A 72089-nucleotide genomic window follows, 5' to 3' on the forward strand; every position below is an offset into this window, starting at 1 on the left:
TATGTATGTTATTTCTCATAAGTTTAACTTTTAATGTATAAGATTTTATATTGAATGAACTGAAATTCTTTTTTGTTGCAAAAATCTTTCTTTCTGAAATTTTTTCTTTTATGTGGAAAATATATCAGTTATTGAGTTCTTTTTTATTGACAAGCAGCAATAAGCACTTTTTATGATTTAAAAAAGGGAAACTTTCACATATAGCAAACAAAAAATTCATATTTATATGTTATAGCAAAGTTTGCATAATTGCGCTCCATACCAAACATAAAACTGTATAATTCGCTATACATATACAATTGTATGATTCGCTGGCCAAAATTGTATAATTCACTGGCCTAAATTGTATAATTCGCTGGCCTATTTCGCTGCAATTGTATAATTCGCTATCCTATTTCACTGCAATTGTATAATGCACAATTGTATGATTCGCTGCCTATTTCACAGCAATATTTTTATAAAATTTGTTTTGCATACAGTTGAATCGAATTAAAATGTATGTATATTGCATAATTATAAGTGTATAGCAAGAAGATATATGTTTTTCTCTCGCTTTATACAAAAACAGAAACACAATATATACACTTCTGTTGTATAAACCTAGAAAAAATTGTATTTTACTGCAATTGTATAATTCGCAATTGTATAATTCGTGAGCTTTTTTCTCTGCAATATTTGAAGTAAAATGTTTGTAAATTGTATAATTAAGTGTATAACACGAAGATATATATTTTTGCATGTGTATATACAATTTTCTCTCGCTTTATACAAAACAGAAACATAATTATACACTTTTGTGTATAAAGCGAGAGAGGTGAGCGAGCATGGAGAGTGGCAAGCGAGATTTCGGGGAGAAAGGCGCTGGCAAATTTTAGCTAACGTTTTCTATGGAGCACAATTAAATCAAACCCTACCTATTCCATTTATTTTAGGTTATTAGTTTGCTATTATATACAATTTTCCCTTTAAAAAAATCTTTTTGGGTTTATACATGAACAAATTATTTGTGAATCATTGAAAATGCTTTACAAAGTTAATGTGTAATATTTTTGGAGTAATATGTTTGACAATATGATTACGAGACCATATTCTTTATGAACTTCATTTTTGTTGCAAATTTCGCTTTCTGGAAAATTTTTGTATAAAATTTAAGAGAAAATAAAAATAATGATAAAATGTTCTTTTCAAAATTCACCATGATTAAATAGTAGTGAAGTATTAAGTTTATGTGTTGGCTTAGACCTTCCTCCCTATCGGATGAATTTAATACAAGTCATTACGTATTTAATCGCTAGTTTGATAATTTGTATTAACTCTCCTAAACTGAGTAATATATAATTGGATCAATGTAACCAGAAGATTTTCACTTGACTTAAACTAATAGTAGACTCTCCAACTAAGTTTGGTATATATAAGCTTGTGGAGTGAATAATCAGTCATTATATATGTATATGGTATGAATAGTTCTCCAATCCCAACGATTGGCTATTTAAGATGCATGAATGTATATGTATATCATGAGTTTGAATGTAAATATTCAATGTTACATGACTGTGTCATTGATCTATTGGAACTGTTTCTTTAATCTCAGATTCAACATGTCTCCTTTTAATCCGATTAGTACTATTTTGGGTCAAAAAGAACTAGAAGGTTCTAACTATGTTGACTGGAGGAGAAATCTCGACATTGTGTTAACTGCTGAAGTATATAAGTTTGTGCTTCATGAGGAATGTCCATTGAGACCAAATGGTCAGTCTAGTGATGAGGATAAGTTAGTTTATCAGAAATGGCGCAAATCTGATGAGATGGAGCGATGCTACATTATGCCTTAAATGTCAAATGTTTTGCAACATCAACATCAAGCTATGTTGTCTGCTTTTGAAATTCTGGAGAATCTCAAACAAACGGTTGGAGACAAGTTTCGATCAGCTAAGCAGACTTCCATGATAACTCTCATGAACACAAAGATGGTTGAAGGCACTACTATAAGAGACCATGTTCTGAATATGATAGGTCTTCTGAATGAACTAGAGGTCTTGGAGGCTAAAATTGACAATGACTCTCAAGTTAAGATGATATTGCAGTCTCTGCCTGACAGTTTTTCCTAAATTATAATATGAATAAGATGAGTCTATCTTTGGCACAATTGTTAAGTGAGCTGCAGGCGAACAGAGACTCTTCTCAAAAAACATGCACCATCAATGACACTTAATGTTGAGAAAGTTTCTACTTCTAAACCGCAAGGTGGACAAAAGAGAAAAAAGGATCACAAAGCTAAGGCAATGGCACCTCCAACTGGGGGCTTGAAAAAGTCTAAGGCAAAGTGTTTCATTGCAGGATGTCAGCCCATTGGAAGGCAAAGTGTCCAGATTTCTTAGCCAAGAAGAAAAACAAACTAGGTAAATCACTCTCACTTGTTCTTGAAAAATTTTTAGTGGTTGTTTCTACCACTTAATGGTGTGTAGATTCAGGAGACACTGACCATATCTGCATTACTTTGCAGAGGTTTCGAGAAACGTGCAAGCAGATTAGAGGTGAGTTAGCATTTTTCAAGCAGATGGATCAGCAGCTCTAGTTTTTAGTATTAGAAAATATTACTTTTTCATTTGATATGGTCGAGTTTAGATTCTAAAAGACATTCTATAAGCACCTGCTGTTAAAAGAAATTTAATTTCAGTTTCTAAACTTTTGAGAGATGGTTATGATGTTGGTTTTTTCTGATAACGGTTGTGTTATTAGAAATAATACACATCTTCTCTCTGCTGGTACATTGATTGATAGTCTTTTTATTATTAATGTCTCTCTAGAGTTACAACACACCATAACTGAATAATATTAACCTTTCAAGTAAAAGAAAATGTTCATCTGATTTTAATGAGACTTATCAATGGAACTTGTGTCTATTTCATATAAATCTAGATAGGATTTCAAGGTTGGTTCGAGATGGACCTTTAGGTTCATTAAAAGTTGAAGCACTACTAATATGTGAATCTTGTTTAGAAAGAAAAATGACTAAGAGACCTTTCCCGTCAAAAGAAAATAGAGTCAATGATAAACTAGAGTTAATTCATTCTGATTTGTGTGGCCCAATGAACATTCAAGCGAGAGGTGGGTATGGGTACTTTGTCACTTTGATTGATGACTACTCAAAATATGGATATATATATATATATATATATATTTGTTGTGTCGTAATTCTGAATGCTTTGAGAAATTCAAAGAGTTCAAGGCTAAAACGGAGAAACGACATGAAATATATATCAATTCATTGCGATCTGATCATGGTGGAGAATACCTCTCTAATGAGTTTATTATTTACTTATTAGAACAAGTTATTACATCTCAAATTTCAGCACCTAGAATGCCACAACAAAATGGTGTAGCAGAAAGAAGAAATAGAACTCTTTTTAGAAATGGTTGGATCAATAATGAGTTACGCTGATTTACCTTCTTCGTTTTGGGGATATGCCTTAGAATGGCAAATTACATTCTGAACTTACTTCCTTGTAAATCTGTTCCTTTGACACCAATTGAACTGTGGACTGGGCACAAACCTAGTTTGAAAGATATTGGGGTTCGGGGATGTCCAGCACATGTATTAAAAGGGAAGGTAGAAAAATTGGAACCTGAAACAAAAGTATGTGTTTTTATTAGATACCCTAAAGGAATGCAAGGTGGTATGTTTTATAATCCTAAAGAAAAAAAGGTCATTGTGACTACAAATGCCAAAATTCTGGAAATGGATTTTTTAACAAATCATATTCCTAGAAGTAAACTAGTTTTACAGGAATTGAGAAAAGAGATAACAAATCAATCTACTGAAAAAATAATGAAAACAAAATTCTGACCCCACATGTTAGAGTTAACATACCATTGCATTATAATAGTGGGAGAGATGTTAAGAAACATAAAATTCCACAAGTACAAGATCTTGAAAATTCATTGCATCAAGATAGTGGGAGTAATACTGAGAAAATTGTATTAGAGGAAGAAGTTGTTGATATCTCTGCACCGCAAGGTACTGAAGATAACATGGAAACTCAAGATCCTAAAAATGATGTGGTTCCACCACAAGATCATAATAATGTAAATCTCTCTCAACCTGCCCCTCCAACTGTAGTGTCTCTTCAAAGTGGGGGAGTGAAAATGAAACCACTCAGGCATGCACTCTTGGGAGAGTCTTTTGAAAGAATCCTTGAAGTGTCGAATACCAAACCTATGAATTACGACGAAGCACTACAAGATAAACATGCAAAAAAATAGATTGTTGCTATGAAATCAGAAATGGAGTCTTTGTACTGTAATAAAGTCTGGGATCTTGCAGAACCACCTGTAGATGGATTCAAACCCATTGGATGCAAGTGGATCGATAAGAAAAGAGAGGAGTGGATGGAAAAGAGAAAACTTACAAAGCTAGAATTGTTGCAAAAGGGTCTACTAAGAAAAAAGGGATCGACAATGAGAAAACTTTTTTGCCATTAGTCATACTTAAGTCTATTAGAATTCTCTTATCTATTGTTTCTCGTTATGATTATGAAATTTGGCAAATGGATATCAAGACAACTTTCCTTAATAGAAGTCTTGATGAAAGCATATTTATGCGACAACCAAATGGTTTCATGGAAAAAGGAAAAGAATACATGTTGTGCAAGCTTAAAAGATCCATTTATGGATTAAACCAAGCTTCTAGGTCATGGAACACTTGCTTCGACAATGCAATCAAGTCTTTTGATTTTGATAAATGTCTTGATGATTCTTGTGTGTACAAAAAGTGGAATGGGGATAAAGTGGTGTTTTGGGTATTATATGTAGATGATATCTTGATCATTGGAAATCATGTGGGCTTGATGAATTCAGTTAAGGGATGGTTGTCCACTAATTTTGATATGAAGGATTTGGGAGAAGCTGCTCACATCCTTGGGATCAAGGTTCTACGTGATCGCAAGAAAAGGATGTTAGGTTTATCTCAAACCCTATATATTGATACAATTCTTTCCAGGTTTTGCATGCATGAATCCAAAAAAGGATTTCTTCCTTTCAGACATGGAATTTCTTTATCTAAGGATCAATGTCCTAAGACAGATGAGGAAATATAAAGCATGAAGACAGTTCCTTATGCATCAATAGTTGGAAGTATCATGTATGTGATGTTGTGCACTAGACCTGATATTTGTTTTGTCGTAGGCATGGTTAGCAGATATGAGTCTAATCCTAGATGAGAACATTGGACTGCAGTTAAGCATATAATCAAGTACCTGAAAAGGACTAGGGATTGCATGTTAGTCTATCATTCGAATGAGTTGGTGCCCATAAAATACACTGACTCAAATTTCCAGTCTGATTTGGACTCAAGAAAATCGACCTCAAGAAATGTGTTTACCTTGGGAGGTGGAGCCATTTTTGGGAGAAGCATTTAGCAAACCTCTGATGTTGATTCTATTATGGAAGCTGAATATGTAGCAGCCTCTGAGGAAGCTAAGGAGGCAGTGTGGCTCAGAAACTTTCTGTAAAAATTGGCGGTTGTTTCATCAATAGAAATTCCACTTACAATGTTTTGTGATAATAGTGGAGCGGTTGCAAATTCAAAGGAACCACGAAGTCATAAGAAGGAAAAACACATTGAGCGAAAATACCATTTGATCCGCGACATAGTACAGAGAAGGGATGTGATGGTGGCGAAGATTGCATTAGAGAAGAACCTTGCAGACCCTTTTCCAAAAGCTTTATCGCAAAAGTCTTTTAATAGACATGTTGAAAGAATAGGTGTAAGAGTTGTAGGTGCATGGTTATGAGTCTAAGTGGGATGTTGTTAGGATATACTATTAACCATGCGTTTTGATATAGTATTAATATTGAACAATTGCTTATTTATTTATTCGTTTCAATAAAGTGTTATATTAAATAGATCAATTGTCATATATGTGTCCTTAACTTATACAGTAAATGATTGGTGTATAGAGTTTAAGCTTATACACAGAAGATTAAATCATCGGTTCTTATAAGTTAAAAGTTATTGTCCACAATCATAGATAAAAATCTAGACAAAACCATTTGAAAGATTGTAGCACGAGATAAAATGTAATTTATCTTGATTATTAGAATAACATAGTTCTAACTTCTCGTGCTAGTGCATTTGATATGTATTGAACGGGACCAAGCAGAGTTAGTTGTTTTAGATTGACTGATAAAAACATATTCTTTGCACTGTTAAATGTACTTATATTCTTAATTTTGATATAACGATTATCATCTGTATATTTTAATTATCATATTGATTTATTAAATGGTAAGATTCTGAGATGGGTCAAAATTCCTGGTAGATTGAATGATAATAATATATTTTGGTGAAATAATTAGTTTGTTGATGGAATTCATGTCTCAGTATAGAGATTGATGATGCACCCTTTATGAGAAGCCTAAAAATTTTCATGTGTAAACCCGGCCGGTAGATTTATGAATCTGGCACGTGAAATAAGTTAAGTATTGCTCTAAAGGAAATTAATCATTGAATTAAATTCGTCGGTAATTTAATTTATTGATTAGTATCAATAATCTTAACATGGGGAATCACATAAATATTTAATGGTGAATTTCGAAATAAATAGAGGAGTTCAATTACAAAATTTTAGTGGAATGATTTATAATTTATAATGGTAAGAATAATTCAAATTAATTATTGAGAATTATTTCCATAATAAGAAGCCTCACTAATAAATTAGGTGGTCCCTCCAATGCCAATTTAACTAGAACTCATAGTTCTATTTTCTAGAAAAAAGGAAGAAAAGAAATGTGTTTTTCTCGAAAAAGAAAAGAAACATGTGTTTCTTATTTTTTTTGAAAGAAAAAGAATTCTCTTTGGACTAGGAAGACATCTCTATAAATAGGGATTATTCTAACCTAAAAAGAGATAGAATTGGGATTTCTATACAATACTTGCCCACTCAAGTATTGAGAGAGTTCAATTTTTAATTGGGATCACTGTAGAAGACTGTAGAACTGGAGTTGGATTTTCTTCAAGATATCTGCACACGCTTCAAGAGGTAATCTTGAGTTAATTTTTAGCATACTTTGTATGCTATGTCTTTTTATAATTGTTGTTTATATTCATGCAAGATGTATGATTTTGGAATGTTTCCGTTGTGTATGCTATTTTCTATCAAAATTCACACACACTTTATATTTGTATTAAGAAGTGTTCAATGAATATCAAATATCGAACTAAATAAAAATTTAGACAAATTGAATACTTCTTTTACTTCAATTTATATTCTTTTTTATTTTTCAAAAGATTGACATATATATATATATATATATATGTGTGTGTGTGTGTGTGTGTGTGTGTGTGTGTGTGTGTGTGCGCGCGCGCGTGTGTTCAAAATTGATTATATGTTCAAAATCACTTGTTTTTAGTCCTTTAATTATTCAATAATAGTTAATCCAACTGTCATCAATCAGATATAAATTTTTTAAAAAATATTATACCCAAAAAAACTCATAATGAATAAGTGAGAGTACACCGATAAGTATTCTAAAATCACTTGTTCTTCATTTTTTTTTAAAAAACATTATGTCCTTGGTGTTTAGATAAAAGTCTAAAAAATCAACAAAAAAATACATAAATTTAGACAAGAAAACTATAATTATAACGGTGTTCAATTTTTTAATCATATTATCAATCACGGGAAAAAAATGGCTAAAACTTGAATTGATATTGATTTACGTATTTCTATTGGACTTTTTAGAAAATAAAATTTAAGATTATTTTTTTTAAACAAAAAGGCTAATTAAGGGCATTTCCAATCCTACACTCTATTTTAGTTTACAAATATAGAGTTCTCTATTTTTTCAGACAATCAACTTCAACCCAATTCTCTATTTTACTCTCTAAAAAGAAATCTTCTCTCTCTCATTAATATTATATAATTATTTTTATAAATTTTTAATTTTTTTATTTATTATTAAATTATATTTTATTCTATATTTTTCTAAAGAAAATCTACTAATAATTGAAAAAAATCGGCAAGGACAAACGTAATCACAATCACATTTTTTTTAAATCATACACTAATTCCTTTTTCGAATATCATTAAATTTAGAAACGTCTACTTGGATTACTAAATCATTGTTGTGATTTATTAAATTATTATGTTATGTATTGTATTGTATTGTTATATTGTATTTATATTATTATGTTATTTAATATTTTTGAATTAAATTTTTAATCTTATCATTTGAATTTTGTGCATTCCTCATAGTGAAAATTAATAATAGTATCAAATTGTATCACAAAGTGACGAAAATTAAAAAAAAATAAAAATATTATTGTTCGGGATGAAAGTAGTTTGTATAAAATAAAATAGTTTTAGAAAATGTTATGTTACATTTTTAAAAAAATTTCAAATATTATAGATAATTAATAGCCTTATATGAAAATAATACGTTAATTACAAAAAGTAGAAATAATAATAGAATGTTCAAAAAGTGAAATAGAGAGTAAAAATAGTAATTCTCCAAATATGGAGAACTACTATTCAACTCTCTATAATTGGAGAGTAGAGGGTAAATGCAACAACTCTAATATGGCTATGCTAAGTAATGCTTAATGTATCTAGAACGCCTACGAATAGACCAGGTTCACATGGATTGATGCGCGTAGAACCAGGCCTCTAAACCCTTGCAACAGCCAAGCCAACCAACTTGGTGAGTTAGTTGAGCTACGAAAGGTTGGGTCCAGCAATGTAGGGCACCCGAATATGAAGATCTACCCGATGAGTCTTAACCGGACTTAAAAAGGGTTAATCTTAAGTTTGGAGGGTCGAGGGGTAAAATGGTCTTTTTCTAGGCTAAGGGTAGAATTGTAATTACCCTAAATAAATAAATAATTAATTAATTAATAATATGGTGGAGGGGAAATTTGTGTAGAAAGGGCCGAAATTGACCCTTTGAGCGAAATCTTGTTCCGCCCGGGTTTGAGCCTTGGTGAGAGCAATGATTTAATTTGATTTATTTTACATAGTGGATTAATTTAATTAATTAATATTCAATTGTTGATTTAAGAAAAAGGAAAAAAATAAGATTTGTATTTATCAATTAAAATAATTTAAATAAATCGTAATTTGACTAAGTCTCTCCCTAATCTCCTAATTCTAAGCCAACACACCCACACGTTTCTCACCACTTCTCTCTCACTTCACGATCTGCCATACCCCAAAAGAACAAGAGCGGAACGTAAATGCAAAAGTTCATCAAGAACTTGAAAGCTAAAAACTCAAAGGCAAAACAAGCTTCAAATGAAAAGTAAAAATCAATTTCTCGACGGATTTTGCTTGTGGTTTCGGTGGTGATGTATTGGCTTAGTAGGAAAATAGGCAGCACGTTAAATCACTTTTGAACAACTTCAGGTATGGGTTTTTTTCTCTCTTGGTCCCTTTCCCAAGAGACTCTTAAGGTTCAGTTAAATCGCAATTGAAAAACTAAGGTTGTCCCCGTTGCATGCCCCTGTCATTAGATCCTTTGAAAGATCCAAAGCATGTGTTGGTATGTCTTCTGTAGATAATTTTAGGACTTCTTGTGATTATGTGTTGAATGTGTATTCGGAAATCATGTAAGGGATGAAAAATATATTCCGGAAAAGTTTAATAAGTTGATTGTTTTGAGCATGTGTGTGCTGAAAATTTACTATATTTTCTGCCTGAAATTTGTATGTTAAAATGTTATGTTTCGCGTGTATAAAATTGTTAAAAACGTGATGTTCATATAAGGTTATGGTGGTTGACTGAATTTCACTCAAAATACTACAAAAATCAACACAAAAATCAGAGAAAATGGATTGGAAGAGACCAAATTTCCAGCTTGCTGGAAACTGGTGGCATTGGCCAAGAATTGAAAAAGTAGCTATGTTTAAAAAAAATAAAAATTGTGAGGTCATTGGGAATTGAACCCAAGACCTCACCAAATGTAAACTACATAAACATTTTATGAGAAAAATAAAAGGAACAATAAATGTGGAGACTGAGGATTGAACTCACAACCTCTTGAATAGATGAGAGAGTTAGGAGAAAAAAATAAAGGAGAAAAATAAAATGAGGTCAATGGGGATTGAACACACAACCTTTGAATAGGTGAGAAAGTTAAGATATAAATTTAAAGAAAAAGAATGAGCTTGTGAGGGATTGATCCCACAATCTCTTTGCCTTTAATGAAAAAGAGAGGAGGAAAAGAAAGGAAAATATTATGGGAGTGATGGGGATCGAACTAGGTTCCCCCAAATCTGAAAAATGCAATTATCAAGTTTACTACAAAATTAAGTGTTACTCAAGGGATTCGAAATGGGGTTCCCTTTCCAAATTCCATATTGACACATAAGTCATTCGTAAACAAATATTTAATGAATGTTTCCTCTAAAGATCGAAATCAATATCGTGGCATATCTACAAGATGCATAAATCTTGTACCATATAATCTTGGGTAAATATGAATCACTTAGACAAACTATGAATGAAGCCTCATGAATTGTATGTGTGGACTCATAAGATTTAATGTGATAAGATAATGAAACCCCAGAGGGGTTAAGTAAGAGTGTGACACACACTAAAAGGCCAAGTGCATTGGCATACGATGAAATGAACATTCAAGGAAAGTGGTGAGTAATTATGAAGAGTAAACGTGCTAAAGTTAAAGAATGTAATGACAACATTATAAGAGGCTAATGCGAAAGGTGAGCGAAATCTCAAATGAGCCTAAGTAAATGTTACCAAGACGTACTCACCTATGAGAGTGTAATGTTAATGAAGAAGACCAGTATCTATGAACATTCTAATGAAAGTATTGAAATTAATGCATACTTAATACTAATGATGAGATGAGAAATCATCTAATTAGGTATGATTCCCTCTTGCTAGAAGCCAGTTTCTATGATGTATGAGATGAATGTAATGGAACTTTATTTAGAGAAACCGATAGGCTAACTATTAGTTGTGATTCCTTCTTTCGGGAAGGCAGAGGTTCGTGTAATTCTCATGAGATAAGACTGTGTGTACGGACGGGTAGAGTCTCTTTATATATCCTAGTCTTTGCACCTATACTGTCAAAAGAGGGTTCTAACAGGGTTCGATTCCCTATATACGCTAGCATGTTTTGGTTCACTTTGGCCGGTGATTCACCTCTTCTCAGTGTGGGTTTAAACACTTGATTTCATGATGCCCACATCATCTATGTCGGTTAATGTTAAAGTTCCCAAAGAAGGAATGAGGTCAGCCTCAAGTATTGCACATAGTAAATTGAACGATACCAAAGGTGTTAGGATAGAATAATCAAGAGGTGATCTAGACTTAAGTAAAGACACTAGGTCATTCTTGGTCATTGTACAACGAACCCAATGAAAGTCTTAAACTACATCCTAGGTATGGGTGGTGTTTACACTAGCTTACGAACGAATGAAAATGAAGTACACATGAACGATTGAAGCAGACTCTGTTTTTGCTAAAGAAGGCTCCCTAGTTGAGGTCCCATATGTTGAGCCATCATTTTGGGAAGTCCTAATGTCAAGTCCATGATTCCAAGGTCTCATGGCATATGGACGAATAATATGAAATATGTTATGTGCTAATAAGCAATATGTTATGTGTTGTGTGCAATATGTTATGTATGATGATGCATGTTACTCTCATAGCATGAATCTCCTAATCAGATTTTATCAAGTCCACTATGTTGACTTTCCATAATTCATATCGTTAAGAAGAACTCTTCTTAATCTTGCATGTCCTTGGTGTGTGCTTGCATATACCCATATTTATTACAAGTGTGTACTAATCTCATACAACTCTCTACTTCTAGGTGCAAGTGCAGCTGGACGCTAAAACTTACAAATCGATGCTGAAGTTATCCGGACGTGGATCTTTCATATGGATTTTATAGGACCTCATCCTTTAGAGGATGCTTACTATTTTATTCTAGCATTAGACGTTGACATTAGCTAGTTGAATATGTTCCACTAATGTTTCTTTCTAAGTTACTTTCAGATATTGTATTGGTACCATTTTGGCAACTCTATATTTTATACAGATATTGACTATGTCTTTCATTTGATTATCTTGGTATTAGATGGTTGTTGTGAACGCTTATGAGTTTATGTAGATAGTCTTATACGAACTCAATGTTTCTCACTATAAATTCTAATTAAACTAAAAGGTCAAATTTTCAGCTAAAAATTAACCTAGGTGAAGTAACAATGACGTGTGTAGGATTGTCTGCGACCTCTGAGAGGTTAACGACGCTGGTCTTGTATGGGGACTAGACTCCGGTCGTGACAAAGTTGGTATCATACCCTTAGGTTAAATTCTGAGGGTAATAAGTTCACATCAACAACATAGAGTAGTTTCTAACTCATGATAGTGAAGTGCACCACTATCATGAATTAGACACTGCATAATGCGTAGGAAAATTTCCCTTCTTCTAATATTATCGTGCTTTCTCTAATATCTGATTCCTTGGTGTTATGAGCGTATCTAACATCAATTCTACTTTTTCATAAAATTAACACAACGAGGAACGCTGGTCAGAGAAGATGAGAAGCAGCTTCTGGGGGCAACCAAGTTCCTCCCCAAGCCTCAGCTGCTGGAATGGAGCTGCATGTTAACCCAGCTGAGTTGATAGATGGAGAAGTGAGGACAACCCTGGTACAGATGGCCCAAGCCATCACCTTACAAGCTCAGACTATGACAGCCCAGGCAGAGCAACAAGGTGTTCCCAGGAAGAACCCACCTGCCACCACCATAGCTAGCAGGTTAAGGGACTTCACGAGGACGAAACCTCTCATTTACACTTGATCTAAGATTGTTGAGTATATCGAGGAGGATTGTAGGGAAGCTATGTTGCATGCAAGCATGGATTTTTCTAGGCTTATGGTCCGTTTCCAAAAAGTGGAGGAAAATAGAAAGAGGAAGCATACTAGGTCAAGGAACAGGTCAAGGCAAGCTGAGAAGATTTTTTGAAGGAAGAGTAGTACTAAAATCAGGGGGGATAAGCCCAGGTTTAAGAACGGACTCACCCACAAAGGGGAATCAAGTTCATCCAAGGGTCTCTATGATAGGGATTCCGAGCCCAGAGTTAACAGGAACAGTGAAGTGGATACACTTCAGGGGAGGCCACCTTGTAGGAAGTGTGGATAACATCATTAAAGAGAGTGTATGAGGGGCCCTAACGCTTGTTACAGTTGTGGAAAACTGGGTCACATGATGAAGGATTGTCCGTATATGAGAGGTTGGGAAAAAGAGAAGAAGAAAGTTTAGCCGAATGGTCCAAGTGAACAGACTCCAAGGAGACAACGATTCTTTGCACTCAAATCTAGAGGTACAGGGGAAGGCACTTCTAGTGATATATCGGGTGCGTAGCATTAAACAGTATTTCATGTGTTTGACTGTGTATGGTTTTTATGCTCTAGTATGAGGTTAATATGTTTGAGTCATCATGTTGGTTGCTGATTTGGGTGACTTATGTGTTTACCTCTGTTTATGCTTTACTTGATCCAGGGTCTAAGCTTTCGTTTATGACTACCTTTCTTGATCTTACTTTTGAAATACTACCTGAGGTTTTGCATGATCCCGTCTTAGTTAGTACTCCCTTAGGATAAAATGTAAGAATTGATAGGGTTCGTGAAGACTGCCAAATAGTAGTATGTGGAAAGACTATGTGTACATACCTTGTTGAGTTACCCATGAATGACTACTATTATATTTGATATGTAATGACTCTATAAATGTTATGCCTTCATGGATTGTCGTAATAGGGCTGTGAGATTCAGTTTCCCTAATGAAGTAAAACTGGTCTGGGAGGGATACAATTCGAGTCATTCAAGTCCCTTTATTTCGAACCTAAAAGCTAATAAAATGATGTCCAAGGGATTGTTATGCCATCTTATGAGTGTCAATGATCTAGATCATGACATTCCTTCCAAATACTCTGTGCCTGTAGTGAATGAGTTCCAAGATGTTTCCCTGATGATTTTCCTAGTGTTCCTTTCCCTCGAGAGACTGATTTTAACGTCAACCTAGAGCCCGATACTAAACCAAATTTGATTCCTCCCTACATAATGGCCCTAGCTGAACTCAGAGAGTTGAAGTTGTAGTTAAAAGATCTCACTGATAAGGGCTTCATCAAGCCGAGCATATGCCTTTGGGGCGCTCCAATGTTGTTTGTGAAAAAGAAGGTTGGAACCATTAGGATGTGTATCAATTATCAGCAGCTCAACAAAGTCATTATAAAGAACAGGTATCCACTTCCCCGAATAGATGACTCATTCGATCATCTCCAAGGGTCTAGCTTTTTCTCGAAGATTGATCTTCATTCCTGGTATCATCAGCTTAGGGTTAGGGATGGAGATATCCCAAAGATGGCCTTTCATACCCGTTATGGTCATTATGAGTTCTTAGTCATGTCATTTGGTCTCACTAATACACCAGCTGCATTTATGGACCTCATGAACCGAGTCTTCCGTGAATACCTTTATTCTTTTGTCATAGTATTCATTGATGACACCAAGGAAGATCATGAACAACATTTGAAACTAACCTTGCATGTACTTAGACAACACAGTTGTATGTCAAATTCAGCAAGTGTTAATTCTGGCTTAGATCAATGACAAACCTGGGTCATGTTGTGTCAATCAGGGTGTGGAGGTGGACCCCAGGAATACTGAGATTGTTAAGAACTAGCCAAAACCTCTTACTCCCACCGATATCCGTAGCTTTCTAGGATTAGTTAGTTACTAACGCAGGTTCGTGGAGGGTTTTTCTTCCATTGTTGCCCCACTGGCAGCTTTGACTAAGAAGAAAGCCAAGTTCGAATGGACAGAGACTTGTGAGAAGAGTTTCCAGGAGCTCAAGGAAAGACTCACTTCAGCCCCAGTGCTTACTTTGCCTAAGTGTGTTGAGAATTACACTATTTATTATGATGCATCTACGGTTGGTTTGGGTTGTGTTCTTATGCAGGGTGGTAAGGTGATAGCTTATGCGTCCAGACAGCTCAAGGTTCATGAGAAGAATTATTCCACTCATGACCTGGAGTTGGAAGTTGTGGTGTTTGCACTGAAACTGTGGAGGCACTACTTGTGTGGAGTGCATGTGTATGTGTTCACAGACCACAAGAGTCTCCAATACGTGTTCACGCATAGCGAGTTGAACCTACGTTAGTAGAGATGGTTGGAGTATTGAAGGACTATGACATGAATGTCCACTACCATCCAGGTAACGCAAATATTGTTGCTGATGCTTTGAGTTGGTTGAGCATGGGAAGTACACCCCACATTGAGGATATGTTGAGGGCGTGTGTGATTGACTTCAGAGGTAGTTGGGACGACCATATGCCTTTGATATAGTTCTAATATAATAAGAGCTATCATTCCAGCATTGAGATGGCACCCTTTGAGGCACTGTATGGTAGGAGGTGTAGGTCTCCAATCGGGTGGTTCGAGGTTGGAGAGTCATCCATTTTGGGTCCAGATATCATTCATGAGGCATTAGGGAAGGTCAGGCTGATCAGGGGCAGGTTGGTTACTGCTTACAGTCGCCAAAATTCTTATGCAGACAATAGAAAACGGCCTTTAGAGTTTAATGCTGGTGACCAGGTTTATTTGAAGATATCACCTATGAAGGGGGTGATGAGGTTTGGCAGGAAGGGGAAGTTAAGTCTGAGGTACTGATGTACCGAGGTTTCACGGTACTTTCAATGCTTTATCCTTAAGTTTCGTGTGTGTTAAAGCCTTTTTGTATTAGTTTTAATGTATTTTTCTCTTTGTTTGCAAGAAATTTGTCCAGAATTAAAACGTGGAAGAATTATGCTGAAGAAGTGATTACCTACGGAGCCATCGACAGTCCGTCGACCCCTCGATGGTCCGTAGGTTGCCACCGTCATATAAAGGAAAAAATGCTGAAAGAAGATTGGGGAATTCTAACAAAGTGTGGGTCTACGGAGGCTCTCGACGGATCGTCATCTCTATGATGGACGTCCTACACATACATCACCGTCAACAGAAAGTAGCCCAGTACCAATCTTGAAAAAAAACCTAAGTATGGAACGACGGAGGACCACAATGGTCCGTCGTGGCCTCGACGGTCCGTCATCTAGGTCATCGACTCAGACGCGGTTTTTAAGGAGATTTTCCTTAAATAGATTTTCCTCTTTTGTTAGAACTATTATTATAAATACTTGTAAAATCCTCGTTTTGAGGTTAGGCTCTTGGGTATTTTTCAGATTTTATTGTTCTAGTTGTGAACTTGTGATTTTGGGAAATTATTCTACTTTTCATAAATCGTTTATTGCAACCTCATTGATTAATTCAAGTAATTTTCTGGGTTTTCTTCAATCTCATCAAAATAAGTGCATGAATTATTATCAAACTAATATGACTTATGTGATTATTAACACAGGTAACTAAATCCATAGCTAGGGTTGTGGGAACCATGGGTATTTAACAAGGTAAAAACTAGTAAAAATAATAATCCTAGAATAGTGTCTTGCATGTATTCATACTTCTTTCGTTTAGAAGTCTTTTTAATGAGGGAACGCGTTAGATTTCGTCGTGTTGCTACTTGCCGGACCAAGGAGGTAGATAATAAGAAAAGAATTATCAACATAGATTTAGTATGCACTATCTACTAAGCTAGTTTTGATTGGTGCAAAGTAACAACTAAGGTAAACATCAATTATGATGCTTAATATGAGGTAAAGGTAAGGTTTATTAAAGTATATGCACGTAGCCAGACCAAGCTGAAGATTGAAATTTCCTAGTTGTCGGACCAAGTAATTAGGGATACATAACTCACCAATTTGCTTGCAAGATACTAGGAAAGGATTGTTATAGCTAGAATTACCGCGTTATGAACCTGTGGAGAACACCTAAGCCCTAGTTACTTTCATTACTTGATAAATATCAAATCTTTAAACCTTTCACTTGTTTATTTAGAAATAGCTAATTACATTTATTGCTTAAAAAACCCCTGTTTGTTACTTGTTTTCGGAAAGGACTTCACTAAATAGAATTAATAATAGGTTAAAGTTAAGTCTAAATAATTTTCCTCGTGGGATCGACCCCAACCTCATAGTTGGGTTCTTTACTTGATACGACCGCATGTACTTCTTTTTTAAAAGTAAATTTGAGAATATCAAATTTTGGCGCCTTTGCAAGGGAAAGTGGCTTTTAGAATAACTTTAAGCTTATTACCAAAGCTTAGTCAACATTTTCCTAATTTTACTTTTTCTTTTTCTTTTTGTGTCTTGCATATCTAACTTTCGTGTATGCCAAGTAGGCGGGGTATAGGATAACCCATACTCTCACCTGACCCCAAACTAGAGTGTACACTGCGCAGAATGAACCAAAATTTGGGTATTCTCGATGACGATCACAACTCGGAACTTCCACCACCGGTTGATGCTCATGATCAATTATTACCTAAAAATCGTGAGGGAGGTGAAATATGGAGGCAACCTTCCGCTCAACGCCCTGAAAAGTATTATAGGGGATATGATAATATTATTGACTCTAACGGGCTACTTTTCTTACCTCCCCTACTGATATTCCGTGGTTTCACGGTATTATTAATAATTTTTCCTTAAGTTTAGTGTGTCCAAAAGCCTTTTTGTGCTAATTTTTATATAAGTTTCTCCTTATTAGCAGGAAATCTGTCCAAAGATGAATGCGCAGGTTTTTGAGCGAAGAAATGCAGAAAAGACCACCTACGGAGCTTGTGACGGTCTGTCATGCTCATGACGGTCCGTAGGTGGCAGCGTAGTGCAGCTGCTGAAGGAAGATGGGGAAGTCTGACCAAGTGTGGGGTTACGGAAAGCGTGATGGACCGTCGTATCCATGATGGTCCGTCCTGCAGGTTCGTCATGAAGATCAGAGAAGTAGTCCCAGTACCCATATTCCAAGAGATAGAATGCACCATTGTAATGTTGTTGCTACAAGATCTCTCGTACAAAAGAAAGAAGATCCGGGGTGCGGTTCACTATTCCTTGTCCAATCGGGTCATTACATTTTGTGAAAGCAATATGTGATCTGGGGGCAAGCATAAATTTCATGCCCCTCTCGATTTACAAGAAGTTGGGTTTGGGTAACCCAAAACCCACTGCGATGCGGCTACTGATGGTTGATCGAAAAGTGAAAAGGCCTATAGGGATACTCCATGATGTGCTAGTAAAAGTGGAGTCATTCATATTTCCGGCAGATTTTGTTATTCTTGATTGTGAAGTCAATTTTGAAGTGCCTGTTATTCTTGGGAGGTCATTCCTTGCTACATGTAGAGCCTTAGTTGATATGGAAAAGGGGCAGATGAAATTTCGATTGAACAATAAAGAAGCGACCTTCAACATTTGTAGGACTATGAGGCAGAGTGGTGAGCTCCAATCGATATCCGTCATATCCCACAAAGAAAAGATGAAAAAGGAGAATGAACAAAAGTGAAAAACATGAGTTTATGGTTGGGGATTTGGTTCTTTTAGACAGTTTTGGGTTGCCTTGTCTTCCGGGCAAGCTCAAGTCCAAAGGGACTGGCCCTTAATTACCCAAGTATTCCCTCATGGAGCAGTTGAGTTAAAAACCAAGGAGGGAGTGCGGTTTAAGGTGAATAGAGAATGAATAAAACTTTATTTTGGGCATACTGCATCGGTGAATCAAGTGATAGAGGCATACCATCTTGATGAAGGCAAAGTAATCAAGTGTTATCAGTCGTGTCGCGACGTTAAATCAGGCGCTTGTTGGGAGGTAACCGAATACTTTTAGTTTTTTTTCTTTCTTTCTAGTAATGGTAGCATTTTCTACTAACGGGTTTTAAATTTGCAGGCACATCACCAGGAAATTCTGCAGAAAATCACTCTGCAACAATAACCAACGGACACATGCGACGGACCGTCGTTCTCTCGACGGTCTGTCCTGCACAATCGTTCTAGTTGTCAGAGACCCTACTCCTAAGGGTCTCTCACATTTTACAAGTGTCCTCCAACGGACATCTACGACGGACCGTCATACTCTCGACGGTCTGTCCTGCATAACCGTCATGACGGTCAGAGACCCCTCTCTTAAGGGTATCCATTTTTTTTAAGTGTCCCACGACAGACATCGACGACGGACCGTCATAATCACAACGGTCCGTGCTGATTGTTGGCGCTTTGAGCCCCAGGTTTGCTTCACCTACCACTCTTGTATTTCAAATTTTTTTATGCATTGGGGACAATTGCATGTATTTTTGTTGGGGGTGGGACAAATGGAAAGTGAGTGCTAGGGTGAAGTCTGAGTAGCCCAATTCACAATCCTCTTTTGGGGTTTTCTTGCCTGTGTTCTTTTTCCCCAAGAGACTGATTACTTTTTCTAGTGAACCGGCATGTCTATATCTTGTGTACAAGTTTAATTTTGGAGCATGATGGCTAAAATGATATCCTGATAAAATGGAAAATGATGCATGACTAGGCATAGTAATTGATAAATGTGTGGCTTTAAGCATGACAAAGAGGTACACCACTGCATGACCCTAAGTCTAAAATTAGAACTAGGTGTTTAATAACCTGGTAGAGTGATGAGATGTCAAGTGAGTGCGAGGAAGATTTGAATAGTCCAGTATTTGTACTAAGCTAGAACTTGCCTGGTTAGTCCTGCTAAAAGTAAGTTGTAATAGGCAATTAGGAAAGGATCATAGGCCCTTATTCAATATAGCCCATTTTTAGCCTAAATAAAAGAAAACCAAATGAAATTTATCCTTCTTTGATCGAAATGATTTGAGCATAAATTAGACCTTTCTTTTTCACCCCAACTGATCTTTTTTGGGAATAATGTGTTGGCCCTGGTCCCTCCTTGGACATGTGCACCTCAGCTTATGCCAAAAGCATATGTAGAGGCTGGCTAATGTAGTAAACAACCTTTTGATGGCCCTGACCCAACTTTGGATATTGTGTACTTTGACTCATGGCAAAGCCATGAGTTAAGGGTGGCTATTATGAGGAATGCTCTGGAAAGTGGGGTTGAAAGAACAAAGAGAGAGAAAGAACAAAAGTAAAGTGACTCAAGAATTAGTTGAAAGAAAAGTAAAAAAAATTATTACAAGAAATACAAGCAAGAAAAAAAGAGAGTCACTTACACAAATGAAGAAAAAAGGGAAAATAGAAAGGTGAAAGAATATGAAAAACTGGGCAAAATAAAATGATTGAAAATGGTATGTTTAGCCAATATGTCAAGGAGGGAAAAAAATTACTAAAGTATACCTAAATATACATTACCTTACTCTGAGCCTATGTTACAAGCTAAGAAAGTCCTATTGTGATCCTAAGGGTTGTATAGCAAACTTAAAGCAGTGAAAATAAGGTCAAGCTTATGGCAATAGTTATGAATGAGTGTGAATTTGTTCTAAGAGTGAGTGTTGAAAAGTAATCCTTGTACTCAAACTTAAATCATTGTGTGAAAAATGAGGATTTTGTTTCGAAGTGAGGACACTAGTTGCAGTAGGCTTGCAAAAGACCGGCTACACAAGCTTGGCTCCAGGCTAGATAAAAGAATTCCTGATCTTGTCGCAATGGGAGCAGCTCCTGAAATATTAGCCCGTCGGTGAGAAATTGAAGAGGATAGGTGTTAGTGCATGGTGAGTCTGTGTCATGGTCTGATTCCACATAATTCAAGCCTAATAGTGATAGGATGCATAAATATGATGAGATTAATCGAGATTGATAGCCAAATGATAGCAAAGGATAAAACATGGATACTATTGTACAAAGATTTTGTATTGAGTCATAGTGCATCGCTTGAAGACATACAATGAATTTAAGTTGAGGGTGTTGATATACCGTGGTTTCACAGTATTATTAATACTTTTTCCTTAAGTTTAGTGTGTCCAAAAGCCTTTTTGTGCTAATTTTTATATAAGTGTCTCCGTATTTGCAGAAAATCTATCCAAAGATGAATGAGGAGATTTTTGAGCAAAGAAATGCAGAAGAGACCACTTACGGAGCTTGTGACGGTCCGTCATGCTCGTGACGGTCCGTAGGTGGCAGCGTAGTGCAGCTGCTGAAGGAAGATGAGGATGTCTGACCAGGTGTGGGGTTACGGAAAGCGTGACGGACCGTCGTATCCATGACGGTCTGTCCTGCAGGTTCGTCATGAAGATCAGAGAAGTAGTCCCAGTACCCATATTCCAAGAGCTCTAGTGTTTTGAAACGGAATCCATGACGGCCCTGTCGTGACCACGACGATACGTAGCGAGGTCCATCGACCTAGCCGCGTTTTGACAGATTTCCAGCAAATAGAGTCCTTGTTTAATTAGGTTTTAATTTTCTATAAATAGTTCAAAAAACCTCGTTTTTTAGGTTAGACGGACGATTATTAGTTAGACTCGGGAATATTAGGTTACACTCTACATTATTTGGTTAGGCCCTTGATTATTGTTAGATTCTTGATTATTTTGAGATTCTTTGAATTGATTGTTGGTGATTTTTGTTGATTAATCAAGTGAACTTTCGAATTTTACTCTTTCTCATCAAAGTAAGTGCATGAATTCTTATATCACATATTTGAATATTGTAATTATGACTATGGGTAACTAAACAGCATAACTAGGGTTGTGGGAACCATAGGCTAATAATGAGGTAAAACCTAACTAAAATAACAGTTCTAGAATAGTGTCTTGCATGTATTGATAATTCTTTCGTTTAGAAGTCTTTTTAACGGATAGCCAACGTTAAAACTTGCCTTAATGCTACTTGCCGGACCAAGAAGGTAGATAATAGGAAAAGAATTATCAACATAGATTTAGTGTCTACTATCTAATAGGCTAATATTGATTGGTACGAGGTAATAACTTAGTCAAATATCAAATACGATGCTTAATATGAGGTAAACATAAGGGTTAGGATAGCAACACACGTAGCCGAACCAAGGTGCGGAGTGAAATTTTCTAGATGCCGGACCAAAGATTTAGAAATACATAACTTATCACTTTGCATGCAAGATACTATGAAAGAATTGTTATAGTTAGACTTATTAAGTTATGAATCTGTGGGAACACTTAAACCCTAGTTACTTTTATTAATTGATTAAACTCCAACATTTGAAGCTGTTAGTTGTCTCCTTTTATTTCGCTAGTTATTTTCATTTATTTAGGAATAGAAACCCCCTTTTTTATCATTTTATGCTTTCCAGGGAAGTAATTGACTGAACAATAGTAATAATAGATTGAAGTTAAGTCTAAACTATTTTCCTCGTGGGAACGATCCCGACCTCACTAGTTGGGTTATTGACTTGACACGACCGCTTTACTTCTTATTTGAGAAGTAAGTTTGAGCGTAATAAATTTTGGCGCCGCTGCCGGGGAAAGTAACTTTTAGATTAACTTAAACTTATTAATATAGTTTAGTTGATATTTTCTTGATTTTACTTTGTTTTATTGTTTTTGATTCGTGCCGAACCACCCTCCTTGTATGCCAAATACACGGGGAGGAAGAAAACCCTTGTTTCTCTACGATCACGAATTAGAGCGTACACTACGCAACATGAATAGAAACTTGAGCACCAAAAATGTTTAAATCCACCTATGCAAGAGGTGGTGAAGAAGGAAGTCATTAAGTGGCTGGATGTTGGAGTGATATATCCAATTGCCGATAGTAGTTGGGTATGCCCTGTTTAGTGTGTACCTAAGAAAGGGGGGATGATTGTGGTTCCCAATGAGAAAAATTGCCTTGTTCCTATAAGGTCGGTGACTGGATGGAGGTTATGTATGGATTACCAGAAATTAAATGCATGGACCAAGAAGGACCATTTCCCTATGTCCTTCATGGATCAAATGTTGGATAGACTTGCAGGAAAGGGGTGGTACTGTTTTCTTGATGGCTATTTGGGTTATAATCAGATTTCTATTGCACTGGAAGATCAAGAGAAAACCACCTTTACTTGTCCTTTTATGGGACCTTCGCATTCAAGAGAATGTCGTTTGGGTTATGTAATGAACCAGCCACATTTTAGAGATGTATAATGTCAATATTCTCTCATATGGTGGAGGACATTATTGAGGTGTTTATGGATGATTTTTAGTGGTTGGTGACTCTTTTGAGCGGTGTTCGAGTTATTTGTTCGGGGTTCTTAAGAGGTGTAAAGATTGCAACCTTGTTCTAAATTGGGAAAGATGTCACTTGAAGGTGAAAAAAGTTATTGTATTGGGTAATCGCATTTCAAAGAAACGCATAGCGGTTGATCGAGCTAAAGTTGAGGTGATAGAGCGACTTCCTCCACCTATCTGTAAAAGGTGTGAGAAGTTTTCTTAGGAATGTGAGCTTTTATAGAAGGTTCATCAAGGATTTTTCAAAGATTGCACATCCTTTAAGCAAGTTGCTTGAGAAAGAGTGTAACTTTCATTTTGATGAATCTTGTCTGAAGGAATTTGGTGAGTTGAAGGAAAAGTTGGTGTCTGCACCTATCATAATTTCTCCGGATCGGAGCAAGCCTTTTGAGGTGATGTGTGATGCGAGTAGGGTTGCTCTTTGTGTGGTATTGGGACAAATAAGTGGAAAATCCTTCATCCCATTTACTAAGCTAGTAAAGCCCTTAATGAAGCCCAAAATAACAACATCATGATCCTTCTTATTTAAGATATTTGATGGAAAAGAAGGATGCAAAATCAAGGTTGATTTTTTGGGTATTACTATTGAAAGATTTGACATTGAGGTGAAAGATAGAAAAGGGACCGAAAATTAAGTTGGTCATCACTTGTCCCGATAAAAAGATGAAGCAATAAGGGAGTTAGGTGAAAAGGCTGAAATTGATGATACTTTCCCTGAAGAGCATGTATTGGCTACCTCCCAAGACTTGATTCTATGGTTTTCATATTTTGCAAATTATCTGGATAGTGATATCGTCCAACCGAAATTGTCCTTTCATCAAAGGAAAAAGTTCTAGCATGATGTGAAATTTTTTCTTTTGGGATGATCCATACTTATATAGGAGTTGTGACGATGGGCTTGTTCGACGTTGTGTGCCGAAAGTTGAGATGTTGAGTGTTTGTGAGGCAAGTCATTCTTCGCCTGTAGGTGGGCATCATAGTGGTAACCGAACTGCTCACAAGATCTTGTAATGTGGCTACTTTTGGACAAGCATCCACCAAGATTCTCATGAGTTCGCCAAGGCATGTGATAGATGCCAAAGAGATGGTGGCATTTTGAGAAAGAAAAATCTCCCTTTAAATCCCATTTTGGTGATTGAATTGTTTGATGTGTGGGGCCTTGACTTTATGGACCCTTTTGTAAGTTCTCACGGGATGAAGTACATTCTTGTGGCAGTCGGTGTCAAAATGGGTAGAAGCTATTGCACTTGTGAATAATGAAGGGAAGAGTGTCACCACGTTCTTGAAAAAGAACATATTTTCTATATTTGGCACCCCAAGGGCTATTATCAGTGATGGGAGATCCCACTTTTGCAACATGTTGTTTAAGGGATTATTGAAAAAATATAGGGTTCGCCATAATGTGGGCACTCCTTACCATCCTCAAACTAGTGGGCAAGTTGAGGTGTCAAACAGGGAGATTAAGAAGATTATGGCTAAAACGATGAATGCTAGTAGAATGGATTGGTCAAGGATGCTTGATGATGCCCTTTGGACCTACCGGACAGCATAAAAGACTCCCATATGTATGTCCCATACCAACTTGTATATGGGAAGGTTTGTCACTTACCGGTTGAATAAGAGCATAAGGCCATGTGGGCAACGAAGAAGTTGAAAATGGATTGGAATGAGCCTGCAGAATAGAGGTTATATGGGTTGAATGAGCTTGATGAATTTCTCATGAAGGCATATGAAAGTTCAGCCCTCTACAAAGAAAAGATGAAGAAGTACCATGACCAAAAGATTGAGAAGCGCAATTTTTTGGTTGGGGATTTGGTGCTTTTATTCAATTTTAGGTAGCGTTTGTTTCTGGGAAAACTCAAGTTCAAATGGACTGGTCCCTATTTGATCACCCAACTATTTCCTCATTGTGCAGTTGAGTTGGAGAACAAGGGGGTGTGAGGTTCAAGGTGAACGGGCGGCGAATCAAAATCTATATAGGGCATGCTGAAACAGCGAAGGAAGTTATTGAGACATACCATCTTGATAAAGTCTGAGTAATCAAGAGTCCTTTGTCGTGCCGCGACGTTAAATCAAGCGCTGATTGGGAGGAAACCAATATGTATCCTCTAGCCAACTATAGGTTTTTCATGATTTTCTAGGCATAGTTACATTATTTTTGCTTTTATTACTTATGTCATGTCTAAATGTTCCTTTATTTTTCTTTAGAAGTGTTGGCTAGAGCGTAGAGTAGGGTCCGATCCAAAAAGTGTCCACAAAAAGATTAGCTTAATGGTGTTAAATGTGCAGGGACCAAATCACCAGAAATCTACAGAAAATTGGTCTAAGGCACCCATCGACAGACCTATCAACGGACCGTGGTCCCTTAGACGGACCGTCGGTAAGATCTGTCATGCCCAGGTATGTTCTTTAAATTTTTCTAAGTTAGGTCACTGTCGACAGAGGGGTCGACGGACCATCGACCGGCTTACGGTCCGTCAACAGGCAATCGTCGATCCCTTACCCACCAACCCGACCCAACCTATCCGGCTACATATTAAAAGTTTTTAAACTCTTCAATTACGCACCCCTTCACATAACCCCCATAACTGTTTCCCGCCCTATTTCCTCTCATTTTCCGCACTTCCTGACCCATTCACTCCCATTATGTCATCAGATTCCCACACTTCCCCCACTTTCACAAGATCCATTCTCTCCCAAAATCTCTCATTTTCTTCAATTCCTTTGCCGGTCGGTGTTTGTGGTGGTTGTTGTTGCTGTTCAACTACTAGTGTTCATACTCTTTCTCCTCTACTACAGTTGTCAGTATGTTTTCTGAGTTGCAAGATTAAATTTTATTAATATTCCTGATTACCATGATGCCTAACTCTTTGGGTACTTAATTTTGGACCATTTTGCATGCTAAAACTTACACACAAAAGTCCTAAGTCCCTTAGAACACTGATACTGGATAGGGTGTATTTTTTTTAAAAATAGCGTGTGTTTGCATGATTGTGAACCTGACCTAGGGTTTGATAGGTTGTCAAAAATACATGTTAAAACTAGGAAAATTCATGCCCTACGAATTATGGGATGTTGGGTAAATGTTTAGTAAACTTAGGCTTCTAAGAATACTTTAAATTAGTATGAAAGGGTACCAAATTAGCTGCAAAACTGTGCTCCGTGAAGGTCAGTACGAGACCCTATCGACGGACCGTAGGTTCCGCGATGGACCACCGTTGGGGTCCGTCAACCCCAACTTACAGAGTTTCCTCTAAGTATCCGTCGACAGACCCTTAAGACGGACCGTCGTCCCTTCGACGGTCCGTCCTGCACAACCGTCGACGGTGTTAGAAACTTTGCTTCTGAATTTTTATAAAATTAATCAAGTGTCCATCGATGGTTTCAGAACCTTTGTTTCTGATGCTTTTATAATTTCTTCTAAGTGTCCCGTGATGGACACTTGTGCCTTCGACGGTCCGTCCTGCACAACCGTCGACACTGTCAGAATCTTTATTTTTGGTGTTTTAAAAAATGTTTCTAAGTGTCCCTTAACGTACCCAATGACGGACCGTCGTGCCTTTGATGGAACATCGATGCGTCCGTCCTCCACTCAGTACTTATGCACTGTCATTCCTTTTCTATGTTTTGTTGTTTCCACTGGCACTAGCTACTTCTCTCTATAGGTAAAAGTGGCACCTAAACACGATTGTATCTACTCACGAGGGTGTTCCAAGTAAGTCGCCTCATCAAATCGGCTTATCATAGGCTCAGATGATGACATGACCCAAAGTACGTGCCACCAGGCACCTGCACTCCTACCCATGCTGCCCACCCCACTAGAGCCATGCCCACGAGGGTGGCGCCCTGCGTAGTCACTGCCTCCCAGTCTGACGAGAAGTGCATACTGATCGGTACACCTTCTAGGTCGGATGCACAGTCCGAGGGAGCATCTGGCTCCGTCAAGGCATCCAATTATAAGGAAGCTTCCAGCTCTGTAGAGGCTTTAGAATGGGAAAAGGATTCTGCTTCTGCCTCGTCTTATGAGGCTGCTATTGACTCTACCACAGCAACCCAGACTGGAGTCCTCGTTGCGGTTGCTGATCAGCCCAACCAGTGGTGTGTCGAGGTGCAGTACCAAATCTACACAAATGCCAAGATGCCCAATGACAAGGGGGTCATGACCCAGACCCTGACACTTGAGCGGCGGGTTCTCACGGGGAGTCTTCCCACCATACCGGTCATTCATGAGTTATTCACTCGACATCAGCTAGAGTGGACGGCTCTAGATGTAGGCTGCTATAGTGAAAAGATGGTCAGAGAGTTCTACACCTCCTATGCGGCGAATCTCCGATCTCAGCTGGACAGGAGGGCAGCCCCCGCCAAGCATGCACCATTGGAGTATGTTCGAGTCCGCGGTAAGCCGGTTGACATTTCCTTGCAGGCCATCCGCAGATTTCTCTATGGCGCGGATATTGATGCCACCTGGAATCCTCTCACCGTCGAATTTGACTATCATTGGAAATTGATTAAAGATGGTCGGTTCCAGTGTGAGCCAGAGGTGAGAGAGACCACCAAGCGGTGGATTGCACAGTACCTCTACGTAGATGGTGAGGCTGTAGATTGGGTGCGGGAGCCCAAGGGGAGTATCAACAAGGCCAACCTCACTTTCACAGCCAAGTTCCTATGGCTATTTGTCCGACAATGCCTTTCCCCCACTACTGCTGATACTATTGTCACCTGGGAACGTGCAGTGCTGATGGATGCCATGATTGCGAGGTTTAAGGTGGACTTCGCATGACTATTACATGCGGTGATGCACGAGAGGGCCTGTAAGGCCACTACTACTTACACATTCCCGTGCATGGTTTTTGCATTGTGCAGGTCTGCAGGAGTGCCCGTGTGGCACATTGATATGATCAAGACCCTGCCTGGCTAGGTTTATATCGATCTAATCCGGGATAAGGCCAATGAATTGGATCCGTACAGAGGCCCCCATATAAAGGTGCAACCGCTAGGTGAGAACCTGGAAGCCACGGTAGAGCAGGCCCAAGGGGATAATCCGGCTACATCTGAGCCTACCGACACCACTCCGGTCGAGTCTATACTGGGTGGTAGCACCGCTCCGAGATCCTCCCGCTCTATCTCATCTACTACACTTGTCCCGCTTGCTAGGGTCCAGAAACTAGAGGCCCAAATGGCCACACTTCTGCATCACATCTAGCCTTGGATGCAGAGGTCCATTGCTGAGGCAAAAGAGCATACAGAGAGGAAGATTGCCCAACACAGTGAGCGGAAGATCATGGAGTTCCACCAGCGTTTGGACGCATTTGAGTTGTGGGTTCTCGCTCAGCCAGCCCCTATAGTGGATGTTACGACTCTCACGGCTGCTGTGAAGTATCTGAGAGCCGAATTGGACACTATACTAGAGGCTCGGGTGCCTGAGTTTGAGGCCCCTTCTGCAGAGCCTGCTGAGGACACCATGATGGTTGCCCTATTTTCCATTACTGATGTGACACCACCTCCACCACGAGAGCATTGCAAGAGGCACCGAACTAAATATGAGGATGAGTCCCAGGCTAAGAAGATGGAGCGTCATGAGTTGGAGGCTACGAGGAGAGCCTCACTGATTGATAAGGAGGCCCGCTAGTTGAGGGTTATCGAGGTGGCTGCTGGGCACCTAGTTCAAGGGTTGTAGACGCTGAGAGGAGCAACACTGATGGTTTTGTCATAGCTGAGGACACTACTGATGGAATCCCTATTTAAGAAGAAGCGGGTTTTGGGAAACCAGACCCGCCAGCTTCTTGATCACCGACGCTTTGTGCCTCGGGTTTGCTTCACCTACCACTCTGTCTTATATAGTTTTATGCATTGGGGACAATTGCATGTTTTTTGGTTTGGAGTGTGGTAAATGGAAAGTGAGTGCTAGGGTGAAATCTAAGTAGCCCAACTCACGATCCTCTCTTGGGGTTTTCTTGCAGATGTTCTTTTTTCCCAAGAGACTGGTTACTTTATTGTTGAACCGGCATGTTGGTATCTTTAGTACATAGTATAGAAATGGACTCTGAAGCATGATGGCTAGACAAAATGATATCCTGATTTAAAGAAAATGTTGAATAACTAAGCACAGCAACTGATAAATGTGTGGCTCTAAGCATGACATAGAGAGACACCACTGTGTGACCCTAAATCTAAAACTCAAACTAGGTTTCTGATAATTTGGTAGAGTAATGAGATGTCAAGTGAGTGTGAGGAAAATTTGAATATTCCACCATTGGTACTGAGCTAGAACTAGCCTGGTTAGTTCTACTAAATGTAAGTTGTAATAGACAATTAGGAAAGGATCATAGTCCCTTGTTCAATATAGTCAATCTTTAGCCTAAATAACAGAAAACCGAATGAAATTATCCCTTCTTGATCCAAATGATTTGAGCTTAAAATAGACCTTTCTTTTTCACCCCAACTGATCTTTTTTTAGAACAAAGTGTTGGACGTGGTCCCTCCTTGGACATGTGCACCTCAGCTTATGCCAAAAGCATAAGTTGAGAGTGGCTGATGCAGAAAACAACCTTTTCATGGCCCTGACCCAACTTTGGGTATTGTGTACCATGATTCGTGGCAAAGCCATGAGTTGAGGGTGGCTATTATGAGGAATGCTCCGGAAAGTGGGGTTGAAAAAACAAAGAGAGAGAAATAACAAAAGAAAAGTGACTCAAGAAAAAGTTGAAAGAAAAGTAAAAAAAATTGAAAATGTGAAAATACAAGCAAGAAAATAAAATAGTGGCTTACACAAAATAATAAAGAAGGGAGAATAGCAAGGTGAAAGAATACAAGAAAATTAAGAAATAGGGTGAAATAAAACGATAAAACGATGAAAAGGTAGGACGCTTAGCCATTATGTCAAGGAGGGAAATAAGTCACTAAAATACATCTAAATGTACCCTACTTGACCCGAGCCTAAGTTACAAGATAAAAAAATTCCTATCGTGATCCTAAGAGTCTATTATAGTGAACTTAAAGTAGTGAAAATAAGAGCAAGCCTATGGAAATAAGTATAAATGAGGTGTGAAATTGTTCTGAGAGTGAGTGTTGAAAAATAATCCTTATACTCAAACTGAAATCACTGTGTGAAAAAGGAGGATCTTGTTTTGAAGTAAGGACACTAGTTGCAATACCAGAAAATTGGTACCTTAGTGAGAGATCAAAGAGGATAGGTGTCGATTTGTGGTGAGTCTGTGTCATGGTCTGATCCGCATAAGCAAGCCTAATAGTTATAGCATGCACTAAACATAATAAAAATAATCGAGATTGATAGCCAGATTATTGAGAAAGCTAAAATAAGGATTCTCTTGTACAAAGATTTTGTGGTGAGTCATAGGGCGTCGCTTGAGGACAAACAACGAATTTAAGTTGAGGGTGTTGATGTACCGTGGTTTCACGGTACTTTCAATGTTTTTTTCTTAAGTTTGATGTGTGTCTAAAGCCTTTTTGTATTAGTTTTAACGTACTTTTATCTTTGTTTGTAGAAAATTTGTCCAGAATGAAAACGCGGAAGAATTGTGCTGAAACTGCAAAAGTGACTACCTACGAAGCCTTTGACAGTCCTTCGACCCCTCGATGGTCCGTAGGTGTCCATCTTCGTATTAAGGAAAAGATGTTGAATGAATATCGGACTAAGTGTGGGTCTACGGAGGCTCTCGACGGACCGTCATCTCCACGACAGACTGTCCCGCACATCTGTCATCGTCAACAGAAAGTAGCCCCAATACCCTCTTGAAAAGAAGCTAGTGTGGAACGACGGAGGACCACGACGGTCCGTCGTGCCCTCGACGATCTGTCATCTAGGTCGTCGACTCAGACGCGGTTTTTGGGCAGATTTTCCTTAAATAGATTTCCCTCTTTTGTTAGGACTCTTTTATTATAAATACTTGTAAAAACCTCATTTTTGAGATTAGACTCTTGGGTATTTTTAGAAGTTTTTTTAACGAGTGCACGCGTTAGAACTCGTCTTGTTGCTACTTGCCGGACCAAAGAGGTAAATAATAAGAAAAGAATTATTAACATAGATTTAGTATACACTATCTAATAGGCTAGTATCGATTGGTGCGAAGTAACAACTAAGCCAAACATCGGTTATGATGCTTAATATAAGGTAAAGGTAAGGTTTAGTAAAGCATACACGCGTAGCCGAACCAAGATGCGGAGTAAAATTTCCTAGTTGCTGGACCAAGGAATTAAGGATACATAACTTGCCACTTTGCATGCAAGATACTAGGAAAGGATTGTTATAGCTAGAATTACCTGTTATGAACTTGTGGGGAACACTTAAGCCCTAGTTACTCTCATTACTTGATAAAAATCAAATCTTTAAACCTGTCACTTTTTTATTTAGAAATAGCTAATTAACATTTATAACTTAAAAACCCTTGTTTGTTACTTGTTTTCGGAAAGGACTTGACTAAATAGAAGTAATAATAGGTTAAATTTAAGTCTAAATCATTTTCCTCGTAGGATCGACCCCAACCTCATAGTTGGGTTCTTTACTTGATACGACCGCTTATAGTTTTTTTCGAGAAGTAAATTTGAGTGTATCAGGTACGTTTGGCCATATGAGATCCTACAGCGTGTCGGTGAGGTGGCCTACGAGTTGGCGTTGCCTGGGGAGCTAGCTTCTATTCATCCAGTCTTTCATGTCTCTATGTTAAAGAAGTGTCTTGGTGATCCAGCATCGATTTTGCCTGTTGAAGGCTTGGGGGTTGATGAAGACTTGTCCTATGACGAGGTACCTACTGAGATTTTAGACAGACAAATCAAACGGTTGAGGAACAATGAGATTGCCACACTGAAGGTATTGTGGAGGAATCATCTTGTTGAGGGTGCTACGTGGGAGGCCGAGGATGATATGAGATCCCGCTACCCTCATCTTTTCAGCTCTTGAGGTTAGACTTTCTACTCTTAAGTCTAAGTTCCTTATCTCCTCTATACTGGTTGTTATTGCTTGACTGTTTATAGTACCTATGTTATGATATGACTGGCGTTGTGCTAGATTATCAGAAGCGTCATTCGGTGACGAATGTTCCTAAGGGGGGGGATATTATAACAACCCTAAAATGGATATGCTAAGTAATGTTTAATGTATCTAGAATGCCTACAATTAGATTGGGTTCACACGGATCGATGCGCGTAGAACTAGACCTCTGAACCCTTGCAACAGCCAAGCCAACCAACATGGTGAATTAGTTGAGCTAGGAAAGGTTGGTTCCAGCCATGTAGGGCACCCGAATATGAAGATCTACCCGGATGAGTCTTAACCGAACTTAAAAAGGGATAATCTTAAGTTTGGATGGTCTAGGGGTAAAATGGTCTTTTTCCAGACTAAAGGTAGAATTGTAATTAGCCTAAATAAATAATTAATTAATATGGCGGAGGGGCAATTTGGGTAGAAAGGGCCGAAATTGACCCTTTGAGCGAAATCTTGCTCCACCCAAATTCGACCCTAGGAGGGAGCAATGATTTAATTTGATTTATTTTATATAGTGGATTAATTTAATTAATTAATACTAAATTGTTGATTTAAGAAAAAAGAAAAAAATCATATTTTTATTTATTAATTAAAATAATTAAAATAAATCTTAATTTGACTAAGTCTCTCCGTAATCTCCTAATCCTAAGCCAACACACTCACACGTTTCTCACCACTTCTTTCTATCACTTCACGATCTACCATCAACCAAAAGAACAGGAGCAGAACATAAATGCAAAAGTTCATTAAGAACTTGAAAGCTAAAAACTCAAAGGCAAAACAAGCTTAAAAATGAAAAGTAAAAATCAATTTCTCGACGGATTTTGCTTGTGGTTTCGGTGGTGAGACGTTGGCTTAGTGGGGAAATAGGCAGCACATTGAATCACTTTTGAACAACTTCAGGTATGGGTTTTCTTCTCTCTTGGTACCTTTCCCACCCTTAAGGTTTAGGTTAATCGTATTTGAAAAACTAAGGTTGTCCTCGTTGCATGCCCCTGTCATTAGATCCTTTCAAAGATTCAAAGCTTGTGTTCGTATGTCTCATGGTAGATAATTTTAGGTCTGCTTGTGATTATGTGTTGAATGTGTATTCGGTCATCATGTAAGGGATGAAAAATATATTGCGAAAAAGTATATTAAGTTGACTGTTTTGAGCATGTGTGTGCTGAAACATTACTATGTTTGCTGCTTGAAATTTGTATGTTAAAATGTTGTGTTTCGCGTGTATAAAAATGTTTAAAATGTGATGTTCATATAAGATTAAGGTGGCTAACTGAATGTCACTCAAAATACTACAAAAATCAACATAAGAATGAGAAAAAATGGATTGGAAGAGACCAAGCTGGAAATTGGTGGTCTCGGCCAAGAATTGAATAAATAACTATGTTTAAAAAAAATAAAAATTGTGAGGTCATTGGGAATTGAACCCAAGACCTCACAAAATGTAAACTACATAAAAATTTCATGAGAAAATGAAAGGAAAAATAAATGTGGAGAGTGGGGATTGAACCCACAACCTCTTGAATAGATGAGAGAGTTAGGAGAAAAAAATAAAGGAGAAAAATAAAATGAGGTTACTGGGGATTGAACCCACAACCTCTTGGATAGGTAAGAAAGTTAAGAGATATATTTTTAAAAAAAATGAGCTTGTGGGGGATTGATCCCACAACCTCCTTGCCTTAAACGAAAAGGAGAGGAGGAAAAGAAAGGAAAATATTATGGGAGTGATGGGGATCGAACTAGGGTCCTCCAAATCTGAAAAATAAAATTATAAAGTTTACTACAAGATTAAGTTTTACTCAAGGGATTCGAAATCAGGTTCCCTTACCCAATTTCGTATTAACACATAAGTCATACGTAAATATATATTTAATGAATGCTGCCTCTAAAGATCGAAATCAATATCTTGGCATATTTACAAGATGCTTAAGTCTTGTACCATATAATCTTGGGTAAATGAGAATCACTTAGACAAACTATGAAAATGAAGCCCCATGGCATGTATGTGTGGACTCATAAGTCTAACATACATTTAAAAGTAAGTGAACCTAAGATGTTATGTGATGAGATAATGAAACCCCAGAGGGGTTGAGTAAGAGTGTGACACACACTAAAGGGCCAAGTGCATTGGCATACGATGAAATGAACATTCACGTAAAGTGGTGAGTAATTATGAAGAGTAAATATGCTAAAGTTAAAGAATGTGCTGACAATATGATAAGAGGCTAATGCGAAAGGTGAGAGAAATCTCAAATGAGCCTAAGTAAATTTTACCAAGATGTACTCACCTATGAGAGTGTAAAGTTAATGAAGAGACCAGTCTCTATGAACACTCTAATGAAAGTATTGAAGCTAATGCATACTTAATACTAATGATGAGATGAGAAATCATCTAATGAGCTATGATGCCCTCATGCTAGAAGACAGCTTCTATGATGTATGAGATAAATGGAATGGAACTTTATACTGAGCACTGATAGGCTAGCTATGAGTTGTAATTCCTTCTTCCGAAAGGCAGACGTTCGTGTAATTCTCATAAGATGAGATTGTCCGTCCAGACGGGTATGAGTCTCCTTATATCTCCTAGTATTTGACCATATATTGTCAATATAGGTTCTAGAAGGGTTCGATTCCCTATATATAATAGCATGTTTTGGTTCACTTTGGCCGGTAATTCCACCTCTTCTCGGTGTGGGGTTAAACACTGGATTTCATGACGCTCAACTAATCTATGTCGGTTAAGGTTCAAGTTCCCAAAGAAAGAATGAGGTCAGCCTCAAGTAATGCACATAATGAAATGAACGATACCAAAGGTGTTAGGATAGAATAATCAAGAAGTGAGCTAGAGACTTAAGTAATCACACTAGGTCATTCTTGGTCATTGCATAGCGAACTCGATGAAAGTCTTAAACTACTAACTAGATATGGCGGGTGTTTACACTAGCTTACGAACGAATGAAAATGAGGTACGTATGAATGAATGAAGCAGACTCTGTGTTTGCTTAAGAAGGCTCCCTAGTTGAGGTCCCATATGTTGAGCCCTCATTTTGTGAAGTCCTAATGTCAAGTCCATGATTCCAAGGTCTCATGGCATATGGACCAATGATATGAAATATGTTATGTGCTAATGAGCAATATATTATGTGTTGTGTGCAATATGTTACGTATGATGATGCATGTTACTCTCATAGCATGACTTTCCTAATCCGATTTTGGCAAGTCCACTGACTTGACTTTCCATCATTCATTTGTTAGGAGAGAGCTCTTCTTAATCATGCATGTCTTTGGTGTGTATTTGCATATATACATACTTAGTACAAGTGTGTACTAATCGCATACAACTCTTTACTTTTAGGTGCAGGTACAGCTGGACGCTAGAACATATGAATCAATGTTGAAGTTATCTGGATGTGGAGCTTTCATCCGAATTTGGTAGGTCCTCATGCTTTCGAGGATGCTTACTATTTTATTCTAGCATTAGATGTAGACATTAGCTAGTGGAGTATGTTCCAATAGTGTTTCTTTCCCAGTTATCTTCAGATATTGTATTGGTGCCATTTTGGCAACTCTATATATCATACAGATATTGACTATGTCTTTCATTTGATTATCTTGGTATTAGATGGCTGTTGTGAACGCTTATATGAATTGAATGTTTCTCACTATAAAGTCTAATTAAACAAAAAGTTCAAATTTTCAGTTAAAAATTAACCTAGGTGAAGTAACGATGACGTGTGTAGGCTTGTCTGCGTCCTCTGAGAGATCAACGACGGCGGTCTCATCTGGGGTCTAGAATTCGATCATGACAGTAAAATAGAGAGTAGTTGGAGAGGACAATTCTCTATTTTACTCTCCAAATATAGAGAATGAAGAGTAAAATGAAGTAGGGTTAGAGATAATCATATTATGAGGGGGGGAAAGGTAGTAATATGAAAAAATGAGGTGAGAGAGTGTGTGGTTAGGGGTGTAAAACCGAATCATTAAGTCAAACTGACCCGACGAACCAAATCAAACCAAAAAAAAACTTGCGATTTGGTTTGACTGTTTTGGCGATTGAAAAAAAAATCAACTACTTTTAGTTTGGTTTGGTATTAAAAAATAGAATCAAATTGAAATATATATATATATATATATATATATATATATATATATATATATATATATATATATATATATATATATATATATATATACATATACATATACATATATATATATATAAATATATATACATATACATATACATATATATAAATATATATATATAAATATATATATATATACATATATATATATATATGTATATATATATAGAGAGAGAGAGAAATATTATTTACATATAATCTACTTTGGTGATATATATATTATCTATAGCTAAAAAATATTATTTATAGTGTACTTTGCTAATATATTTTTAGTTAGTTTATAGTTTTCAATGTGTGTGTGTGTATATATATATATATAATTTTATTTCATTTATAACTAAGAAATATTATTTATAATCTACTTTGTTAATATATTTTAAGTTAGTTTATAGTTTACAATATTTATCGATTTTATTTCAAATTTGGACTTGTAAAAATTGTACATATTTTATTTTGTGTTAAGATCGAAAGTTATAATTATATTGTTATAGTTTTTCAAATTCGAAGTTAACAATTTACTTTATAAGTTTGTTTTGTTTTTAGTTTGCATCTAACATTTAATCTTATTAGTTTAGCGTAATGAACGGTGATATTTCAAAAAAAATATTTTATACTCATGTGAATTTGATAGTATATTCAAAAATTTCTATTCACTTTAACATATTTTAAATTTAGTTTATCACACAGATAAGTGAAAGAATATTTATTGCTTTTTCAAATACGATATACTTGTAAAAAAATCAAAAAAAGCTAAAAATCGAAAAAAGCCGAAAGAACCGACTAATACCGTAACCAAAAAAAAAACCAACTTCATATGGTTTAATTTAATTTTTAAATTTGATAAACCGACATAATTAACTTAGATTTTTAAATAAAAAATCAAATCAACCCGACCTATGTACACCCCCATGTTGTTAAAGTGGAACTCACAAATCCAAGTATCAAAATTGAGTGGATCCTCACCTAACTATTGTAGGTTGGGCCTCAACCATATTTAAAATTTTCATAAACTAGGCACTCTGCCTTGTGAATATATTTAAAGAGAGAAAAAAAAACAATTTATCCAAACTAGTTGGACCGTAAGTTTCAAAAATTGAAAGCCTTGAAAAAAATTAGGGATCCTTTTCAAAAGATAGAACAAAAATATTCCTCTTTTTTGTTAAGGATTTAAAAAAAAATGAGAGATATTTAATTGGGACAATAAAAGTAATATTTATCTTCTTTGCTTGGAATTTGGGGTTTCCAAAAGAAGCGAATATTTTCTCCTTTACATAATATAAATCAGAAATCGATAATTGAAATTTGATTGTGTACAAAATCCAACTCATACAATTTACATACAAATTGGTCACAAAAGGATATCCCCAATCGATCACTCCAAATAAACACAATTTGCAAAACTCAATTTTTAAATGTAAAGCTTCAAAGTATTTACATAAATTTCATGTTTAACAATTCATGTGATCTTGTCTAAAATTTGCCACAAATAAGAAGTCAGTTCTCTTCTTTTAATTTCACTGTCGAAAATCCATGCGATCCAGAATAGAAATACGCTCAAAAATCAGAGCAGAAATTTGGTTTAAATTGCATAATGAAGTCTCATATTCACAAATTGCATTTTTATATTAGAGGATAGTGCTAGAGAAAATGAGAAAAATTAGAGTCTTAAATGAAAAGGATTTGAAGTCTAATAGCAAAAAGTTTGATAAATATATTGTCATATTACTAGATGAAAACCTGCCCAGTAGTGTGCTGAAGTTTGTTGAATGAATATGGTAGGCAACAAGTGAATCCAAAACAAAAAGGATGACTCCTACGTTTGGCTACTGAGGTGTTAGATGGATTTACCCAATAGGCCAATACTATAACAAAAACATACCCAATGAAATCCCACAAAGTGAGGTCTACGGAATACGTAGATCTTAGCACTACCTCGTGGAAGTAGAGTGTTTGTTTCCGGAAAAACCAAGCTCAAGTGTATCAAACCCAAGATACCCAATTCTATACCAAAATTTTAGTACTATGTACCACATACTTTGTGTACATTTATATTCTCTAGTCCCAGAATAAACCTTGTTCCACACCAAACAAAATATTTATAATATACTAATGATGAAATTCCTAACAGAAAACACCAGCAATAACCTCAACTTTGGACCAAAAACAAGTTTGACTCAGTCAATTATAGACACGCCAGGCTTTCTAATTTTTATCAATCAGGTAAACAAGCACTGAATCTCAGGGATTTATGTATAATTATGAAGTAATGATGCATTGAATGCAACATATGCCACAATACACACTTCAGGGTACTAAAAGGGCAAAACTTGACATACTGAGAAAGACAATTCTGAAAAGGCAAAACATCCACAATTTAATTCAACAATACCCTAAATCTATTTAGGTCCAAACAGAAACAATAAGTTTGAGCTAACTCATGTATTCATAAAATTGAATGAACTCATCTCTCTCTTAACAAGCAACAGCAATTCTTCCGGCAACTTGGTCAAGATCCCGCTGACCACTGGATGTGATCCTCCTTCCGCTAGATAAAGAGAGAATTTTAAATTAGACAGACAAATAACTAGATATTCATCGATTTCATTCTTAATGCAGCTAATAAAGTTGAGTTGTGAGCATTCGCTAGCAATAAGGATGTCTCTCCATTCAGAACAAGGTGAAATACTTCATCTAGATTCATTTAAGCCATGTTATTTTCAATTGAAAAGTCAGCAACCTCTTATCGTTTCCCTGTTTAATCAATCACTCACAAATATCAAAGTCTTACTATAAAGGGAGCAGTCACTCTTTTTGCAATTGTCTTTGACCTCTTTCCTAAATAAAGAGAGTTTTATTAATTGATTTAAGCACAATTATTATCACTGAAATCACTCTTTTTCTAAGCAAGACTAGCCAGACTCCTCGTGATTTTCTTAAATTTTGCTGGCTCCATACAATGATTAACGCATCCGCATATATTCATATCACATGACAAACAACCTCAGAAAAAGCAGGAGAAAACCCCATCAGTTATGTAAACAAACAGGTTTCTGACTGATCAATGGATTTCATTCATACAACCACTACAGAATAAGGAGACACATCAAATTCAGCATTAATTAGAGAGCAAAAGGTTACTACTTACCCCTTAGGCTCAAAGTCAATGATGTTCATGTTCTGCAACTGTTGAAGAATGTGGCGTGCAACTGAACCACTGCTCTTGCAAAAGTGACGTGGACGGCTTCCATTCCTCTGGTTTCCACCATAGATTCTTCGGAAACCACCAACACCAATACCTCCTCTCAAATAGATCTTCCTTGCCATGGAAGCTGCCATACATCAAAAAAAAAAAAAAAAGTTAGAAACAATGGATAAGTTCCTTCATCTGATAATGGAGATGAGACATACCAGCTCTGATGTAGTACCAATCAGCATCATATGGGGCAAGCTCCTTTAGCTTACCAGTCTTAACTATATCAGTCCATTCAGGAAGCTCCATCTGCAAAAATCAAAGGTACAATAAGCATGAATAGACAAGCCCAAACATGCATTAAATTGCAGTGGCTGGAATTAACAAGAAAACAAAGTACTTTATGGTAGATAATAAGGCAGATCTGAGCAAATAACTTCCAGTAGGGAAATTAACAGGGTAAAAGGGGGCAAAGGTCCATTGAATCCAACAAGAAGAAGAACAAATATCATTTCTATATTTTAGCAGGAAGCGTGTATACAAAATTGAAATTTGAAAATCTTTCAATCCAGCAAATAGCTACAAATTCTGCGTTGTTTCTATTGCTATATTCAATGATGTAAGAGGTAAATCAGTTGAGAAAATCGAAGCAAATATGAATGTAAAACGAAATTCAATTCGTATAGACCTTTCCGGAGCGCTTGAGATGAGCGGCATAAGCCTTGACAAAATCATGGGGGGAAACATCTTTCACACTTCTTGCTGCCTCCATCTTCGCTGCAGATCTTTCTCCACTCTCCAGCAAGGGTTCCTAAGAGAATTACTCAGAATGGATGCTAGGGTTTATAGTGTTGTAGCGGGCCTACCTTCATAATAAGCCCAAACTATTTGGGCTTCCATTTCAACAAAAGTCCAATCTCTCAACACCACTTTTACATGGATGGCTAAATTAAGGAAAATACATTGTTATCGTAAGAAAAATTATTTGGATTGATATAATAATATCATAATAATAACATAAATTTTGTTATCTTTTTATTCATTTCATATCGTTTGAATAAAAAATTATATTAGTAATTTACTAATTCCAACACTTCATAAGAAATATTTGATAGCATAAGATTAGATGATATGTTAATACATTTTTTTATATAATTTATTTAAAATCAAGAGATTTTACAAAACATTTTTTTTCGTATTAAAATTGTGCTACAATATGATAGAAAATTGATTTAAGGTAAAAAAAAATCTTAATAAATACAATCCATATATATAAAGTGAAAGAAAAAAATGTTTTTTTTAAAGAAGTAACAGGTTATAGAGGCAAAACTGACATATAAGAGATTCTCAGTTTTTACAATATTTAATTTTAAATAAATTAAAAAGTGAAAATAGTTGAGGTAATTTTAAAAAATAGATTTTTCTTTTGGATATTTGTAAATAATCCAAATGGATGATTATTATTTTTAATGTTTTAAATATTTTATCTTATTTTTATTTTTATTATATTTGTCATTGTTTTTATTAACTAACAATTAAAAAGATAACAAAATTTTATATATCTTTTGAATTGATATTATTTCAAATTATGTGTGAACTATCTTAGACAAATTTGATGTAGATATTGTTGTTATAACTATAAATTATTTAAATTATTTTATTTTTATAATTAGTATTTTAATTGTTAGTTTTTTATTTTTTTTAAAAAATGCTCAAATTTCACAGTTAATAGGATTTCATAATTCATGGCTAGTTGGTCAAAGTCTTTATGTCGTACTTTATATTAACTGAAAATAATTTTCAAAATTACCTCCTAACCAAATTTGTTGAAAGTGTGGTTGTAACTACTTGGAACAACTCTTCGTTTTAATAAACACAATCTTACTTCCAATTCTAATAAGTACTCTTCTCTATCTCTATCTCTATATCACGATGTGGAAGATCAATCGTCTCCCCATCCAAGCTTTTCCCAAGTGGAAACGGCTCCGGAGCAAGCAATTGTCTGCTTCGATTCGAACGAAAGAACCCCCTAATAAAAAAAAAGGACATGTGTCTTCAACGTGGCTCCGAACTCCTGCTTGGCCCATAGTTTTCTAGCTGGCAATAAATACCCATAGTAACCCTTATTAATTAGCTATTACCAATAGTTTCTTGAATGACACTCAACTTCACTCTACTAGTAATAATACACAGCTTGTGTTTGAAATTTTTCAAATGTCGTTGAACAACGGCCAAGTGGACAAGAGTATGGAAGAAGTCAATCTTTCTCCAAATCTTTCTCCTTGTAGCTCCCTTACTAACCTAGCCAATAAAAGGAAATATAAATCGCCCCTCAGCGATCCACAATCATCACACATAAATTCTCACTCCTTCCATCCTAATAATTTCTTTAATATTAAGAAGAATGTTAAGGCCATTATTTCCCTTAAACAAAAGAAATTACCCTTAACATCGCTCTCAACAAATCCTCTCTCCTCAACAGACAATGAACAACTACTCTCACATCCCTCAGCAAGTTGCCTAACACCCCCAAGTAGTTGCAATGCAACCCTTGCATCCACTCCACCAAGCACAATCTTGGATAGAACTTGGACTGAAGGACCAAGCAGTCTTCTTTACGATGGACATAAACGGGGTGAATACGATGATAATTCTCCAAAATCCCAACTTCCTTCTTCAGCTTGTAATGGAAGGTATGAAGATGGCAATGAACAACTATGTAAATCACATCTGGATGGAAAATGTGTTGAGCCCTCTAGCTCCAGCTGTGGCACCAACACTCTTTCACAACATGCAACCACTCTGGAACTTTCCATGTCACTTCAATTCATCGATAAGTGCGACTTCTCTAACTCAGCTTCCATTCTTCACTCCCGAAGAGATCGTAGATGACAACCCATTATTCTTCCCATGGGTCTCAACACCTCTCCAGGTACATGCAACTTAGAACCCACCCACAATGTCGATTGATGCTCATCAACCGCCCGTAGGGCAGACAAGGGAAGACATGAAAGAGGATGCTCCGAAGAGCTCCCTCTCTGAGATCTCAACTCTCAGGATAGTTGCGCTAATGATCTTTCCAGAGATGGAGGACAAGAAATACATCCATATGTGCCCATCCTCGCTCATGAAGTGCTCCTTTGACCTCCACCCAGCAATGAACCCAGCCCTAGACAAATATGATGTGGTAAAGTCACTAACTCTATGTCCCAATCCCTTCCAAGTCAAGGGTGATCCGCTGTTAGTGAACCCTCCAATATTCTATACTCCTATGACTAATCCCACTAATTTAGTTGTTTGGTACATTAGAGAGGGGAATAATCCTTCATTCAGAAGGACTTTTAGGGACCTTATGCGCACTCACAAGACTTTATGGTAACTCTCTTGGAAACTAGGATGACTAGCCATGTTGGAATTAATGATGAGTTTGGGTTTGATGATTTCTTTGAGGTTCCAACAACATGAAGATTTGGGGGCTTGGTCTTGTTGTCGAACACTGCTTGGGTTACAATGACATGTCTTAGGCAGTCAGAACAGGAGTTGCATGCTATCATTCAGGAAAACCTCGATCACAAGCCTTGGTGTTTAAGTATTATTTATGCTAGTATCCATTACTCTAAGAGATAATGGTTGTGGGATAACCTAGAGTCCATTTTTCAATCTCTTTCCTCTCACAAGTTAATTGATTTATGGTGTGTAGTAGGTGACTTTAACGAGGTCCTTAGGCAACAAAAGAAATAGGAAGGTAATAATATTAACCGTTCTAGGAGCTCTCATTTCTGGTCTTGTGTGAATCGTTGCAATCTAATTGATCTAGGGATTAAGAAAATCCGGTATACCTGGTCTAATCATTGGAATTGTGTCTTATCCTAGAGCAATTAGATTGATGTTTTGTGTATGAGAAATGGCTAGCTTGTTATCCCAACGCATTAGTGACCCACCTCCCTAAAACCCATTCGGACCACCACCTTCTCCTGGTCTCGCTCAGTCCCCGTGCAAATTTCTGCACTACCATATCTTTTAGACTAGAAAGTTACTTGTTACGGCATACCAAATTTAGGAATATTGTGCACATTAGCTAGTTAAATAGGGACCTTGTTACTGCTACTATTCATTTTAAGGACTTAGTTATCCGGGACTTTATAAAAAAATGACAACAAGGTTTCAAATTAAATGGGTGGTGACATAAGCCTTAAGTATTGGGTGTAGGTGACAATTATGTGATTAATAATTAAGGATTGCGGAGTTGCTCTCAAGTTTATAAGTTGACAGTTTGGTCCATTGAATTAAATAAAGGTTAAAAGGGTAAATTGACTAAAACCTAATTTAACGAATTTTGATGGGAATTAAAATTGAGGGAAGCCACCAGCAAGTTGTATCAAAAAGGGAAATAAAATGTTTTCCCCCACCTCTCGTCATATTTTTTTTCTTCCTCTTCTTTCAACTTCGTCGTTCTTACTTGCTTGCTTGTCTTTCTTCTCGTTCTCTTTATCTTTTTCTTCTTCTTTTCGTACATTATTGGTCTTGGTTGCTAGTCCTTGAGCTTTCTTCTTTTCTTCTTCTTTCTTCTTTTCTTCTTCTTGAATCAGATTCAACTAATTTGATCAATGGATTATATTTTGGTTGCTCTCAATTGAAATTACTTCATAAATGATTAGGATCACACACCATTGTTTTAATATGTAAAATTAATAGTTCTTTGAAATTATTCATTATCATTTGGGCACCTGCAATTTTTTCAATAATTTGCATTCGTGTTTCCAACAGATTGTTATTTGTTGCAAGAATTGACTATTGAAACAAATTATAGTCATATGTAGCAACAGAAAGGTTATTTCAATAGCAACAGAATTGACATATGTTGCAACATATAACTTACACAAGCAGCAATATATAAGCTAGACATGTAGCAATATATGACTTGCATGTCTCAATCGACATAATAGTTATATAATACCATTGTAAACCATTGTTTTAAGTGTTATATCATATTTTTATTGCTCAATTAATTTGACATTTCATCCCTAAATTGCTCTATTTATCTATTAAGTCATCATTGAAGTGACATATGTGGCAACATATGCACGTTTTGTTGGGAAAATTGCAACAGAAATGTCATATGTGGCAACATATGCATGTTCTGTTGGAAAAATTGCAACAAAAATGTCATATGTGACAACATATGTATATTATAAAATGATCTTTTTAGGGTTAATTCAATTAAATTGTCGTCTAATTCAACATGTAACACTAATATATAGTCATATGACATGTCTAAATACAAAATTATGGTCTAATACAACAACCTTCATCAATTCTATCAATTATTTTACAAAGACTATCATTAACCACTAGTTCATCATACAATGACCAAGTAACTACATATGATAGTTATATAATACCCTTGTAAATCATTGTTTCAAGTGTTATATCATATTTTTATTGCTTAATTATGATTTAAAGTACTAAAATTTTGTCCAAGTTGACATTTTCCCATTCATAAATCGCTCAATTTATCGATTAAGTCATCCTTGAAGTGACATATGTGGCAACATATGCACGTTCTGTTGGAAAAATTGCAACATAAATGTCATATGTGGCAACATATGTATATCATAAAATGATCTTTTGGGGTTAAGTCAATTAAATTGTCACCTAATTCAACATTAACACTAATATATAGTCCTATAACATGTCTAAGTACAAAATTATGGTCAAATACAACAACCTTAATCAATTCTATCAATTATTTTTACAAAGACTATCATTTACCCTAGTTAATCATACAATGATCAAGTAACTACATATGATAGTTATATAACACCCTTATAAATCGTTATTTCAAGTGTTATAACATATTTTCAATGATTAATTATGTCCCAAAGTACTAAAATTTGGTCCAATTTGATATTTTTCCATTCATAAATCATTCAATTTATTGATAAAACCATTCTTAAAGTAACATATGTGGCAACATATGCATGTTCTGTTGAAAAAATTGCAACAAAAATGTCATATGTGGCAACATATGTATATCATAAAATGATCTTTGAGGGGTTAATTCAATTAAATTGTCACTTAATTCAACATGTAACACTAATATATAGTCCTACAACATGTTTAAGTACAAAATTATAGCATAATGTAACAACCTTTCTCAATTCTATCAATTATTTTTACAAAGGTTATCATATCACTAGTTCATCATACAATGATCAACTAACTTCATATGATAGTAAATTGTTGTTCTAAGTGTTATAGCATATTTGTATTGCTTAATTATGGTCCAAAGTATTAAAATTTGATTGAATTTGACATTTTTTCATTCCTAAATCGCTCAATTATCGATTAAGTCATCTTTGAAATGATATATGTGACAACATATGCACGTTTTGTTGGAAAAATTGCAACAGACATGTCATATATGGCAACATGTACATCTTAAAATGTACTTTTTTTGAGATAATATTTCAAAAAGAATAACAACCTAATCATCCTACAAACAAATAAGTGATAAAAACCACTAAAAAGTCTTGATTTAATATCAATAACTATTATATTTTATATTAGAAGATATCAACGACAAACTAGCAATGATGAGGGCAGCAACGCTTTGTTGCAGAAGAAAAATCGCAACATATTATCACTGATGTTGTGGAAAACATAACATCAATTTGAATTATAAAGAAATAATGGAACGAGAGAAAGGAAAGAGAGAAAAGAAAACGAAAATTAGTAAAAATAAATTAATTAAAGTATGAAATAAAATGATCTTTTTGTACTTTCATATTTTATTTTTTTAATTCTTTTTTATAATTCATGGTGTGACATCTATTGCCGCATATATCCTTTGTGTTTGGGTAAATACATATAATTTTATAATTTTTTTACAACAAATGTTATATATGTTATCACAGACACCACATAGGTAACAATAAAATGTTGACACATATCTCCTTTCTGTGACATATGTTGCCACATATCTTTTTTCTGTGACATATGTTGCCACATATTTTTTTTCTGTAACATATATTTTCACATATGTTCTTTCTGTGACATATTGTGCCACATATCTTCTTTTTGTGACATATATTGCCACAAATATCCTTTTTGTTGGGGCACATGTAGATTGAGTTGTTGTCATCGATAAAGCTTCTTGTATCATTTCATCTACAAGGTAAGTAAAAAAATATTGGGATTTTACAATTCATTGTAAAATAATAATAGCAGTATGTTGCAATAGATTGATAGTCTGTTGCCATAAATTAACATTATGTTGACACATATGCACCTGCTGTTGCAACACATAAAATTTTTGTCGCAACATATAGATCTTATGTAGTAACAGATGAATCATATGTTGACACAAATGTACAAATTATTGCAACATTTGAATCCTATGTGGCAACAGGAGACCATTTTTTTGATATAAAGTTAGATGTTACAACATATGATAACTGTTTGAATATGCATCAACATATCACTAAAATATTACAACATATGCTAAATATTTCAACAAATGAAATAAATTTTGGACGCCTGAACAACACTATATTTTTAAAATCGTATCAACAAAATGGCCACAAAAAGAACCAACAGCAACAAAAAATAACTTTCACTAAATGATAAAAATACATATAAATTTTCTCAAAATAAGGATTTTTTGAGTTGACTAATTTTCTTTCAAAAAAAATAAATAATACACACCACTAAGTCGATTATTCAAGTTTTACATCTACAAAACCTTTTATTTTTCATTAATCCAAGAAAAAACATCAAAAATTGTAAAATATTTCAAAAAAATAACTTACCCATTTCTTGTCGAACACGATTACAGTTCAGAAAGATGAGAGAGTAATGAAGGACTGGATAGGGAGAGTAACGAATGGAGAGAAAGAGTAACAACGAATTTATGAATTTCTAAGGAAGAAGAAGAACAATCCCCCAAGGGAGGAAGAAAAGAAGAGAGAGAAGATAGGAGGAAAGATAAAAAAAAATTCTTTTTAAATGATTTGGTTTGAATTATAAAAGTGTGCTTTTTTGTATTTTATAAAAGATTAGAAAGTTTTAAAAATATTAATTTGGTCTCATATTTACTTAATTACATTTTAAAGAGGATTTGACCACCTCATGGTCAATCTGCCACCAAAAACAATAACGAGACTTATTTGACACCTTTCCCTTAATTTTCTCTAGTTACCCACTAGAGCACAATACCTTTGGGGTATATTCAGGAAGAAAAAAAGGTTGCTAGCTAGATTAAGAGGTATCCAAATTCTCCGTCCTACCCCCACAACCTCTTCATCCAACATCTAGAGCAGAATCTCATAAATGATTACAATAGTAACCTCCAAGTTGAAAAGGATTACTGGAAAGTTCATTCTTGAATTAACGAGCTTAACGAGGGTGACACTAATAATAAACTCTTTCGCTTGTCTGTTATTAATAGGAGAAGAAGAAATAGAATCTCCTTTTCAAGGATGAGCTAGGTAATAGGATTAACGATCACAATCATATCATTCAGCATGCCTTTAGTTACTTTCAACATATCTACACTACTAAACATTAAATGTTCAACTGTAAAGCCATTAGTCAAGCCCCCAAGAGCTTTCATCATATAGACTTGTCCCCTCTGGACATACCTCTCCATAAATAGGAAATCGTCCAAGCGATTTTTCTTTTAAGCCTTATAAGGCCCCTGGTCCTAATAGGATCTATCCGTTTTTTTACCAAAAGTATTGGGATATTTTTGGAGGTTCAATCTTGAATTTCTGCCATGATATCTTTGACTCACAAATCACTCCTACTCCTCTTAACGACACTTTGTTATGCCTCATTCCTAAATTCAAAAATGCCAACCAATTAAAGAACTTTAGGCCTATAGGGCTTTGTAATACTATCTATAAAATTATTACGAAGGTTATTGCTAATCAGATAAAACCCATCCTACATAAACTCATTGGGCATTAGCAAAAGAGTTTCCTAAAAGAACGACGAGCGTGTGATAATGCTTTCCTTATTCAAGAAATTGTTCGTCACCTGTATAAGAGTAAGAGCTCTAAAGGAATCCTTATTCTTAAAATAGACCTTGAAAAGGCTTTTGATTGCAATGAATGGTCATTTGCTTATCGATCTCTTCTTTTCTTTAAATTTCCTCCAAAAATCACTACTCTTATTATGAACTAAATTACTACTAGTGGGATCTCTGTTATAGTGAATGGTACAAAAAGTAATACTTCTCTCCCTCTCGTGGTATCCGTCAAGGAGATCTGATGTCTCTCTACATCTTTATACTCTGTATGGAATTATTATAAGTGTATATTAAGCACCAAGTGGAAATTCTCAATTGGGACCTCATTAAGATATCCCCAAATGGGCCTGCCTTCTCTTATTTATTTTTTGCGGATGATTTAATACTAATTGCCAAAACAAATCAAAAACCCATCTAGACGATTCACCGAGTACTTTTGTCCTTTTGTACTCTTTCAGGTGAAAAGATCAATTCTAATAAGTCGAAAGTGACTTTTTCTAAATCATTCTCCAAAGATACTCGTAGGTTAGTCCACCAGCTACTCAATATAAGTCATGTTGAAGGATTCAGAAAATACTTGGGCTTCCTTATCATTGAAAAAAATCCTAAAGCCTCTAACTTTGTTTATCTCCTTGATAACTTAAAAGCTAAACTTTCTAACTAGAAATTGAACTTCCTCAGTCAATCGGGTCGCCTGACTCTGATTAAGTCAACCCTTAATGCAGTACTAGCCCACACAATGCAATATTTTATTCTTATGGGGTCTACTTCGCATAAAGAAAGCTTCATTACGCTAGTTGGGGTACTGTTAATCTTTCTAAAAATGCAAAGGTGGCCTTCGACTTTCAAAGGAGCAAGATAAAAATCTTTTTCTTATCGCTAGTCTCTCTTGGCGTCTCCTAACTAATCATAACTCCTTATGGACTCAGACGCTTATCCAAAAATATAGTACCTTAGCTTCTATATCTTCTGCTTCCTTTATTTGGCGTAATATCCGAACAAGGGCGAAGTTGTGTGGCCAAGGTTTAGCTTGGTCTGTAGGAACAAGTAAAATCATTGATCTATGGACTCATAAATGGATTGTGCATACTTCTTCTCTTAGATCTCTCATTCAAGGGCCCTTGAATAGTAATAAATACTCTCTTAAATTAAGTAATTTTTGGAGTCAAGAAGGGTTGAATGGGGACAACCTCTCCTTATTCGTCCCTGAAGACATTCGGAATAAGGCTAACACTGTGCGACTTCACGAGAATCGCAATGATATTCCCTACTGGTTCCTTCAATCCAATGGCATGTTTTCCACAAAAACTGCTCAACGCCTCCTTGAGCTTCTTGATATTCTCAAATTTAAATTACATGGGGTCTGGACTCTCAATGTTGTACCTAAAATTAAGTTTTTCTTATGGTCATGCTCTCACAATAGACTTCCGACCAACACATATCTCCATCGCTTGGGTGTAATCTCAGACCCCTCCTCCCCACTCTGCCAAAGTGCGATAGAAACTATTGAGGATACCCTTCTGGAATGTTACATGGTTAGGCATTTCTTGTTCGAATTGGGTATGAATATGCATCATATTGTCAATACCCCAACTCACTGGCTTCAAAATATATATGATCTAAATGTTCCTTTTCGTGAGTCTCATTTGCATTGGATAGATATATTCTCACTTGCACTCTGGCATATCTGGCTTCGACAAAATCATCATGTCTTTTGGAATAATGACAAACCCCCCATTACTTTATCCCTCCCCTTAATTCTTATACGAGTCGCTGAATTTATATACTTCAGTAATCCCCCCTTTAAGTACTCCTCCGACTCTTTAAATTTTTAAATTTGACGGTACCCCCTATCTCTAACGTCTTTAAGTTGAATGTTGATGGAGCATTCAACAAAGAGACCTAAGCAGGCGACATTGGTGGCGTGATAAAAAATTCCCAAGGTGATTGGATCATTGGTTTCAAGAGAAAGATTTTATGCTTTCACTCATTTTATGGTAGAACTTAAAGCCCGCGAAGCTGGTTTAGAACTTGCGCTTATGATGCCCATTGAAGTAGAAACGAATTCCACAGAGGTAATTGAATCAATGCACCATGCGCCCCTTATTTATCAATCTATTGTGGATTCTTGCAGGTTTCTGTTGAGGAGGTTGGGGAATCCAGGAGTTAATACCTCAGATGGTCACTCAACTATACACTCTTCTCTCAGAAAGTCACTCAACTTTCAATTTTCACTCAAAAGTCACTCAACTATGCACTACTTTCTCAGAAAGTCACTCAACTTTGAATTTTAACTCAAAAGTCACTCAACTATCCACTCTTTCCTCAAAAAGTCACTCAATCTATTAAATTATTTTTTAATTAAAAATTGTTGATATTAATTATTTAAATAACAAACCAAAAATTTTAAAAAATAAATTAAACCATTTAGTGATCCACCCACCTAACCCGACCCATTAAAAAATATGATGACCCATTTTATTTTGTCTTTAATCTTAAATTAATTCCTCTCTTTAAACGTTGAATTAGGATTAAAGACAAAATAAAATGGGTCATATCATATTTTTTAATGGGTTGGGTTAGGTGGGTGAATCACTAAATGGTTTATATGGTATTTTTATTTTTTAAAAATTTTGGTTTGTTATATAAATAATTAATATCAATAAATTTTAATTAAAAAATAATTTAATAAATTGAGTGACTTTTTGAGGAAAGAGTGGATAGTTGAGTGACTTTTGAGTTAAAATTCAAAGTTGAGTGACTTTCTGAGAAAGAAGTGCCTAGTTGAGTGACTTTTGAGTGAAAATTGAAAGTTAAGTGACTTTCTGAGAGAAAAGTGCATAGTTGAGTGACCATCTGAGGTATTAACTCGGGAATCTAGTACTTCGCCATAACTTTGGAGAAGGGATTAAAGTAGTTGATTTTTTGGCAAAGGGAGGATGCAGGCTAGTTACTAACTTACTACTACTGAAATTGCTATCCTGGAATCTACTCCAGCAGATGTCATTTCTATTTTGCAACTACTAGACAGCTATCACTATCTACCTCTACTAAATTAGCTATGTTTTGGAACCTCAACGTTCTTAGTATTAATCTAATCCGTACTGATGCTATTACTACTAATACTGAAACTACTGCGGAAAATGGAGATGCTAATGTACCTACTACTAACTTTGTAATGCTCTAATATATATCATCAACATCGTCGTCATTATCATTGTAGTCCTTGTTGAAATTGTTGTCATTATCATTGTAGTCCTTGCTGAAATTGTTGTCATATTACGTTTCTAACTTCATCAGATAAACAAACAAATTGCAAGCAGATACATGTCAACTTTCATTTATATTAACATAGAGCGATATATGTAAATTAAATGTAGTTAAATATATTTGTTAACATTTGAAAAGATAAATTTGTGAGATAGTAAGAATTTTTATTTAGAATTCTATAAACATGAGTTTCTAGTTTTAATTAAGTTAATATTTTCTTTTGAAAGTATAATATCTTGAAATCTAAATACTTCCTGATCTTGCAATTCAAAATCTTCATCATGGTTTCGTCATTATCTGCATATTAAAAAATTATAAATATATGCAGTAAACATAGAATCATAAATTATATGTAATATATCAACACAGTTTGATTTTGAAACAAAACATAAGATGAAAAAAAATTAAAATATTACATGCTTGGCATAGTTATTGAATATAGTCTTAAAAGTGTTTTCCTTATTAACTACATATATTCATCACATAAATTATTTAATTCTAACTTTATCAATTGACATCTTCAACATCTAGAACTTTCAAAATAAAGTACAGTTATTGATAGATATTTAAACTACTTAAAACATAAGAAAAAGCAAGAAATATGAAGAAAAAAAATTACTTTCCATGAATGGTAAATTATTGCTTTGAATTTCTTGAGATGCATTTTTTTTTCTAGAAAAACTAAATAAAAAAAGACTATTGCATTTAAAATTAGTTAATTAATATTGTTGAGTTCTTTTGGGGGAGCAAGTTAAGTAAGTGGATGAGGAATTTTAGGGATTGTTGTTTGTAGTTGAAGTTTCTTTTTATTTTATTTTAAAAAAAAGTAGAGATAATTAGATAGGTTTAGATTCCTTTACAATTTTGTATTATCTTAAATATGCTTTAGTGTTTATTTAAAAGCTAAGTTGTAAAATGTACGTTTTTTTAAAAAGAAAAATTGTTTTATATATTTGTAAAGTTGAATTTAAAAATTATTTTGCAATATAAGTTTTTTTAAAAAAGAGGTATTATATTGTTATTTGTTTAAATCTGAATTTAAATGTTAAGTTTCAAAACTTTTTTTAAAAAAAAAACTTTTATATTCTTCTTTGTTTTTAAAGTTGAATTTATTATTTAAATTAACTGACAATATCTGTTTTAAAACTAGACTTTAAGAATAATTGTGTTGATGACATGTGACCTTTTCTTTCTCTCCTATTATATATAGATTATTATTATTATTATTATTATTATTATTATTATTATTATTATTATTATTATTAAATCGTACTTCAATTTTAAAATTATATTTCAAAATGGGAAAATTTTAAAATTCAAATTTGTTGATCGTTTTCGTGGAAACTGATTCCAACAGTACTCTTTTATTTCTTTTTGGTTAATTTAAGATAGACGATCAAAACATTTTTAATTAATTTTTGAATTCTAAAATTATTAATATTTTATGATATTGACATGTGTCATTCTAATTCTAATTATTGACATTTGTTTATACTTATTTATTTAATTATTATTTTTATAGCAATATATAAAAATACTATGTTGAATCTCAATAGTAATAAAAGTGAATTAAGCATGAATAAATAAATATATATATATATATATATATATATATATATATATATATATATATATATATATATATATTTATTTATTATGTTTGTTTGGTAAGAAATTGACACATTGAATTATATGTGTATTAAAATGTGTGAAAAATATATTATTAATGAATAAAATTTGGATTATATATGAAAAATAAATTGTTTTTTGTAATATATATTAAATAGTATTATAAGTGTATTAAAAGTGATCGAGTGAAAAAATATCATTATTACAAATGATAAATCTTTTCTTAATATAGTATATTTACATAGATTTCCCTAATTGTAATTAATTAAGAATATTATTTCTCCGGTTTATTAGTATAATTAATATTCAGACACACACGCGCGATGCACGGATAATAATATTATGTTAGTAGAAAATGTTTAAATGTTACAATTTAACTTATTTAAGCAAATACGATTATAAGATTAAGTAAAATCTCAATTGTTATTTTATTATTATATTAACAATTTACATAGTCACATGTTAGGCATCATTATTACTATATTAATATTTCACTTAATAATTTGATGTCTTTTTACCCACTACTGTGACAAATATACATATATACACATATATTGATAATTTGTGTACACTTACATCCATATTCAATGCTGTAAAGTTTATCATATATCCCAGCACAGTAATTTTAATTGCACATATAAAAATATTTTAACATATGTGAAGATATGACCAAATTAAATAATAAAATTATCTAGTATCTAGGTTTGTATTAAAATTATTAAAAATAATAATGAATTAAAAAATATTATATTAACTTCAATAAAGTTAAAAAAAGGTAATATACAATTTTTAAAAACATAATTGCAGTAAAATTCATCAAATAGTACAATTGTAATCCAAAAAATCACAAAAACTTATTTGATCTAAAAAAAATTAAGTAGATATGTCTAATTATTTTTTTATCTTTCCATGATCACAATCACTATAAAAGACTTTTAAAAATTTATTCAACCATTATACAGAATATAAAAGTAATTCTTATTTAAAAGTACTAATACTAAAAATAAATTAATTCAGTAAAATATACATTAAAAAAAAACTCTTTATAAGAGGTGAAATTACTCATAATGGTGTGAGTCCTTTCGGAGAAAATCATACGAATTTGGTTCAACCAAAAGTAATTGCATGTGGTAACAGTGTAGCAACATTTGCAATGGCTGTAAGGTTTCTAACTGGCCCATCATTTTTATTGATTGTTACACATGTGAATGTTAAAGTAGATAACCTTTTTTTTAATAGAAGAATAAAACTCAAATACTTATTTTATATGAGTCTTAAAAATAATAGATATGTAAAAACACACACAATGTGAATATTATAGATTAAATAACTCAGCACTTAAAAAACTTAAATATTGATATTTTAAATAAATAGTGAAATTATGGCTGATGGTCCATTACAAGATAAAATATTGTTATTTTGAAAATTTTAAATTAGAAAATTAGTCATAATACTTAACATAATTAGTTAAAATAATTATACTTTAAAAAATGTCAACTTATCAATATTTTAAAAAATAATTTGTATCCAAATATTATTATTTATCTTTCCTTTTATTTCTCAAAACAATCAAACATTTAACCAAATTCTAAACCACTAACCAATAAAAGATAAAACAAACACTTGACTGACTACCCATTAATCTTCTTTCCCCATCTTTCACGTTATCTTTCCCCACCATTCACGTTTTCAATTTTCTCTTTCTTTAAATTTCTTTGCAGATCAAGAAAAACAAATTATTCAAGGTTCTCATAATTTGCTCAGCAATTCTCTGAATGAATTCAAGAAATCTCTCAATTGATAAAGGTAATTTCGATTATTTAGTGAGCTTTTGATTTTGTATTCAATCATCAATTATGTTGTATTTCTGATTTTATATATTATGGATTTTTATTAATTTTTTTCGATTTTTGTGTGAGTTTGTTGAGATATTCATCAAATATAATTAACTCGAAGAAGATCGAATAGTTTCTGTGGAATGATTAGGAAGACAAAATACAATTTAAAAAAATGGATTTTTTAAGAATAGAGAAAAAAACGCTAGAAAGAATAATGACGACATATGCTCTTTCAATATGTAATTTATGTTAACTTTAATTTTTTTTTAAAAAAAAATTCAAATATTTTGTCCTTTGATTTTCTCTATTTTGTTGTTTAATATATGTTTTCTTTCAAAGTAATTAAAAAAAAATACATAACTCAATCCTTAACAAACTTAATTTTTAAATAAATAGTGAAACTATGCTAAGGAGTCTCATTAGAAGCTAAAATATTATTCTTTTAAGAATTTTAAATTAGCAAACTAGTCATAATACCTAATATAATTAGTCAAAACAACTAAAATTTAAAATATTTATTTAAAGTATCAAAATGTCAATATTTTAGAAAATAATTTGTATCCAAAATATTATTATTTATCTTTTCTTTTTATTTCTCAAAACAATCCAACATTGGATCAAATTTTAAACAGTAACCAAAAAAAAAGAAAAAAAAAAACAAACACATGACTGACTACCCATTAATCTTTTTTTCCCATGACTTTTTCTTTCCCCACCATTCACGTTTTCTGTTTTCTCTTTCTTCAAGTTCCTTTGCATATCAAGAAAAACAAATATTCCAGATTTTTATAATTTGCTCAACAATTCTCTAAATTAATTCAAGAATTTCCTCAATTGATAAAGGTAATTTTGATTATTTACTCAGATTTCTTTTAATTTTATTTTCAAAATCACTGATTATGTTTCCTTTTTTATTATATATATCATAGATTTTTTTACTTTTGTGAGTTTGTCGAATTCAACTCGAAGAAGATTGAATAGTTTCTGTCGAATGATTCGGCAGACAAAATACATTTTTTTTAAAAATGGAATATTTAAGAATAGAGGAGAAAACGCTCGAAAGAATAATGACGACATATGCTCTTTCAATATTTAATTTATGTTAACTTTAATTTTTGTAAATAAATTAAAATACTTTTCCCCATATTTTCTCTATTCTGTTGTTTAATATATGTATTCTTTCAAATGAATAAAAAAAAAAAAACATCACTCAAGCCTTAACAAACTTAAAGATTGACATTTTAAATAAATAATGAAATTATGGCTGAGATCTCGCATAGAAGCTAAAAATTGTTGTTTTGAAAATTTTCATAAACTTGTCATAATATCTAACATAATTAGTCAAAAACAACTACACTTTACAATATTTATTTCTAATGTCAAAATGTCAATATTTTAGAAAATAATTTATATCCAAAATATTATTATTTATCTTTTCTTTTTTTTCTCAAAACAGATCAACATTGTATCAAATTTTAAACCATTATTGATAATAAAGAAAAAACAAACACACGACTACCCATTAATCTTCTTTCCCCGTCTTTCACATTTTCTTCCCCCAAGATTCACGTTTTCTATTTTTTCTTTCTTCAAGTTTCTTTGCAAATCAAGAAAAACAAATTATTCAAGCTTCTCATGATTTGATCAATAATTCTCTAAATTAATTCAAGAAATCTATCAATTGATAAATTTAATTTCAATTTTTTAGTGTGATTTCTTTTGCTTTTGTTTTCAAAATCACCGATTGTTTTGTATTTCTCATTGTATATATTATGAATTTTTTGTCATTTTTTTAATTTTTATGTGAGTTTGTTTAGATATTCATCAAATATCTCGAATTCAACTCGAAGATAATTGAATTGTTTCTGTTAATGATTCTGTAGACACATAAATTGTATTGGATCAAATTCATACAAAATTTGAATTAAATCCATGTGTTGTGCGCTGAATAATTAATTTGGGTTTTACAAATAAATAAGTCCATCTTATTAAATGCAAATCCAAGGTTCATTTCACCTTGAAGCCCGAACCCATGCCACATATCATAGTGACTAGGCATCCAAGACCAACAAGGTGACGCCACGTGTTCAAATGAGGTGGTAGTCCCAGTCAAATGCAAGAACGAATCAAAATGCACCAAGTGTCAAAATGATATCCTTTGGCCAATCACAAGCAACCTTGTCCACTCCCTACAACTATAAATAAGGGATGTACATGACATTCAAGGGGATCAAGAAAACTCTTCAACAAGCACTAAGAAAATTGGAGAAAGCTACAACATCAACATGAATAGTTCTTCGAAGGAGTGAACAACGGAGTTCTTCCCGGAGAGTGACTTACAACGACGAAGCACTTTTTGACGTCCCGAAAATCGACAACATCTCAAAAAGGTTTACATCATCCAAAAATTTGGGAAATACGCTACTGAAGGTCCTCGATTAACGGAGAAACTTAGGAGAGAGAATCAAGAAAACAATGAAATTGTACTCACAACGATTCATTAATAAAAATCACATTTTTTCTTTTATTTATTTTGCTTGCAGTTAATTTTTAGCGACTACAAAAAATTTTTGCGAACAAATTTAGCACGCCCAGTGGGATCGATTCTGCTCTGCATCTCTTTCTCTTGCAAATCAGAAACTACAAAGGCTACTACTGCAATGGTGTTCAGAAAGAGTTGTGATTTTTCTATCAAGGACTCTATTGATGTCGTGTCTTCTGGTCTCGGTCATGTTGTCCCTATTACTCGGCGTAAGTTCAATAACAGTGGGCTAGATGGATCTGAATACTTCACTTCTTTGGAGGCAATGAAAAGTAACAATTCTCATACAATTGTCGTAAGTGCAACACCTAGAGGAATCTTGCGTCTGTATTCTTCGAAGAATCTTCTCAAATTGGCTCTAACTTTGGTGATTCCAAAGATTCAATGGATTCTCCAACTTCAATGAATGTCAAAGCTTATATGACTGACTCGACTGACATGGACGAGAAGTTTTCAATGATGGAGCAAACCATTGAGGCCTTGAAGAAATCCGTTCATGACAAATAAATTCATATTGCTCAACTTATGAACAACTTGGAGGCCTTTACATTTGGAGAGTCAAGTCACATTCCCACTTGTCCATCTGGTTTTGATCAACGAAACAAGGACGTTGAAGAACCTCTAGCAAAGTCATAAATTCAAAATAAGAAACAATCTGCTTTAGCTGTTGCATTATCTGTCCAACAGTTGCACGACATGATAACGAACACTATCAGGGCTCAATATGGCGGAAGACCACAAAGTTACTTGTAGTAATCCAAGCCATACACTAGACGGATTGATTGCCTATCGATGCCTACAAACTATCATCCACCAAAGCTATAACGATTTGATGGCAAGGGAAACCCAAGGCAGCATATCGCCCACTTTGTTGAAACTTGTAGCAATATTGGAATAGAGGGTGACCTTTTGGTAAAACAGTTTGCTCGGTCGCTGAAAGGGAATGTATTCGACTGGTACATCGACCTAGAACACGAGTCCGTTGATAGTTGGGAGAAACTCGAGAAGAAATTTCTCAATCGTTTCTACAGTACTCGCCAAACCGTAAGCTTGATAGAGTTGACCGGCACTAAGCAAAGAAAGGATGAGCAAGTGGTGGATTACATCAATCGATGGAGATCATTGAGTTTGGACTGCAAAGATCGTCTTTCTAAAATATCTACTATGGAAATGTGCATTCAGGGCATGTATTGGGGACTTTTATACAAACTACAAGGAATCAAACCGCGATTCTTTGAGGAACTTGTTACATGAGCACATGACATGGAGTTGAGCATCATAAGTTATGGGAAGGCATCTCTTTTGGCTGATCTAACAAAGCAAGAGAAGGACTTCAAAAAAGGTATGACCTCAAAGATCCAGACTAAGGAATCTATGGCGGTTAAAGCAACTTCAGTAAAATGTACCTCTAAGAGTAAACTAAAAGAGGAGGAATATCCCCAAGTCAATATCTAAGAGAGGAGAGACGACGTCCAACCTTGAATGAATTAGAGGTAAAGGTATACCCATTTTCCGATTCAGATGTACCTATGATTCTTGAGGAATTGCTAGCTAAGAAGGTTATTAATATTCCCGAGTCAAAGAGGCCTGAAGAGATCAACAAGGTTGATGATCCTAGATATTGCAAGTTCTATCCCGTCCTTGGCCACCCTACAAGTAAATGTTTTATCTTGAAAGAGAAGATCATGATGTTGGTAAGTGAAGGAAAAATCATCATTGACCAAGATGAATTTGCGGAGGCAAATCATGCTAGTGTAGCACCAAATCAAAGAAGTGCTCAAGGTCGTCATCTATTCCAAACACCACCTTCTTACAGTTTGAAAGTTTAGCTCCCATTGAAGTTGATATTCCAAGGAAAACTCTTGAGGGTCCACTAGAGATAGACTACCACAAAGAAAATGAATATGATGGTTGGACTTTGGTTACTTATAAGAAGCGGAGGCATCAAGAAGTCCTTAGGATACGACTTTCTAAGACAAGAGCAACAAAGAGTGACGTGAATCAACTACAACCATCAAAAAAGTGCCAAGCCTTTTACTAGCCGAAAGATCAATGATTCTTTATCGCAGAAGGTTAGAAAACCCATTATGTTGGATGAATTCTTTCCTAAAAAATTCTTTTGCAGTAGTCAAATTGGTTCAACAGATGTTGTTTCCAGCACAGACGAAACAAAGGGAAGCAAATGAAAGTATACTGCAGCAATAACACAAGAACATCAAGCTAATTAAAAAGTTTCCCCATGTTGTGCTAAAATTGCCTTTACAGATGACGACTTGTTGTTAGGGTCTAAGCTACATAATGGGCTCTTGTTTGTTAGTATCAATTCGAGAACAACATCTCAATAGCATTCTAATCGATGGTGGTTCGACAGTGAATATTATGCCAAAAGTTATCTTGAAAAAACTTGGGATCTCTATTGATGAATTATCCAAAAGCAATCTGACGATCCAAGAATTCAATCAAGGAGGACAACGATCCATAGGGAAGATTCGTGTAGAATTATCCATTGGTGACGTGAAATCAAACACTTTGATTCATGCATAGATGCCAAAACATCATACAACTTGTTGCTCGGGCGTCCTTGGGTTCATGAAAATGGAGTGGTTCCGTCTAGTTTGCATCAGTGCATGAAGTATATGAAAGATAGTGAAGTTATCAAAATTGATGCAGACATCAATCCTTTCACTGAAACGGAGTCATATTTTGCAGGTGCAAAATTCTAATTAGATTGTGGAAAAGCAAATATGGATCAACATGTAGAAGCCGACCTAACTGATGTCGAAGATAGTAAAGTTCATTGGGCCGCTATCAAGATGTCTAAGAAGAGAACGGAAGAGATTTCCACTAAGCTTTCACTACCTAAATGAGACGTGCAGACTAATATGGTCGACGACCAACCAATTTTTCACTATATTCCACATGAACATCGAAAAAGGGGCAACCACTTTTAGAGGAATGCACTCAACAAGTCGAACCACTGAGGAAGGAACTTAGTCACATAAAATTCCAAGATTTGAAGGAGAAGATGACTGTCCCAATTGCACACGTCATGTGTATCGATTTGGATCCATCAAAAGGCAATAGGCAAGTTGGTAAGATAAGAGGGAACTTTGATCAAAAGGTCTTCACATTGTTTGAAAAATCCGTCTATGATTTCTCAAATCCAACAAAGTTAGGAGAACTCTAGGATAAAGTCATTGGTGAAAAGATACACGGGCTTACAAAGTCTCAAATGCAGTTGCGAAAGTAAGGATATCATGTCGCTACTCCTAAGTTTGGGTTAGGATTCAACTTGCCGGAGCCTCTTTGAATTTCGTCTAAGAAGGGGAAAGAAATAACTTCATCTCACTACACCTCTACACAAAATACAAAGGAAACTAAGAAGGGTAAAACACCATGATGAACTTTGGTTTTCGAATGCATTGGACGACTGACACTTCGTGTTTCTACATTTGAAAGATTGGGCCGCAAGGATGAAAGAGGATCTTCTAAACAAGTGGACGAAGATGCCACCACCTCAAATACTTCTGTATTCATTATCCAAAAGGAGGTTCCTCGAGCATGAAAATCAAGATTCTTGTGATGTAGTTGACGATAAGGATATTAACAGTTTTTTCCCATCACTTATAAAGAGAAAGGATGTATTGTCAATAACCACTGATGGTTTTTTGAAGGTGAAAAGAAGCACAATTGTTGTCACCAACCAATTTCATGGAGAAACCAAGAAGGAGGAAGATAAAGCCATTACAGTCTTCGTGGGAAGTGAGGTGGAAAATTCAAACTTGACAGAATCATCCTATCATATAATAGTGGAAGAAGGTCCAGACGTTGATGATACAAATGATGATGTTCAAAAGACTCCTCCTCAATCGGAGGATGGCGTGAAATCAACCATAGACGACCTCAAGGAATTAAATCTAGGACTCTGGAAGATCCACGCCCAATCTTTATTAGTGCACTTCTCACACCAAAAAGAAGCAATATTTCCCATGAAGGTTGGCTACGCTCCTTAAGGTCTGAACATAAATTGCATGATACTCCTAGACCGCAAGAGTATAAAGTATGTACGGATCCCAAAAAAACTCATCCTCTTGAACTACGATATGACTTGATCCTCTTCACTGAGGTACGTAGGCGCTTGGAGAAATCACTCCGAGTTCAGTCAAATGAGTAAAAAAAAGAGGAGTTTGGTGGTCCTGCATGATCATCACACTAGCTCTTTAAAAAAAATCATGTAGCTAGCAAGTTAGTTCAAATGCGGCGCAAACGAGCAAAGTAGAAGAGTTTTGAAGCCATATCCGCAACATAAGAAGAAACTCATAAACAGAAACTCCTACATTGGATCATGGATCTTCAACTATGATAGTTCAAGTTTCCATATCAAACATATTAGTTTTGGAGTCAACTCCAGATATTAATTTAATCAATTCAAAAGGGATTTTGATTTGATTTTTCGATATGCAACAGACTGATGAATTCATTGGCATTGGATGAAGCGACTTGCGATTCTACTCGTGTTTTTGCTTACGATGTAGATAATTTGGTGTAATTTACTGATGCTTCAGTAAGTTACTCAAAATTAGGAGCATCTTTACCTGCAATTTCACATCGGAATACCCTTCGGATCAAAGCTCTATGTTTGAAATGACATAGCCGCAAAAAAAAAAAATCATGATCTGAACTCTCCAAGTTCAAGAGACAGCCTTTTGTTGTCGTCAAAAGCTCATAAAGTTCATGAAACAACATTCTAGTCATATAGTCAACTTGAATTTTTTTTGTAGACTCCTACGCCGCGTAATTGATTTTCTCCCAAAGTTGCGCAAAGCTGAAAAAGTTTAGCAAAACAGAATTTTGAGCTGACTTTGAAAAGATATCCGTGCTAATCTGGAAATTTTTTGGATGTGATTTTTATGTTTGTTGCACATCTATGAGTTATTCTTTCAACGGAATGGGAATCACATCATTTCAAGGCTCCTCCGCCTTTCTCCCGAAGATGCGCAAAGCTGAAGATTCAAGCACGCAGATTTTGAGCCAATTTCAAACCCAAATCTGTACTAAACCATAAATACCATGGATTTGATTTTTATACAAATTGAATATCTCTAAGTTTTCTTTCAAACGAAAAAAGAAGCTTGTTATTTCGATGCTCCTACTCCGTGTTATGAATTTTCTCCCACATATGCGCAAAGCTGAAGATTCAAGCATGCAGATTTTTAGTCAACTTCAAACTAAAATTTGTACTAAACCATACCCATGGATTTTATTTTTATACATATTGAATCTATCAAAGTTATATTTCCAAAAAAAAATAAAATGAAACTAGTCATTTCGATGCTCCTACTCCATGTTCTCAATTTTCTTCCACATGTGCGCAAAGCTGAGGATTTAAGCATGCAGATTGTGAGCCAACTTCGAACCCAAATCTGTACTAAACCATAAGTCCCATGGATTTTATTTTTATACATATTGAAGTCTCTAAGTTTCCTTTCAAACGAAAAAAGAAGCTTGTTATTTCGATGCTCCTACTTCAAGCTATGAATTTTTTTCCACATGTGCGCTAAGTTGAAAAAGCTGAAAAAAGTAACGTTTTGTTGCAATACTCAAATAAACGCTAGCATATGCAGTCTTTTTTTAAAAAAAAATTAAACGGGGCTCCTGGAAGAAACAATCAAAAATTCGAAGTTCAAGAGAAGAAAATTTGTCACTATTTTATTGCTTAACAAAAAAAAAAGAACCACTACACTTTAATGAGCGAGTAAGAAAATTCTAAGCAAATAAATAAAAAAAAAAAATCTAACTACGAAAAAGGCTTGAAACTTATGATTTCTTGACGTCTTTTCTCAATTGCCTCTTCTGGTTTGGCTAGTCTCTTAATCTCATCGTTAGACATCACATTATTTGCCTCAATGGTATAAATCTCGCCCTCCATAGTGGTGACATTCTCTCGACTTCTGAACAACTGCTCTTGATATCTGTTATGAACTCGGTGACCTTCTTTTTCTTGGAAGATGAGGCTTTTAAGTCTTTCTCCACATATTCTAGAGTTTCTTGAAGTTTATCCATGGATACATCTAACTTTTCATGTGCCAACTTTGCACCATCAAGACGACGCTGCGCATCAGAAAGGGTCTTTTCATGTGATTCTTTAGTTATCTTTGATGATCTTAAAGTATCATATTCTGCGTACGACTTGAAGAAATTCTATACATTTCCAAAGAAGAGACATCAATAATGTTTACCTTTCTGATCTCCTTAAGTGTTGAAACGATACTTGACTCCAATGTTGTAAAGTCATACAAAGAACCTAAGGAAAATTGTGTAATCCATCCACATACTGCGCCCCACATCTCAGAAACAAAGGCTGATTTGTCACGGTAAATGGTTTCTTGTGGCTCAAAAGTAGGAGCACCATGTCGCAATGAAGGCATCATGTCACTAGAAGGTGATTTTCTTGGTGGAACTACTTTTGATGAAGGGATCACATTATTAATGGAAGAATGGAAGTCTTTTGTAGCCGCTTCAAGATCATTAATATCTATTGTGAAACCTATAACCGCGCCATTTTTAAAGTCGTCACCATATAGTTCTTGAAGGTCCAACTAAAAAAAACTAAGAAATGAAAAGATGATCACAATAAAAAAAAGGAGAGGGTCTTGTTTCGCTAATTCAAACAGAGATGCCGAGTTCGAATCCTCATCAACAAAGTCGTTATCATCAATGAGAATGATACCTAAAATGTCAATACCATGACAAGCATAATCTAGCTCTTGTGCCTTTCTTTTTGGACGATTCCACTGACGATCTGTTGGACTAGAAGAGACATTGAGTCGTCCAACACCATTCCGTGAAAGCATACATAAAATAAATTTCATCACAAGGCATATCAATGTTTGACCTTTGGCCATTATCATTGTCTGATGATACATGAAGTTCATTTTTTGTACAAGAACCATGACGAACTTTGGAAGCAAGTGAAGTCGTCTTTGAGGCTGATGTGAGGCGCCTCGATTTTGATTTCGTAGACACATCCCTATCTTTCAAGGTTTTTGACTTGGATGAGGTCTTAGAGACTTGCAAAGTATCATTTGACTTTGCTTGAGATTTAGAAAAAAAATGTGACTTCCTTTGGTTGATCAGAAGCCTCTTTAGATGAAGTGGATGCGGAGTCTTGCTTTATCTTCTTCAAAATAATGCGGAGGTTTCCTTGGGAGGTATTCATCCTTTGGGATGGGTACCAGTTTACATACAAACGGATCATTAAAGGAGCACCCTCCAATGGGCACGTGGAATCATGACTTTAGAAAAGGTATTGAGTCGAAAAGAAGAATTCCAAAGTTGCACCAATGTTAACAGTGTACCATCGTAAGGACTTTCTATAAGATCTTCGGGGACATCTTGACAAACACCAAATTATCGACTAAATCTGACAGGGTTGTAGGATTCCACAACGAAATTTGAATCATTCCTAAGGGTTACATAACCTGAACGAAGGCTTATGACATATTCGTTCCACGAATTTGAAAGCTTAACGTTATCGATAAGGTGCAAATCTTTCCCTTGTAGCATCACGAAATGATAGAGGCGACGGGAATCATTCCGTTGATTTAACTTTTGGGCGTAAGGTAAATCAAAAAACTTGGCCATCTTCTCGTCAGAAATTTTGCAGAGAGGTATCGAGCGATGTGAACGATTGACGCGATGATGAGTCCCAAAGTATTACCCAAGCCATCCATATGCATAGTGTATGGGGAAAATTATATTTTCCACACTCAAGTTTGAAGAAGTAGAGATTTATCGTAGGCCGTGATATATGCTTGCAAGAACAGGGACCACTAAGGAGAATTCTTTCCATGAGCCATCAAGCTCGCAACTTTGAAAACACTAGTGCGCACATGGTTGACTTTCTTATTCGGAAGCACAAATTTGAAAATCCAACAAGCAAAGAACTTTGCCAAGTTTGTCTCATCTCTAAGCGATTCTTCCACATCTAAATCGATAAAGGGGGCATTCTCCTCGTCAGTCCGCGGCAAGAAGTTTGAATTAATGTGTCCGGAAGGATTGTGGTTCAATCTTGGCTTTGTGTATTGTACCTTTAACACCTTTTGCTAAGGTTCATCATATCTATGAGGTTCTCTAAACCAAAACTTCACCCAATCATGGACGGACACCTTTTGGAGATCATCTTTCACTAATATATAGAAGACCATAAACAAGTATCAACAACTTTGGGGAAGAAGCAATTCGTTTTGAGTATCTGTCTTTGTCAATTCATTCGCCGAGGAACGACTCCATCACAAAAATGCCCTTGTACGGGGAGACCTGCAATGGCTTGCAAATTACAAAGTGATATGGACATCTCTCCAATGAAAGTAGAAAGTGTATTCGTAGACGGACTCCAAAATTCACAAAAAGCATGGAGTACATTGTCTTCATAGTCGTACGTGAACATAGAAGCAATTCATCATGACACATCATCTTCCAAAATCTCCCTGTAACGAAACACCACGTCTTCTACCCATTCGCAGTAGCCAGGTGTAGCAAACATTATCGAAGTTAGAGGGAACATGCCAATTGTTGAAATTTCCATCAGAATTAGTAGATTTAAAAGATTGATGAGTCATGATGAATTGCGGATTTCAAAAAAAAAACTTTCATGCTAGTAGCCTTGCTTGAGAAGTTTCTCATAACGTCGTTGGTATCCATTTTTGACAATTCTTTAAGTAGAAGAGATTTGTCATATTCCCCACTAACAAGAGAGAAGACGCCGATAGCAGGAGGCTGAACTTCCAGAAGTAGAACTTTGGCATTTGAATTTTGTTGGTCGTCGTCCACTATTTCAAGAAGAGGATGCGGCGAATCTCGGTTGCGGAAGTGCATCATGTTGCGGTATCGAAGTTATATTTCTCTATCAAGTATCCACAAAAACATTAAACAAAAAGGAAAAAATTAGATTAAGAACAAGTCCAAAGTAAAGGGGGTAACCTCAAATTTTTGCAACTAGCGAAAGACTGATTTCAGATAGAAAAATGAATCAGCACAGAGGTGATCTAATATTATTTCTCGTATATGATGTATCCCTATGAATTTTATTTCCAACACCATAAACGTCTTGTGATTTCGTTATTCCTACGCGGAAGTATGAATTTTTCTGCGAAGTCGCGCAAAGCTGATGCATTAAGTTCATCAGAATTTTAGGCTGAGTTCAAAATATCACCTGAGTAAATTCGAGACTTCTTTCCGTGATTTTCGGATATGTTGTAGCTATGCAAGCTTAGTTTCATAAATATCAAATGGATCGCAATCTGAGTATTTCAACAATGAGATATGAATTTTCTACCAAAGTCGCGTGACCTGAAAAGGGGTGACGAAAATCAGAGTTAGAAAAGAATTTAAGATGACTCAGTTGAACTTGATGATACAACAATGCAAAATACGGGTGTATATATAGCTTTCAAAACAAGGATAAACAAATTTGATTCCTACAAATTATGGAAAATTATAATGATGGAAAGTTTATTTCCTACAAAGTACGAAAATTATGATAAGTTTTCATAGGAATTTAATCATTGAAATTTTCCATGAGAATCAAATTGTAGGAATCCCATTGAAATCAAATTATGGTAAGTTTTGCATAAGAATTAAATTATGGAAATTCTCTATGAAAATCAAATTATGGGAATCCCATAGAAACCAAATTATGTTAAGTTTTCATATGAATTAAATTATGGAAATTTTTCATGGGAATCAAATTATGGAAATTCCATGAAAACAAAATTATGGAAAAGTTTTCTCAGAAACTACATAAAAAAGTATGCCGAAGGAGAATCGACTCGCTTTCATGAGAATTTGAATTTTTTGCGTTCTATTCAAGTGAAAGCCTAAAATTTGCGTTGAAACCAGAAGACCTCTATCACTAAGTCAAGCTTGTGGACGCAATCCTTACTCATTGAATTGGCGGTCATTTCGTAAGTGATGACCCAAATGAAACTACCACACTATGAAGAAATGTCAAGGGATAAGTTTTCAAGAGCTTGAAACACTTCAAGTCAAAATGAATTGATAACAACCGAAAGTCAAAAGACCTCTTAAAAATTAGAGAATGTTGTCATGAAGACTTTGGTAAAGGTTGACCTCAACATATCGGCATGGTCATTTCTCATGGAAACTTCTCCTTTCATTGTCAAAATTCGGCAAACCTACAAGCAGAGAAGTCTCAAAAAGAGTAATAGGAAAACAAATCCATGACTACTTCAAGTCTTGTTGCCAAACTTCGACAAGCCTTTACGTCGACAAGCCTCGAAGTAAGGGGCATCTGTAGACACATAAATTGTATTGGATAAAATTTGAAATAAATCTATGTTTAGTGGGCTGAATAATTAATTTGAGCTTTACAAATTAATAAGTTCATCTTATTAAATTCAAACAAGCTTCATTTCACCTTGAAGCCCAAACCAATGCCACGTGTCATAGTGACTAGGCATCCAAGACCAACAAGGTGAAGCCACATGTCCAAATGAGGTGGTAGTCCCAGTCAAATGCAAGAACGAATCAAAATGCGCCAAGTGTCAAAATGACATCCTTTGGCCAATCACAAGCAACCTTGTCCACTCCGTACAACTATAAATAGGGGATTAATATGACATTCAAGGGGATCCAGAAAACTCTTCAACAAGTATTAAGAAAATTGGAGAAAGCTACAACATCAACATCAACAAAAAAATACTCAAAATAAAAAAAATACATAACTCAGTCCTTAACAAACTTAAATATTAACATTTTAAATAAATAGTGAAACTATGACTAAGGGGTCTCACTAGAAACTAAAATATTGTTGTTTTGAAAATTTTATTGTAGTCATAATACCTAACATAATTAGTCAAAACAATCACACTTTAAAATATTTATTCAAACTGTCAATATTTTTTTTTTTTAAATATGTATCAAAATATTATTATTTATCTTTTCTTTTATTTCTCAAAACAGTACAAATGTGGACTAATTTCTAAACCAATAATGGATAAAAAAGAAAAAAAAAAATAAAGATACGACTATCCATTACTCTTCTTTCCCCGTCTTTTACGGTTTCTTTTCCCACCATTCCTGTTTTCTATTTTTCTCTTTCTTCAAATTTCTTTGCAGATCAAGAAAAATAAATTATTCAAGGTTCTCATAATTTGCTCAACAATTCTCTAAATTAATTCAATAAATCTCTTTATTGATAAAGATAATTTCAATTATTTAGTATGATTTCTTTTGATTTTGTTTTCAAAATCACCGATTATGTTGTAATTCTGATTTTATATATTATAAATTTTCTGTCATTTTTTTCAATTTTTATATGAGTTTTTTTAGATATTCATCAAATATATCAAATTCAACTAAAAGAAGATTGGATGGTTTATGTGAATGATTCAGAAGACAAACTACTGTTTTTTATTAAAAAAAAAGTTTTTGAAATTTTTAAGATAAGAGTAAAAAAAGGCTTCAAAGAATTATGCCGATATATGCTCTTTCAATACGTAACTTATGTTAATTTTAATTTTTTAATTATTTTTTTGAAATATTCTGTTCCATGATTTTCTCTATTGTGTTGTTTAATATTTATATTTTTCAACTTAATCAAAATAATTTTTTTTTACATAACTCAGTCCTTAACAAACCTAAATATTGATTTTTTAAATAAATAGTGAAAATATAGCTAAGGGCCCAATTAGAAGCTAAAATATTGTTATTTTGAGAATTTCCCCTTTTATTTTTGCTATAAAGAATGAGTAGGTATGAAAATTATTTTTTGTTATTTAAATGTATACATTCCTCGCAACAAGAGTCCTAAACTGCTCGAACTTTCCACAAAATAAATTCCTACGTCCTTAAATAATTTGGATTATTTTTTTGCTATAAAAATAGTGTGGAAATTTAGTTCAAATATTTAATTAAAAATAATGATAGTTTTTCATAAAAACAGAGTCCTTAAAAATGTGCTAATTAAAATCTATTTTTATGTTTTAAAAATTAGTGTCAACAATATGCAATTTTCTTTGCTATAAAGAAGTAATCATTTTGATTAATAATAGTAATCATGTATTAATAATAACACTGTCAGTAAAAGAAGACAAAAAATTCAGCATAATCATCCAATATAAATTAGAATGTCTTTGACAATTCAATTAGTTTCCTAGCATGCAGTTAAGAGGAAAAACAACACTACTGTGAATAAATAATAAATGTCAACAGATGCATTTTTTATTCAGAAAATGGTCAAATAGGAACACAATAAGAAAGAATAAGAGAGAGCCCAATAAACATGAAATTCAATGTCTTTAATTCATTTATGCTAAAATTTGGACAAACCATAAATGAAATCATTAACCACATAATTCTTCTCAATCATTTCTCTGACTTCCCGGTGCATAGAGACTATTGGACGTACTCAATCCTCACATAGATCCCCTTTGTTGAGATCTTGTTACGAACCTGCTTGTTGACTTTAACACAAAACGATGTTTTTGGTAACATTTCTAACACGGCCAATGCATTAATGGTCTTAAATGTCGGTTATAGGTAAATCTCCCATAACAATGAACTAAGGTTACTTCAAGAAGTATCTCACAAAGGTTTTATAATATATGCGTTTATATATTATGTTTTCCAAATATTTGTCTTGTTAATTTGTTTATTTCTTATGTTCCTCAAATAGTTTTTTGTGTTCTACAAATAAAAAAGAAATATTTTGTCACATTGAATGGTTCAACCATTCTTATTATTTCCTTGTTCCTATTTCGGACATGGCTGAACAAGAACAAACTCGTATTACTCTAAGTTGGAGTTCTCAAAGTCGAGTAAAAGATAATGTAGAAGAGAACGTCATTGTAGGACATGTATCCGAGTGCATGAAATCATAGATTGGTGTCCCTAGGAGACACAAAATTTGTTGAGGAATCAAAGGTCCATCCAAAGGCATATGATGGATTGTTATTCTATTGCGCATTATCATATGGTTTTTGATTATTAGACATGTAAATCTTTGTGATTATGGTCTAAAATATATCGATATACACGTTAAGATATTAGTTTCAAATTTTAGTTAAAGTTCGTATATGCTGATTGGATACTTATGTGTCTTTTAGATTTTACATTAAATATGAAACCTTTATGAGAATTGATTCGTTTGAATGTGTATGCCTCCTACAAAATTCATTTTTTTTTGCCTTATTGCCTCTTAAACATAGTCATGACATCAAAAGGTATCATTGCCGACTCAAACAAAGATGAAAATTAAATGGTGACAATTACAACACCTGAAATCATAAAATATGGTAATGTACCGAAAGAGAGAATGCGCGGAATATATAAATGATGTTTTAAATCAACCAGAAACGGGAATCATTACACATCACAAAAGAGATCTTGAAGCTTATAAAGCTTAGATAAGGCTAATTTTACTGCACGTAAAATAATAACAATTCTGTGGTTGATGACCTCATATATGAATTTGAGGAATTTTCTATATGTAACTCCCTTCCAACAGTTGGCTATCAATTTTGACACATATAAGAAACGTCATGACCAAAATGTCAATAACACTTTAGGGTGATGTCGAACATGATAATTCAACTCAAGAGCGCTGGCCATGTTCTTTCAGATGAGGAACAAGTTCATACAATGATTCATTCTCTTCCCAATAATTGGGAACATTTAAAGGTTAACTTGACCCACAATGATAGTATCAAAGCCTTTTATGATATTGCTCGCCTTTTTGATCTTGAGGATGAGCGATTTTGTGCTGACTAAAGTTGTTTCAAATGCCTTTGTGGAAAATTCAAGTGAACACGAAGTTTTCATGCTTCAATGGCAAGAGGAATTGGAAAAAGAATGCAAAAGACCTAGATACCGGAGATAGACCCTCTAAGAAAAAAGGGAACCTTAATTCCATGAAAAGAAAACGATTCTTCAATAAGAGAGACAAAAGAAAAATGAAGTGTTATGATTGGCAAGTCTTGGGACACTTTGCTCGTGAATGTACAGAGCCGAAAGAGGAAGCATTTCCAAACACATTCTCTAAGTGTTACATATGTTTCTAACACTTCCTTATCAACTGAATTTTATCCTATGTGGATTTTAGACTTGATATCCACCGACACATGAATCGATTTAGACAAGCATTAGTAACATTTCGTCGAGTTTCATTTAAATCAAAGTGGATCTACGTGGAAAATAATGTGAAACTGAAAGTCAAAGGAATAGACACTTACAAAGTGGACTTGCGTGGTGACCGTTATTTGATGTTGCATGACATGCTATATGCTCTAGAGATTCAATGAAACTTAGTATTTATGTATATTCTTTTAGATGCTGG

The 72089-nt window shown here is 34.8% G+C and overlaps 3 protein-coding genes and 1 long non-coding RNA gene across 4 annotated transcripts; 3 read left to right on the plus strand and 1 right to left on the minus strand.

Moving 5' to 3' along the window:
* The first annotated feature begins 12620 nt into the window (after positions 1-12620).
* Positions 12621-24639, plus strand: LOC138340435 (uncharacterized). The gene is made up of 6 exons (XM_069292161.1): positions 12621-12784; positions 14774-14920; positions 15403-15622; positions 23167-23238; positions 23405-23515; positions 24304-24639. Exons 1-6 carry the CDS (start codon positions 12621-12623, stop codon positions 24637-24639), a joined length of 1050 nt encoding a protein of 349 aa, XP_069148262.1.
* Positions 24640-28977: 4338 nt separating this feature from the next.
* LOC138340436 (uncharacterized) lies at positions 28978-32004 on the plus strand. The gene is made up of 3 exons (XM_069292162.1): positions 28978-28984; positions 30593-30686; positions 31662-32004. Exons 1-3 carry the CDS (start codon positions 28978-28980, stop codon positions 32002-32004), a joined length of 444 nt encoding a protein of 147 aa, XP_069148263.1.
* A 6474-nt stretch (positions 32005-38478) lies between these two features.
* LOC101268656 (small ribosomal subunit protein eS19x) lies at positions 38479-40345 on the minus strand. Its single transcript, XM_004252216.5, has 4 exons — positions 40112-40345; positions 39642-39732; positions 39379-39562; positions 38479-38778 (listed from the first exon to the last, which is right to left on the minus strand). The coding sequence occupies exons 1-4, from the start codon at positions 40193-40195 to the stop codon at positions 38706-38708; spliced, it is 432 nt and encodes a 143-aa protein (XP_004252264.1). The 5' UTR covers positions 40196-40345; the 3' UTR covers positions 38479-38705.
* Positions 40346-54920: 14575 nt separating this feature from the next.
* Positions 54921-57722, plus strand: LOC104645003 (uncharacterized). The gene is made up of 2 exons (XR_738884.4): positions 54921-55159; positions 57075-57722. It is a non-coding gene; the product is annotated as an uncharacterized lncRNA (long non-coding RNA).
* Positions 57723-72089: the final 14367 nt, after the last annotated feature.

The sequence above is a fragment of the Solanum lycopersicum genome, chromosome 12, assembly GCF_036512215.1.
Source record: "Solanum lycopersicum chromosome 12, SLM_r2.1".
NCBI classification, from domain to species: domain Eukaryota; kingdom Viridiplantae; phylum Streptophyta; class Magnoliopsida; order Solanales; family Solanaceae; genus Solanum; species Solanum lycopersicum.

What these genes read in the sequence shown, in the direction of transcription:
- LOC138340435 (XM_069292161.1), top strand. Translation starts at nt 12,621, where the DNA reads ATGGAGCTGCATGTTAACCCAGCTGAGTTGATAGATGGAGAAGTGAGG. An exon ending in GCCACCACCATAGCTAGCAG is followed by an intron (nt 12,785 to 14,773) that starts GTTAAGGGACTT and finishes TTACTAACGCAG; the next exon opens with GTTCGTGGAGGGTTTTTCTT. An exon ending in TTGATCGAGCTAAAGTTGAG is followed by an intron (nt 23,239 to 23,404) that starts GTGATAGAGCGA and finishes TCTTGTCTGAAG; the next exon opens with GAATTTGGTGAGTTGAAGGA.
- LOC138340436 (XM_069292162.1), top strand. An exon ending in AGTCCTTCGACCCCTCGATG is followed by an intron (nt 30,687 to 31,661) that starts GTCCGTAGGTGT and finishes TGAGTGTATCAG; the next exon opens with GTACGTTTGGCCATATGAGA.
- LOC101268656 (XM_004252216.5), bottom strand. Translation starts at nt 40,195, where the DNA reads ATGGAGGCAGCAAGAAGTGTGAAAGATGTTTCCCCCCATGATTTTGTC. An exon ending in ATCTCAAGCGCTCCGGAAAG is followed by an intron (nt 39,733 to 40,111) that starts GTCTATACGAAT and finishes TGATTTTTGCAG; the next exon opens with ATGGAGCTTCCTGAATGGAC. An exon ending in TTGGTACTACATCAGAGCTG is followed by an intron (nt 39,563 to 39,641) that starts GTATGTCTCATC and finishes GATGTATGGCAG; the next exon opens with CTTCCATGGCAAGGAAGATC.